At 38.2% G+C, this 72,089-nt stretch overlaps 1 protein-coding gene across 2 annotated transcripts; it reads right to left on the minus strand.

The window, feature by feature from the left end:
- Positions 1-18,236: 18,236 nt before the first annotated feature.
- On the minus strand, positions 18,237-55,649 carry LOC128654686 (mitochondrial uncoupling protein 2-like). Of its 2 annotated transcripts, XM_053708736.1 has the most exons (8): positions 55,501-55,622; positions 48,664-48,807; positions 39,281-39,469; positions 32,111-32,318; positions 31,468-31,665; positions 30,503-30,604; positions 23,194-23,374; positions 18,237-20,799 (listed from the first exon to the last, which is right to left on the minus strand). In XM_053708736.1, exons 3-8 carry the CDS (start codon positions 39,404-39,406, stop codon positions 20,685-20,687), a joined length of 930 nt encoding a protein of 309 aa, XP_053564711.1. In that variant the 5' UTR covers positions 39,407-39,469; positions 48,664-48,807; positions 55,501-55,622; the 3' UTR covers positions 18,237-20,684. The 2 variants fall into 2 exon arrangements, with proteins under 2 accessions (XP_053564711.1, XP_053564710.1); XM_053708735.1 differs by lacking the exon at positions 48,664-48,807 and having other exon boundaries at positions 55,501-55,649.
- Between the last annotated feature and the right edge of the window lie 16,440 nt (positions 55,650-72,089).

Raw genomic sequence — 72,089 nt, forward strand, 5'->3', positions numbered from 1 at the left:
TTCAGTATGGCTCCATCCTTCATAAACCTTAACAGTATCAGGACTAATATGGGGAGAGCCTGGGTATGAAGCCAACACAGCAGCTACCCGCTCGCTCTATGTGGTAACAGCGCAGCAGCTCATAAAGGCATTCACCCCTATTGAACAGTGAACAAACAGCAGTTGCAGACAGAGAAATACTTCACTCACCCACACTTCGGTTTAACTTCTAATGTGCTCAGGAAGTCCGTATTGCAAATTCCGGCAGTGAAAGTTCCAAGCCAGAGCATAGGTAAGCGTCGGTAACACCTTCACAAGATGCTGCTTAGCTCCTCCTACCGACTTTGCGTGTACCGGGTATCCAGCCAATTTATGAGCTTTCTTGGTATGGTGACGTATGCAGCTGTGGGGGAATGACCTATCGGCTATGTGTGCTAGCAGGTAAAAATTGTGTAGAGGCTTGTTATAGGATAATGAACCCCAGAAGTCCGAAAATGAGTAATACAAAAATGATGAAGTTCCAAAAAGCCTCCAAACAGAAAATAAAATAAAATCAGCTTTATTTCATTGTTTAGTTAAAACATACAAAGAGTATACAATATGGGTGAATACTTTCCTTTGAGTTTCTGAACCGCAGCCGTCTCAGTCTCTCTTTGAACACTGTGCAAATTGATATGTTGTGCTAGATAGAGGCGCTGGTTCTCTGTTTTCAGCTATGTATAGAGGCGCTGGTTCTCTGTTATCAGCTGTGCGCTCCTTCCCCACTTTATCTCACTTGTCCTCAATCTCTAGGTGCAAGGAACAAGGCTGAGGCATCAAACTGAAGCAAGTAAAATAAGGTGTATATCTACTCACAGTAAATATTCCAAATGTCCGGCTCTCTCCTGTTGTTAACAAAAGCGATTCCACAGATTTTTTAATAAAAAACTGTATTTATTAAGCTTAACGCGTTTCCACGGACCCAGCCGTCTTTCTCAAGAGCAATAAAAAGTTTAAAAGTGCTTTACATACCAGATAGCATACCTTTCCGCTCCACAGGCGTTCTTTATATACATAATTATCAAATGGTACCTGTTTCCTCATTGGAGGAGAAACTGGCTTACACTCGTTACAAAAAATTATCTCTATACTGATATCTTATTTAAAAATAAACATCAAATATGACATCGATACCTAAATATCATAACAAATTTTAAAATATACAAATATGTAGTATTCTTTTTGGAATCGCTGTCTAGCCGGTTTTCAGTTCCCTTTCAAGTTGTATTTGCCTGCCAGTTCCCATTCAGGTCCGATCTAGATCACATGGTTTCGGCTGTCCAATGGGAGTGAGTGCCATTCTAGATGCGATCACATGATATTAAAGACCAATAAAAACGTCTCTGCTTCTTTTGTATAGATGAAACCAAAAATTAGTAAAAAGTCCGTTCATTAATATAATAGTTAGCAAAATGTTGCAAACAATAAAATGTCATTCCCTTTCATTCAGAAAAGTATACTTATATTTCTATTATTAGAATATTTGCTATTATCGCTGGTTATACAGAAATCTGCTACCATCGCTCGTTCTACATCAGTGTAGTTAAGACTAGTATATTCATTGATGTTGATAGCAAGAGAACAACTTTGAAAAGTAGTAATTGCATATACATAAGAATGTAAAATAATCTATATAAAAAATATAGGCTCTATGCAAATTATTGTAACATTATATTGATATTAGTTATTTTGTCAAAATTAGTTCGTTTCCCTCAAAGCTGATTTTTTGGAAAAAAGCCATTTTTTTAATTTCTTTCTTTAGAAATAAAATCATAAGTCTTAGATTTACATTCAATTGATATGTTACTTGTTTATATTAACTTCTTGATTTACCATTGCTAGAGTTGATATATTCCAAATTTGTTACACAAATGCTGCTATTTTAGTGTCTTTATTGAGACCCCATTGTGCATATGTTTTGAGTGTGTGTATCCATTTTAGCTCTCTTTGGTCTAGTTGTTTTGCTAGATTTCCCCCTCTCCAATGTAATTTTACTTGTTCTATCCCCATCCACAGAAAAGAGTCTTTGGTATATAACTTACAATTGTTACAATGCAATGACACTCCATGATCTTCATGGTTTTTTTCAATTTTGTTATGGTGTTCCATAATTCTCGTTTTTAAAAACCTGGACGTTTGTCCTAGGTATTGAATTTTGCAATTGCATTGTAACAAGTATATAATATTTTTACTTTTGCATGTGATAAACTCTTTTATTTCATATTGTTTGCCTGTAACTGCTGAATGAAAAGTTTTATGGCTTCTTTTGGTGTAGTTACATCCTTTACATTTCCCACAAGTGAAAAAAACAGTTAGATTACTTATTTGAAGTGTTTTTTTGGGAGCTATACCCTTTATTAGTGAGGGAGCTAATGTCTGCTTGACATCTTGTCCCTTTCTATAGATTATTATAGGTTTTGTGGGTACTAAAGGTCCCAAAAACCCATCTTCTTTTATAATGTGCCAATGATTTTTTTTTTTTATTGTTTTGTGTTCTGTATTATAAGTAGTTACAAATTTGGGAAAGTTGTTAGAGAAAGTGGGATCTTTTTTATTGTTCTCTAGCAGAGTTGACCTCATTTTGTTTTTGACTTCCTTTCTTTCTTGTTCTAGTTTTTTATGATCATATCCCTTTTTGTATGAATCTTTCTTTGAGGATATCTGTTTGTTGTTCATAGTCTTCTATCTTGCTACAATTTCTGCTAATTCTAAGAAATTGACTCTTGGGGACTGACTTTAACCAATTAGGATGGTGACACATTTCTTAAAAAAGGTTTTGCTATGTACTACATTATTATTAATATAAAGGGTAAGATCTAGAAAACTGATTTCTTGTTTGTTGTATTCAGGGGTTAATTTTATATTTTGGTTATTGTCATTGAGTGCATGGACAAAGTCATCCAACTTATTTCCCCCCCCCTTCCATATACAGATAATATCGTCTATGTATCTATGCCAGGACACCAGGTCTGCACCAAATTCTGAGTTCTGCCAAACATGTTTTGTCTCAAAATAATCCATATAGATTTTGGCATAACTTGGTGCAAACCTGGTGCCCATGGCAGTTCCACATACTTGTAAATAGTAGTAATCATTGAACCAGAAAAAGTTGTGATGTAAAATAAAATCTATAGCTCTAATAAGAAAATCCAATAGTTTAGGTTCTAGATCTTTGTCTTCAGAAAGTTTCCATCTAGCTGCTTCTATTCCCTTTTTATGATCTATTATGGAATATAGGGAGGTCACGTCCATAGTGACCCATATAAATCCTTCTTTCCATATTATATTCTGCATAATCTGTAGGACATTTTTGGTATCTTTTAAATATGATTTAGCTTTTTTTGCATATGGTTGTAGAAAAAAATCTATGAAAGCTGATAGGTTGGCGGTTAAGGAGTCTATCCCACTTATAATGGGCCTCCCCGGTGGTCTAGTTGCATGTTTGTGTAGTTTCGGTAAAAAATTAAATATTGGTGTTTTTTAATCTGTCTTGAATAAAAAATCAAATTCGTCTTTGGTTATTATATTTTGATTCAGAACTTCCAAAAGAAGTTTATGGATTGAGGATGTGTATTCATTTTTGTTTTTTTTGTTAAAGATGATATATGTGTTTGTATCTCCTAGAATTCTATTAGCTTCTTCCATGTAGTGTTCTCTATCTAGAATTACAACTCCTCCCCCCTTATCCGCCTCCTTGATGACTATGTCTTCTCTTTTATTTAAATTTGTTAGAATATCTGATTCTTGTTTTGTCAAATTGTGATATTTTTTATTAGTTTTGTTAGATAGAATATCTAGATCTTTCATTATTAGTCTATTGAAAACCTCTATGTTGGGACCTTTAGTGTGACTTGGGTAAAATCTTGAAGGGTTTTTAAATTTAGTCCTAGAATTTTCCTTGGATTGGATGGGATTATATTGAACATTGGGTTGTTTCGCAAAAAATCTTTTGACTGTTAAATTCCTTATAAATTTTTGAGCATCAACAAAAAGTTGAAATGAATTAACCTTCTGTGTAGGGATAAACTTTAACCCTTTGGAGAGAACAAGTTTTTCCTCCTCACTTATATTTTTAGAGGATAAATTAAATATTCCTGTTGTTATTGTCTCCTTTTTCTTTGGTTGAACTCTTCCTCCTCTATTTCCCCTTGGCTTGGTGTTCTTCCCCTTTTTTTGTGTGTGTGATCTATCCTGATTGGGGAGCATCGATTTGAGTGTGTCCACATTTCCCTCTGTGACTGTATTTCTCTGTATCTCTGTTGATCCTCTTGTCGTGATTCCCTGGATCTCTCCCTGATTTCTGTTTTGTGTCTGTGTCCTTGTTGATCTGTTTTGTGATGTGTATTCTGATGTCTTGATTCTCTCACTTTCTCCCTGGTTTCTATTTTGTGTCTCTCTTTTGTTTCCCCCTTTGAAAAAGGAGATTCCTGTCTTTTGTGATGTGAATAATTTTCTCGTGGTGTTTTTGGTGTATAGTGTTTATTATAAGCATAATCAGGATAATATTCCCTCTGGTTTCTAGATCCAGAATAGTGATTATAGTGTCGATGATCAGAAGAGTGGTTAAAGTGTCTTTGATTATAAACATTACTTGAATAAGTGCTTTTTTGTGTATTTTTATTATAATGTGTTCTTTGTCTTTGGTGCTGTCCATAATTTCTTGAACTAAAATCTTTTTCTCTGTGATAATCATTCATGTGTTCTTTATTATGTGCATCATTTGCATTATTTTCCTTGTTTGCTTTGTGATGTGTGGTGTTTCTATTAAACACCCCCCTCTTGTGTGACGTGTGTTGGTAGTGTTTCTATTAAACACCCCCCTCTTGTGTGACGTGTGTTGGTAGTGTTTCTATTAAACACCACCCCTCTTGTGTGACGTGTGTTGGTAGTGTTTCTATTAAACACCCCCCTCTTGTGTGACGTGTGTTGGTAGTGTTTAAAGATTTTTTTCTGTACATATTGTGTACCTTCCTGAAAGTCTTCACTATCTCTCAAGTACTTTTTTTTTTTTTTTTTTAAATAATTTTTATTAAGGGTTAAAGTTGCATACACATAAAAGTAATAGTAAATACATAACTCTTGTGAGCATCAAACTCAATTACAATAAGTACAAGTAAATACTGACATTATGACGGATGTATAGAACACATAAATAAAATCTTTAATCTAAACAGTTGCTTAAATGTGTCACAGATGGTAACTAGGTCAAACCCTGATTTTTGTTACCTCCTTAAAACAGATAAGGCCACTTTTGGGCCTCCAATGCAAGTAGCATTATAATAGGGGAGGATTTTCTTTGAGAAGGCCTCTTTTGGACCTGAAGTAAGGAAAATATGCATGCTTGAAATGCATTAGGAAATACCACTTGTAGCAGGAATATTAAACATTGCTAAGCAAGCCATATTATATTAGAAATGGATACCATATTATACTTCAACCGTGCAATCATAACATACTGATTGGTATCGCCATAGTAAAATAAAAATGCTAAGAACTATAAAGTAAACTAAGCAATAACAATGTTAAAGATAAGTACCGTAGTACAATATGCGCTTTTGGGTCTATGTTATCTTTAACTGTCTCTCACTCTGTTTATTAAACTCATATATAGATGATCATATTCTCTAGGGACCAACAGATAGATCTGCTGTATAAAATATAATAAATATGCAGGAATTATGAGGTTAGCAAAATACTAGAGCCCTAAGTAGATACTGGGCTAAATCATATATATGGGTATAATAGTTTAGTGGCAGCTGTAGAGAGCTTTAACAACTATATTACATCGTAAGGGGCTAGTACATTAGTAAAAAACATGCTTAGTAAATAATAACTAGCTTAATCAAATATATAGGTAAAATGAATCAGTAACAATTATAGAGCACCTTAACATTTATATTACATCCCAAAGAGCTATCATATTTTAGTGAAAACCAGTGTAGTAAATAACAGCTATTGGGAGAGAACAAAAACATGAAATATATATCAGTAATTCGTTGCAGCAACTGAAATGTATCCCAAGTCCCAGGTACTAAAATCCCCAATATAACAGCATGTCCCTCAGACTGTACATCAGACCAAGAAGCCCTCATAAGTCTGAGTATATAGGAAAGGATTTCAGACCAGCCTGAGACTGAACATCCTGGGACCATGTTGGGCTTGTTTGCTTAGGGAAAGTCCTGTTAGCAAGACCCTCGAAATCTGATGGGAGCAACATCTTGCATCGCAACGGGTGTAAGTATGGTCAATTGTGTCTTTTTGTAATGCTTCCGTACCGTATATGTTACAGACAGCCATATACTGTAAAGGATGTTCAGCCAATTCCAACTCTAGACTGCACTCTTGTAGACAATCGCCGCATCAACAATGTTACATGTCTCTCCAAGGAGACGACTGCTACCAACTGATGTGGACAGCGGGGCAAGGTGCTGTAATCTTCCGCTAAAGATGTAGCGTGTAGATACTCCTGGCTTTTATTCCATCCTCTCGGACTCTCAATGGCTCTTGCGGTAAGTAAATGCTTTCCTTTTTTGGGAGCACGATGTAGTGCCCATGCAGCTGTGGACTTAGTACTGGTAGGATTACAGGGTGAGCGAACTTACTGAGCCGCTTTTGCTGATTGGAGGAATATCGACTCTGCACCTTCAACAAAGACCCCCGAGCATCCCTGAAGTGCAGATGTAAGAATGTGAGTATGAGCTGGAGCGGTATTCTTGCTCATTTTCACCAGGTCTAGACTAGTCTCTCTGGACACCGGGTCCCCTCGACTGTGGTCTGTCATCGGCGGCAGGAAACCATCCACATGGTCATCTGCTGGACCGTGTGCTGCTACGGGTACATACTTTTCCATGGGTCTTACGGCTATAAGGAGACCGTAAAGCTCAATTTGTATGGCCTGGCAGTGAAGCTCCGTAAGTTGCAACATGTTGCGCTCCCAGCTGTCTATGGCCTCCATCTTGTGCTCTAACTCTCCTGTGCAAACTGTTAATTCCTTACTGGTTACCTTCAGTCCCAGTTAAGTGGGTAGGGATTGGGAAATGATCAGCGTATACCGCTGCTGGTCCTGTATCTGCAGGATAAATGGGGGGGGTTAGATGCAGGCTGAGGTCGTTAGAAGGCCTCCGCTACGCACCACATCTATTAGGTCTTCCGGGCTGAAATCTAGTTGAATAAAGATATCTTTCTATTCAGTATCTTCTGGACTGTAAAATATTGCTGAAAAATAGTTCAGATAGTAAGATTTCAGAGCAGTAAATAGCGGTTTTATCTGCTCCAGTAATCAGCCTTAAAGAAAAGCAGCCATCTTGGTTGCTGTTTCGACACGCCCCCCCTCTCAAGTACTTTTGATGTTTTTAATCTCCTATTTTTTTTTCATCAAATTCTTTGGCTTTATCTTTGATGAACTCCAATTTGTCTTTGCATTTTTTATTTTCTAAATAACCACTTAATTTTTGTTCTATTTCATTGATCTCTTTCTCTAAAGATTTAAGCTGTATATCTTGCATTTCATATAAGAGACTGACTAGCTCTAATGAACATTTGTGAAAAGCTGCATTCCATTTCTTTAAAAAATGATCGTCATCTAATCCAAAAGCTGGAACCTTAAAAACCCTAAGAACTCTGGGTACAATGCTTTCATTAAGATATCTACTTAAAAAGGTCACTTCCCACCATTTTTTAGCTTCATTAGAGTATAATTTTTGAAATCATGGACTCCCATTCATTATCTATAATTTCTGTTTACAAAATATATCATTGTATTTGGAGCTGTCCTCCAATGATTTAAAGTAGTATTGCTGTCCATATTATACAAGAGAGAAAAGATAAAAAGAGTACATACAAAGAGTATACAATATGGGTGAATACTTTCCTTTGAGTTTCTGAACCGCAGCCGTCTCACAGTCTCTCTTTGAACAACTGTGCAAATCGATATGTTGTGCTAGATAGAGGCGCTGGTTCTCTATTTTCAGCTATGTATAGAGGCGCTGGTTCTCTGTTATCAGCTATGTATAGAGGCGCTGGTTCTCTGTTATCAGCTATGTATAGAGGCGCTAGTTCTCTGTTATCAGCTATGTATAGAGGCGCTGGTTCTCTGTTTTCAGCTATGTATAGAGGCGCTGGTTCTCTGTTATTAGCTGTACGCTCCTTCCCCACTTTATCTCACTTGTCCTCAATCTCTAGGTGCAAGGAACAAGGCTGAGGCATCAAACTGATGCAAATAAAATAAGGTGTATATCTACTCACAGTAAATATTCCAAATGTTCGGCTCTCTCCTGTTGCAAATAAACGATTCCACAGATTTTTGAATAAAAAACTGTATTTATTAAGCTCAACGCGTTTCCACGGACCCAGCCGTCTTTCTCAAGAGCAGTAAAAAGTTTAAAAGTGCTTTACATACCAGATAGCATACCTTGCCGCTCCACAGGCGTTCTTTATATACATAATTATCAAACGGTACCTGTTTCCCCATTGGAGGAGAAACTGGCTTACACTCGTTACAACAAATTATCTCTATACTGATATCTTATTTAAAAATAAACATCAAATATGACATCAATACCTAAATATCATAACAAATTTTAAAATATACAAATATGTAGTATTCTTTTTGGAATTGCTGTTTAGCCGGTTTTCAGTTCCCTTTCGAGTTGTATTGGCCTGTCAGTTCCCATTCAGGTCCGATCTAGATTACATGGTTTCAGCTGTCCAATGGGAGTGAGTGCCATTCTAGATGCGATCGCGATCACATGATATTAAAGACCAATAAAAACGTCTCTGCTTCTTTTCTTCTTTTCTAGATGAAACAAAAAATTTGTAAAAAGTCTGTTCATTAATATAATAGTTAGCAAAATGTTGCAAACAATAATATGTCATTCACTTTCATTCAGAAAAGTATACTTATATTTCTATTATTAGAACCTAAACTATTGGATTTTCTTATTAGAGCTATAGATTTTATTTTACATCACAACTTTTTCTGGTTCAATGATTACTACTATTTACAAGTATGTGGAACTGCCATGGGCACCAGGTTTGCACCAAGTTATGCCAATATCTATATGGATTATTTTGAGACAAAACATGTTTGGCAGAACTCAGAATTTGGTGCAGACCTGGTGTCCTGGCATAGATACATAGATGATATTATCTGTATATGGAAGGGGGGGGGAATAAGTTGGATGACTTTGTCCATGCACTCAATGACAATAACCAAAATATAAAATTAACCCCTGAATACAACAAACAAGAAATCAGTTTTCTAGATTGTACCCTTTATGTTAATAATAATGTAGTACATAGCAAAACCTTTTTTAAGAAATGTGATACAAATACTTATATAGAACAAGACAGTTGTCACCATCCTAATTGGTTAAAGTCAGTCCCCAAGAGTCAATTTCTTAGAATTCGCAGAAATTGTAGCAAGATAGAAGACTAGCTGATAACAGAGAACCAGCGCCTCTATACACAGCTGATAACAGAGAACCAGCGCCTCTATCTAGCACAACATTAGTTAAAACATGGATGCAGGAAAATGGAAAAACGATCCAAGCCAAAAATGTGTCTGACCAGTTTCGGTCACAAAGACCATAATCATAGACATAATGTGTTACACTTGTGTGCAGAATTTAAAGGATAAAAACCACAATCTGATTGGTTAAAACCACTGCCAAGTAAAATAATACATTCTTAAAGGTACAGATACAAACAGAATTTGCAATGTGTATATACAAAAGACAAAAGTTTAACTAAGTAGGGTAATGGATAATGTTAGAATAATAAGAGGACAAAAAGAAAAAAAGAAGACTGCATAAATAGGAGTACATAGTTCAAGATAGATATATAAACGAATACCCAATACCTCGCAAACGAGAATGAATAAATTACCTACATTTATGAACATAAATATTTAGCTCTTTATGCATATACCTTAGCCTAAACGTAAGTTAAAACACACATATCTCACATTATGTGGAATGTACACAATAACTAGAAACTGATCTCAATGATAGACATAAATGGATATATATGCAATAAAGAGCAGAAAAATGCACATAATTGAGGAAAGAGGAAAATGCCCCAGAACAAGAACCTCCCAGTTAGTTGCATATATATATATATATATATATATATATATATATATACACATACACACACAAAACCTTGAAATATAATAGTAAACATTTAACAAGGAGGGAATAAGGGTAACAATCCTGCATAGAGTATATGTGTATGTGTATATATATATATATATATATATAACAGGCATCTAACTATAATATAATGGCCAGATACCTATAAATTGAATCTATATGTATAGATGGTAATTGTCCATATTAATATAAGAATGGAAGGCGAGGAAGGCAGGAAATTGTTCCCCCAGAGGAGGGGAAAAAAGAAACACATATTCTAGCTGGACACAGGCTAAATTAATGTTGCCAATAATTGATGATATCATATTCCGAATTGAAACCTGACGGAACTAGGCTATTCAGCCTGAATATCCAGTAGATCTCCTGCTGTCAAAGCAAGGAGAATTTATCTCCTCCCGGGGGGGGGGGGGGGGGGCTTCTAATTTGTTCAATAGCTCTCCATCTAAAACTACTCACATTCTGGTCATGTATATCCAAAAAGTGTCTAGATAGTGCAGAGCAGGGTTTTTCGCTTGATATTTAGGAAAAATGTTCCCTAATTCGGGTGCCTACTTCTCTGGTAGTCCTACCTATATAACATCTGGAACTGTCATGGTTCAAGCTGGAATTGAAAATGAGACCTGTTTATATTTCTGCTGATGTTCTTTCCCAGCCTGTTGTTTTACCACTATGCCACTATGCTGCAACTTTGGCTCTCTGGCTCCACCTGCTTGCCAGCTGAAACAAATCATTTCATCAGCAGCCTGCTTTATCTGGGAGGTTTGTTTGCAATTCTGTGCCTTGACATTAAGAGTGATACTCTGAAAGACTCTCTGCTCCTGTATCCTGTGTGAAATACAGATTTGTTGGATTTCCTGGTTCCTGATTTCTGCTTCAATTACTGACTACTCTTCTGGATCATCCCTTGGCACTGTGTTTCATTTTGATTTCCTGGCAATTGATCTTGCCTAAAACTCTCTTTCCTAAGGACTGACTCAGGTACTTTTGCTTGCTTGTTTCCTGATACTACAAAGTTCCAATTGTAGTCTATGCAAATATCCTGTTTGTTTCTACAAAGTTCCAAATTGCAGTCTATGCAAATATCCTGTTTGTTTCTACAAAGTTCCAAATTGCAGTCTATGCAAATATCCTGTTTGTAGAAACAAACAGGATATTTGCATAGACTGCAATTTGGAACTTTGTAGAAACAAACAGGATACTTGCATAGACTGCAATTTGGAACTTTGTAGAAACAAACAGGATATTTGCATAGACTGCAATTTGGAACTTTGTAGAAACAAAGTTCCAAATTGCAGTCTATGCAAGTATCCTGTTTGTTTCTACAAAGTTCCAAATTGCAGTCTATGCAAGTATCCTGTTTGTTTCTACAAAGTTCCAAATTGCAGTCTATGCAAGTATCCTCTTTGTTTCTACAAAGTTCCAATTTGCAGTCTATGCAAGTTTCCTGTTTGTTTCTACAAAGTACCAGTTTGCAGTTTATGCAAGTTTCCTTAAAGTACCAGTTCTACAGCATATGCAATTATCCTGTTTGTTATTACAAATCACTGCATTCCTGAGTGTTATTACACAGTTCCAGTCTACAGCATATGCAAGTATTCTGTTTGTTATTACAAAGCCCTGCATTCCTGAGTGTTATTACACAGTTCCAGTCTACAGCATATGCAAATATCCTGTTTGTTATTACAAGCCCCTGCATTCCTGCGTGTTATTACACAGTTCCAGTCTACAGCATATGCAAGTATTCTGTTTGTTATTACAAAGCCCTGCATTCCTGAGTATTATTACACAGTTCCAGTCTACAGCATATGCAAATATCCTGTTTGTTATTACAAGCCCCTGCATTCCTGCGTGTTATTACACAGTTCCAGTCTACAGCATATGCAAGTATTCTGTTTGTTATTACAAAGCTCTGCATTCCTGAGTGTTATTACAAAGAACTGTATTCCTGCCTAATACTACAACCTATAGATTTTGTCTTATCTAATTGCATATCTCTACATTGCTTTATCCTATAAATAAAACCATCTCCTTTATTTCCTAAAACGTTGTACCTGTTTAATTATGCCTAAAAGGAAAGACTCGCGCAGACAAAACACAACATTAACCCCAAAACCTGACACCTGCACAACAGCTCCTTACTCCTGAACCTGCTCCCTTGCAGAGTATAACAGGAACATTGTGTACATTCAACCATATAGATAATTAATGTGCTTTTGCAATTGACACAACCTTTTGTTTCAAAGGTCTCCCCAGAATGAAAGGAAGTGAATGTTTTGCCAACCTGGACGTGATCACACGAGGTACATATGCTTCTCCCACATTTATAAGTACCGTTACAATGCAACCATGAACTCTGAGATGCACCATCCCTGAGCATACTGGGAGACAGAATGTTACCTACTTCTCTTGGCTATAAACATGCATCCATTTTTAATTGTATGTTTTTTATCCCCCATCAATATGAGTAGATTTTTATTAACAATTTAGCAAATTTGATCATATTGATTAGCGTATGAAGTGACAGACTTAGGTTTCTCTTGTCTCAAAGGGTAATCATGCCCATGACTTTTAGGATTAGTAAAAAGGGACATTCTTTCCATTTTATTAAAGGGACACTGAACCCAAATTTTTTCTTTCGTGATTCAGATAGAGCATGAAATTTTAAGCAACTTTCTAATTTACTCCTATTATCAAATTTTCTTTATTCTCTTGGTATCTTTATTTGAAATGCAAGAATGTAAGTTTAGATGCCGGCCCATTTTGGGGGAACAACCTAGGTTGTCCTTGCTGATTGGTGGATAAATTCATCCACCAATCAAACTGCTGTCCAGAGTTCTGAACCAAGAAAAAAAGCTTAGATGCCTTCTTTTTCAAATAAAGATAGTACGAGAACGAAGAAACATTGATAATAGGAGTAAATTAGAAAGTTGCTTAAAATTACATGCTCTATCTGAATCACAAAAGAAAAATTTGGGTTCAGTGTCCCTTTAACTTAATTAAAAGCTTTGTCTACCTTACCCTTGGAGTATCCCCTCTCTTTCAATCTGTGTTAAGGTCCCTGCTCTCTTCAAGGAAAGTCTCATCCCGGGTATAGTTACGTCGTAACCTCATAAACTTCCCCTAAGCTATTCCCCTGAAAGACATGTCTAGGGTGATTACTCTGGGCATGCAATAAACTATTGCCAGCAATGGGTTTCCTAAAGAGAGCAGAAACCACTTTTCTTTCCAATAGTTGTCCTGTGAGAGAGATATCCAAAAAGGAAATAGTATCTTTTTGCCATTCATAGGTAAACTGCAAACCAACATCAGTGATATTGTCACATTAAAGATCCTAGTACTAAGCACTTAGACAGGTACCATCTCCGACCAGCTTTACTTTGGCAAAGATATAAGCAGTAGAGTCCTCAGTGTGAAAATAGCAGGTCAGTGACAACATGCTCTCCCTGGATAGCTTGAGTGAAGAGTTACCTCCAGGATCCCACAGCGAAAGTAATACTGTCAGCTCTGAGCGGAGTTGTCTTCGCAATGCAGCACTATAATATCCCTTTGCAGTGGAGCTATGGTTGCTGAGCTGGTGTGGATCCCCGCAAAGAAGACTGCAGTGATATTGAGATTCTTAATGAAATCATCTGCCATGGATGAGTCAGCTGACCACACCATGAGCAGATCATCAATGTACCGTACATATTTTACAATATGCACTGATGGAGAGACGCCACTACCTCCATAGACGTGGGACTGCTCCCACCACCCCATAAAGAGGTTGGCATAGGAGGGAGCAAATTTTGCCCCCATAGCAGTCCCACGCCTCTCGAGGTAGTAGCGTCCTTGAAACATAAAAAAATGATGTTCCAACAGGAGTTTTACCGCTCGCACCACAAATTCCTTCATTTAAAGTGATAGGTCTGTATAAAGATCCAAAAATAATTCTACTGCTTTAAGGCCATATCAGTGGGGAATGGAAGAGTACAGTGATACAACATCAACTGCTAACCAACTGTACTCTTCCCTCCAAAAAACATCCTCCATTAGGTACAAAGCATAGGTAGTATCCCTAACGTAGCTGGGTAACATGGGGACCAGGGATTGTAAAAAATGATCAACCCATTTGGATAAAGGTTCCATTTGAGAGCCAATCCCAGCTACGATGGGTCTACCTTTAACGTTAATGATACTTTTATGAACCTTAGGGAGGTGGTGAAAGATGGGGATAACTGGATTTGCGACCAGTAATTGGTTGGCTGTCTCATAGCTCATCAACCCATCCTCCACCGCCTCATCAATAAGGTGCCTCAACTCAGTAGAAAACCTCTTAGTGGGATCCCCCGAAAGAAGCAGATAAATATCTGTGTCTTCCAATTGGCGCTGTGCTTCTGCCACATAACTGTGGAATGGAGGGTCCAATGTATACAATTGAATTCCTATGTCAATGGACAATTTGGACCTCCATAAAAAATTAATTTAATAGCCTGTGGTTGGTTGAGTTTGGCAATGCCCCCTAACTGAGCTGTCATTTTACCCCTTGGCTGCCAGTAACATTGAAATCAATAATTTTACCTTTTGGTTGCAATATACCGTAGTGATTGGACTCCCCTTGACTGCCCCTTACTTTAGCTCCAAATGTGCAATGCATTGAGGCATTGAATGTCTTTTAGATTTAGCTAAAAACCCAGTGACTTCGAATACTTTCGCGTGACCAGTATTTTGTGAAGATGTACTGGACAGCTTGCTAAAATACTGGACTGTCTGATTAAATACTGGACATCTGTCAACAGTCAACTCTAGTTTCTGTAGGATGCTGCATGTATTGCTGAATAGTATTTTTATAAATTCAAATATCTGGCAGCAGGAGAGCAGTTTTTTTTTTTTTTTTTTTTTTTTCTTCAAAAGAGCTTTATTTTGATAAACAATACATACACGTCATGAAAGTACATCAAAGCTATTACAGTAAAATGCTTTGTCACAATAACCCATTGTACAAGCTGTATAAAGGTGTGAGGAATAGTTAGGAACATTCATTTCAGCATTTGAAGACACCTATTAAATTCAGTGTATGTCTCAATTGGTCCCAATTTTCGAACTATGTAGACCACTTTTGGGTCTGTAACAGATACACATATAAACAGTATTGGGAATATATAGCGATGAGAGGGAAAACTAGGGGTAAGAAAATCAAACAATTTAAGTATAACATTTTTAGGATAGTGAATTGTGAATTGATCCCAATTTTCTAATTAGACCGCTCTTGGGTCTGTGACAAGTAGACCTGTGAATAGCATTGGGAATATGTAGAGGTGAGGAGTAGAGCTGGGGGTAAGGAAAACAAAACAAATAAGCATAACAATTTTAGTATAGTAAATTATTCCCAATTTTCAAACTATATAGACCACTCTTGGGTCTGTGATCTAATGGTCGGGTATTCCGGGGTCTATAGAAATGTTATGAGGCATGGGGAGAGGGTGAAAGTACCATAGTTTTTTATTTATTTATTTTTTACGTTTCATCTTGGGGCTCTTCTAAGTGACATCGGCTATAGTATGACAATCTGCCCAATGGACATCAACAGCTGGGGGATATATGATATTAAAGTGTAGTTGTCTCTGTTAAGACTAAGCAGCGATCTGTATAATGAATCATTAATTCTGCTGTTACAAGTAGTATCTCTCTCGTTAATTCTCTATAATATTGGGACTAGTAAGTTTCTTTTGCAGGCGGTATCTGAAATGGAAAGTTTCTGACCTTTTCTGTGGCCCCGGCCGCGGACCGCCAGGCGAAGGCCATGTAAACAGTTATATAACGTCCTAGAAACAACTTCCCTTCAATGTGACAATGTGAGAATATACAAGTGACGGAGCAGCAAGAAAAGGTAGAGATAGTGAACTGAGGGTTGAGATCTATCTGAATTAAGCTGATTACTGTACCTGGTGTTATACAACTATTCATCGTTCTAAAGCTAACCTCAGATCATTGAAGTATGTAAGGGAAGTACTGAGCTCCAACGAAAACATTTGAATATAACTAAAAGCATCCCAACAAAACAGCCCCCCTCAACTAATTAATATTATAAACATAAAATGATAAATACACTCATTCCTGTCCACTGCCTTTCGTAATTAGTCTTTTAAGTGAAAAGTGAACTTCGATCAGTCCTGTTAGAAGGATAGTCAATCCTATATCTGGGAAGTAAGGCAGGGTACTCAAAAGCAGTATGCGGTTATCGGATCCAAGTGTTACCCATTGTCTATATAGAGAGCGCTTTCACCATCTCGGGTACTAGAGTTAATCCCTTTTAATATGCCTTTCTGCCGCTTGCCTGGGGGCCATAGTGGGAGGTGAAGCTGCGGCTCCATGTGGCTCCGTACAGATTCGGTAAGCAAAAGCGGCTGGTTATAAGTACCTTTCAGAGATGTTCCTGCTGTATCTTGCTCCAGTGGTCTCTGAGACCCTCTCTGGTCTTTAGTCCCAGTAGGTATTGGAAGGAATACATTCAATAGAGGAGAATCAAGACAGACGATTTTTTGTGCATCCTGCTCCACTCGGTGCTTAGAGTTGTATTTCTGTTGCTTTACCAACGCCGGGTATTCTTGTAGCAAGGGTTTAGTAGCGGGCATGTTGTTGATTACTGTGGAGGTCTTTTGCAGTTGTGTGGGTGCGTGTTGCTTCTCAGACCGTGGGGGGCCCAACGGGAGCTCTGTGCCATCAGGGTATTTTGTGGTTGTATGCTCCTTTGGTAGTGCATCAGAAGTCTCCCTATTATGTAGGATCTGCATTAAGCGGTCATATGGCGCTGTTTCCATCATCCTGTTAAACAGCTTCTCGATCCTCTCCCATTTTGCATCAAGTGGCTGTGAGATGGCCTCTCCCGCCATGTGCACCATTGCGGTTATCTCCAGTTGAAGTGGTATATAGTGGAAATGTCTGTAGTTTCGTTGTCACAGACCCGGTACCCCTTCTCATCAGACTAGAAAAAGAAAAAAAAAACTTTAATCCTCAGTTGAGAACAAATACCTCAGATTTACCGAGGGGGAAGCGCCGCCTGTAGTGAGCTGCCGCTCCAGGCCCTTAATGTCCGATCCGGAGGTCTGATGTCAAAATTACAGTACCAAAAATGGCGATAAGCTCTCTAAAGAACTAATAAGTGTTATAACAGTATTTTCGTATTTTGGCTGTATAATATTGCCTACATTCGGCAGAATCTAAGCTACTCAATCAGAGCTCCTGGAGAATGCGACCGGTTACGATCGCTGTTAGGACACGCCCCCGCAGGAGAGCAGTTTTAAGTAAAGGTGGCACCTAAGTGTGTGTACATGTTTTCCGACGAAGCTCAAGTAAGATGGACATGCATCATTGTGATATCACAAATCACATATACACACAGCCATACACACACATACACACCCATACAAACTCTCTCACCAACACTCATATGCACGCATACACACCTTCACTCATACACATGCATACATACAAACACCCAATACACACACACACATACATACTGTAAACATGCATACAAGCACACAGATACACACGCATAAAGCCCTAACATACACACATGTATACACACACGCATAGTTAAACCCATGAATACACACACGCATACACCCCCACACGCATGCATACATGCATGCATACATACATACATACACACATGGGCATGCATACACCCCCCACACACACCCTCCCACATGCAATCACTCATGCATACACACCTATACACACACACACACACACATGCATATGCATACACACATACACCCCACACACACCCTCCCACATGCATACACTCATGCATACACACCCATACACACACACATGCATACACATACGCATAAACACCCATACACACGCATACACATACGCATAAACACCCATACATACACATACGCATAAACACCCATACACACACATACACACACATGCATAAACACCCATACACACGCATACATACCCATACACGCATACACATACGCATACACACCCATACACACACACATACACACCCATACACATACATGCATACACATACACGTGCATACATACACTGTATAAATAAAGATGTGCAGGTTAGTAAACATGTCCTCTTTATTGACAGCGATAAGAGAGAGGTAGAGTTTCCTGATATTAGTACAATTTCAAATATAGCTGAAAGTCATTAAAAGTATTTGCAGTGCACTTGGGGGGGGCAGAACAGCTGGGCCACACTGAACTTCCATAAACCCATCTTATGTGTCCATTCCATCTACTGAAAGTACTTAGATATTATCAAACCTTCTGGTAATGATGGTTGGTGTATTTCATTCTTGCTACTGCTGCTGTTTTTGTCACCTCTGCCAGTCTCTGCACACATTTACTACCTTGTTATTCTTTAGAATGTTATGGACATTTGGGTCATGTAAAATACTCTCAGGGTCAAGCACACATTAATTCTGTCTCTGCTACTAAGCAGTACATTGATGCCAGTCTACAGTTCTGTGCCTCCTATTATGTGCCCATATAACCTAATAATGTGTCTCTCTGCCAGTGTGTTTGTCTTTTCTGCGATAAGCCCAGGTTCCCAAACTGAGTTCTCTCTTCCTTCAGCTAAGCCCAGGTTCCCAAACTGAGTTCTCTCTTCCTTCAGCTAAGCCCAGGTTCCTAAACTGAGTTCTCTCTTCCTTCAGCTAAGCACAGGTTCCCAAACTGAGTTCTCTCTTCCTTCAGCTAAGCCTAGGTTCCCAAACTGAGTTCTCTCTTCCTTCAGCTAAGCCTAGGTTCCCAAACTGAGTTCTCTCTTCCTTCAGCTAAGCCTAGGTTCTCAAACTGAGTTCTCTCTTCCTTCAGCTTAGCCCAGGTTCCCAAACTGAGTTCTCTCTTCCTTCAGCTAAGCCTAGGTTCCCAAACAGAGTTCTCTCTTCCTTCAGCTAAGCCTAGGTTCCCAAACTGAGTTCTCTCTTCCTTCAGCTAAGCCCAGGTTCCCAAACTGAGTTCTCTCTTCCTTCAGCTAAGCACAGGTTCCCAAACTGAGTTCTCTCTTCCTTCAGCTAAGCCTAGGTTCCCAAACTGAGTTTTCTCTTCCTTCAGCTAAGCACAGGTTCTCAAACTGAGTTCTCTCTTCCTTCAGCTAAGCCTAGGTTCCCAAACTGAGTTCTCTCTTCCTTCAGCTTAGCCTAGGTTCCCAAACTGAGTTCTCTCTTCCTTCAGCTAAGCACAGGTTCCCAAACTGAGTTCTCTCTTCCTTCAGCTAAGCCCAGGTTCCGAAACTGAATTCTCTCTTCCTTCAGCTAAGCCCAGGTTCCGAAACTGAGTTCTCTCTTCCTTCAGCTAAGCACAGGTTTCCAAACTGAGCTCTCCCTTCCTTCCTGCCACCATTATCTATCTTCTCACTTCTTTATGTCGTAGTTCTATTTCTCCTTCACTCCTGTCTCTTCTATGTAGACTCTCTTTTCTCTGTCTCATTATCTTCTCCCTTCTGCATAATTCCCTCTTCTATCAACCTTCACTATTGATTTTGCCCATTCATTTCTCTCTTCTTTTTCTCTTAAAGCAACATTATATATATATTTTATTACTTATATAACATGCCTTAAAGTTTGTATTTTATTTCCAAAGTGGATGTTGCTCTCCTAAAGAGCACTTTAATTTAATTAACGCTTCTTGGGTGTAACTAGAGCGGCAGGAATTGCTCTCATTATCTAAGGAGCTTCCACTTACTGTTAATTTAATTTTAAACTGGTTAAACATTATTTACAGTTACATTATTTATATTCATACTATTTTGTTTGCATGACATAGCAAATATTTTCGTGCTCTTTAATCCTTAGGCTGGTCTTTAGTTCTTTCACACTGGCATGCTTAGTCAAAAGCTGTATACAAACATGTCTTTAGATGTAATTTCTTTATTATAATAAAAAAAGTCTAAAGGTGCACACCTTTCTCCCAAAAAATGAAAATACAGTTAATAATAGTTACTGCTAACAAATTATGGATTTTCCCAAAAACAGATGTAAACATTTGCTAATATGCAGTCCCAACGCTCAATAAAACGACACCTATTTACTGAGGTATATATTCAAAAAATAAAAGTTTGTTTTTGTACAGTGTAAAGCAATAAACTTGTAGCCAAAAATGTCCTAAAGGAATCCCAGGTAGCACCAATATGTGATTATCAAACACATGATACGAAATGTATTGTCATGTCTATAAAGTCAGATTAAACCTTAAATCTTTTAGTTTCTCGTATGTCCACCAATTTCTTTCATTCCTTGAGAAATTCATTTTCACTCCTTGTGTCAGCTGAGTTGTAATTCTTCAGTTTTAATCAGAAATTCTTGGCATATTTATGTCCCAGTGCAAATGGGAGAAGTTATTGTATCCCGCACCTTGGTGGCCAATACGTTAGTGACCTTGGAATACTATCGTCTGTCTGGATGGTAACATTCTCTTGTTGTCTCTGTAGAATCTGCCTCTTGGGCCATGTCTTATGGTCCGTTGACCCTGAACAGTGAACTCCTCTGTATACTGGGGAATCTATGTTTAACGAGGAGATTCCCAAGATCCATGAGCCATCATCATTGCTCTTTTCAGTTGTTCGTAGCTGACAAACATGACAATATTCCAAGAACCAAGCCTGAGGAATGCTGGCACAAAGCTGTATAAAGAAAAATAGATGTTAGAAACCTGCATTCAATAAGCACCAGTTAAGGGACATGAAACCCCAATTTTTTTATTTCATTATTCAGATAGAACATACCATTATAAAATAACTCTCCATTGTACTTCTATTATCAAATTTTCTTCATTCTCTTGATATCCTTTATTGAAGGAGCAGGAATGCACTACTAGGAACTAGCTGAACACATCAGTAAGCCAATGACAGAAGGCATATATATCCAGCCACCAATCATCAGCTAGGTCCTAGCTCCTGAGTTTACATAGATATGCTTTTTTAACAAAGGATACCACGAGAACAAAGCTAATTAGATAATAGAAGTAAATTGAAAAGTTGTTTGAAATAATATGCTTAATCTAATTCATGGGAAAAAAATGAGTTTTATATCCCTTTAAGTCTCTTTGGTACATACATTGTGTGTACCAGCACACATCACATTCAATTATGTTCTTATGATCATAGTTTAATGTCTGCTCAAGCACTACACACTAGAAGAAAAAAATACTTAAAGGGATAGTAAACACTAACAATGTTATTGTTTAAAAAAGATAATCCCTTTATTACCCATTCCCCAGTTTTACATAACCAACAATGTTATATTAATACACTTTTTACCTCTGTGATTACCTTGTATCTAAGCTTCTGCCAACTGTCTCCTTATCGCAGATATTTTGACAGACATGCATTTTAGGCAATTAGTGCTGACTCTAGCTGTGAAAAACTGTCAAATGCATTCAGATAAGAGGCAGCCTTCAAGGGCTTATAAATTAGCATACGAGTCTACCTAGGTTTAGCTTTCAACTGAAAACACCAAAAGAACAAAGCAAATTTGATGATAAAAGTAAATAAGAAAGTTGTTTAAAATGACATGCCCTATCTGAATCTGAATCATGAAAGTTTATTTTGGACTTTACTATCTCTTTAAACCATTTTAAAGCTCCTCTATTTTATATTTTGCTTATATTGGTTGACTTCCAGTCCATTGGAATTCCTCGTATGAGGAGCCTTGCGTGGCTCTTCACTGGGTTCTCCGATTCAAAATACATTTGGAAGTTATACAAAAATCTACTAATCAGCGGCAATAACACCGTCCATACTGTGCACCCTGACAAATCAGCAATAAATCCAAAAAACTGTTTTGCAGAAATGTTTCACAATATGCTTTGACTTTTCAAATTAAAAAAACTTAATCTCATGAAAAATAATTTTGCAGCATATTGTGCTACTTTTTTCTGCACGCTTATTTAACATATTCATTTGGTGTATTTAATGTACACTCAAATAATGCCCCACTTGCCATGGCAGCAAAACTTATTTTACAAGAGAAACATACAGTACACTTGGAATGTTATACGTTTTAGTTACATTTTAAATTTATATTTTACATATGATTTTGAATATGTACCTTCAAATTTTTACTTGATACAGGTGGCCCTCGTTTTACAACGGTTCAATTTACACCGTTTCAGAATAACAACCTTTTTATTCCAGTCATGTGACTACTATTGAAAAGCATTGAGAAGCAGTGCATTTATTAAAATAGCCAGTAGGTGGAGCTGTCCATTTGTGTTGCAGCAAAGCCAAGCAAGCTGAAATTAATGAATTTAACCAGACCTGAGCTATCGAGCAGATTTCAAAGGAACAAGATCTTCCTGTCTATAAATCAGTCCAGATTGGAATGCATAGAAAGAACTGTTTGCAGAAAAATGCAAGTGAAGTCTGTGTTGTGTGATTATTTTATTAGGTTTATAATGCTGTTTAGCAAATGTTTTTGTTCATTTAACTTAGTTTAATTATATATTCTGTGTTGTGTGATTATTTTATTAGGTTAATAATGCTGTTTTGCATTTAAAGTCTTCATTTCAAAGCTTTAAAAATAATGTATTAGGTGTTACTCCCTCACTTCCCATTGACTTACATTATAAATTGGGTTTCAATTTACTACGGTTTCGATTTACAACCATTCCTCCTGGAACCTAACCCCAGCGTAAACTGAGGGCTACCTGGGTACTTTTAATACAATTTGAAATGCCTTACTTTATTCTGCACTATACAGCAATTTGTCTCTCCTGTACATACAGAAATGTAGGTTACGTCCTTTAGAGCAGGTGTCAGCTACCTTGATTCTCAAGATGTTTTTGAACTACATTTCCCATGATGCAAAGGCATTTATGCTGTCTGAGCATCATGGGAAATGTAGTTCCAAAACATCATGAGAGCCAAGGTTGCTGACCCATGCTTTAGAGAGTTCTGTGAAGGAACAGTTCTGAGCTATGTGCCCAATTAATACACTATTCCAGTGTCACTTTAGAAGTAAGTGCATGGTTACATTCATTTTCAGAGGGATCACCAAGTGAAATATTATACCCTTACCCTTTATAAAAAGCTGTACTTCCCTCCTTGACCAACATGGTGCACGCACAGTTCAGCGCATTCTTGTACTGGCCGGCGGTGGAATTCATATACCTCGTTTTTACAACATCCACTGGAGATGCCACAATAGTGGCACAGAAGCCTGCGCCAAATGCAGCCACAAAATGACAGGGTAGATTATCTGAAAAAGACGTAACATGAATTCAGAAATATGTGATTTAATGGCAGAAAATTCAGCTGTACAGTTTGTTTTTACCGTGTATGCTTTACCAAAAGGTCATGTCAATGAATGCCAAGATATGGGCCAGGTTACGAATGGCACGCTAAAAGTTATGCACAAGCGAAAAGGGGTTTAGTTTATCGTGGGTGTTTGCGTGCGTCAAATTTAGGACTTGTATTTCAAGTTGAAAGTAAATGTGAGAGCAATTGAAATTTACGCTAGAATGAATACTGCGTCCTCAGAGAGTGTCACAAAACACATAAAAAATACATTACAAAGTACAGTTACACTCATAATAACACTAATAAAAATTATTTTTTTAAAAATTGCACAAAAAAGTTATAAGGGCTCAAAGATATGATGTCTCAGGTGTTAGAAAAAAAGGCAGGCAAAGGGCTTTAACATAGAGATACATGTCTAAATATATTTATATATGTATGTATATGTGTGTGTGTATATATATATATATATATATATATATATATATATATATATATATCTCTGTTTATGTGTTTACATATGTATTTATGTATTATATATATGTGTATATATGTATTTACAGACATATATAAACACATAAATACACATATATAGACATATATAAGTGCATGGAGCCATTTGCAGTCAAGTAGAGGAAAACAAAAACATATTTATCCAATAGTCATTTCTAATAAAGGTTTTAACTATGTATTTACTGTACACATAGCAGAATATGTTCTATGTATTTTTAAATATATATTCCTATATATATCTGTATATATCTGTACCTATATATAATCATATAGATATATATTTTACCAAAATACCATCATATATATATAAATATGTATTTATGAATAAATAGAACATATTCTGCTATGTGAAGAACATTGGAATGTGAAATATTCATTTTTATTTTTTTTACTTTTATTTTAAAAGAGCTTTATTGATCATAAACATAATACAAATTGAAAAACAACAGAGGAATTACAAACATTTAGTATGCAAGAACAAGTTCACATCTGATACTGTGTACAGAGGATAAAGAAAAAACATTGTATATACAGCAGTTTTCTGCTGTCATATATTTCAGTCCCTGTCCGCAAACATGTCCTATTGAACATAACTTTAGGAGGCGATCTGTAGAATGCCGTAGTAGATATGAGATTTACGTTACAAATCTGTAGCATAAAACTCATAACTAAAGTGTTAAAAAGTACACTAACACCCATAAACTATCTATTAACCCCTAAACTGAGACCCTCCCGCATCGCAAATACTAAAATAAATGTATTAACCCCTAATCTGCTTCTCCAGATATTGCCGCCACTTAAAAAAATGTATTAACCCTTATTCTGCTGCTCCCCGACATTGTCGCCACTATAATAAACTTATTAACTCCTAAACTGCCGCTTCCCGCATCGCAAACACCATTTAAAAATTATTAACCCCTAATCTGCCATCCGCCCACACCGGCGCAATAATAAACCTATTAACCACTAAACCGCAAGCCCCCCACAACGAAATATACTAAAATAAACTATTAACCCCTAAACCTCTGGCCTCCCACATCACTACATAAATATATTAACCCCTAAACCTAACCCTAACGTAAGCCTAAATCTAACCCTAACCCTAACACCCCCTAACTTAAATATAATAAATCAAAATTAAACTTACAATTATTACCTAAATAATTCCTATTTAAAACTAAATACTTACCTATAAAATAAAACCTAAGCTAGCTACAAAATAAATAATAGTTACATTGTATCTATTTTAGGTTTTATTTTTATATCTAGGTTGACTGGTTATTAAATAGTTATTAACTATTTACTAACTACCTAGCTAAAATAAATACAAAGTTACCTGTAAAATAAAACCTAGCCTGCCTTACAATAAAACCTAACATTACAATCAAATAAAATAAATTAAATTAATAAAATAAAATTATCTACATTACAAAAAAATAAACACTAAATTACACAAAATAAAAAAAGAAATTATCAAAAATAAAAACGAATTACTCCTAATTTAATAGCCCTATCAAAATAAAAAAGCCCACCCAAAATAAAAAAAAACCCCTAGCCTATTAATTTAATTTATTTGATTGTAATGTTATGTTTTAGTGTAAGGCAGGTTAGGTTTAATTTTACAGGTAAATTTGTATTTATTTTAACTAGGTAGCTAGTAAATAGTTAATAACTCTTTACTAACTAGAGGGTAGACAAAATGATAAGTGATATACAACAATTGGAGGATTGGACAAACGACTGGGATCTAAAGTTTAACACAGCAAAGTGTAAAATAATGCATTTAGGGAAGAAAAATCCAAATGTTAATTACAGACTCAATTATTATCAGGTATTTGTAGAGCGCCAACAGATTCCGCAGCGCTGACTCAATGACACTTTACTGACTGTTACAGATGAGGAACAGGACTTGGGAATTATTATTTCAGACAATTTAAAACTTAGTAAACAATGTAGTAATGCAGCGAGTAAGGCTAGCAGATTGCTTGGATGTATCAGTAGAGGTATTTGCAGCAGAAATAGTAAGGTTCTTATGTCACTTTATAGATCATTAGTTAGGCCTCATCTTGAGTATTGTGTGCAGTTCTGGAGACCATATCTTCAGAAGGATATTAACAAACTTGAATCTGTGCAAAGGAGGGCTACCAAAATGGTACATGGTCTAAAAAATAAAACTTACCAGGATAGGCTCAATGGCCTAGATATGTATAGCTTAGAGGAGAGAAGGGAAAGAGGTGATAGGATAGCAACTTTCAAGTACGTTAAAGGGCTAAATGGAAAAATGGAAAATTCAAGAACAAGGGGTCATGAGTTCAAGCTAAAGGGTAGTAGATTCAGGAGTAATTTGACGAAGCTTCTTTACAGAAAGAGAGATTGATTTATGGAATAAACTTCCTCAAGAGGTAGTAGCGACAAACACTGTGGGGGACTTTAAAAATGCATGGGACAAGCATAAGGCTATTCTACAAACTAGATAAGTTTATACTGTTAGGTAATATCAGGCAGACTTGCTGGGCCTATGGCTCTTATCTGCCGTCAATATCTATGTTTCTATGTAACTAGTCTACCTAGTTAAAATAAATACAAACTTACCTGTGAAATAAAAATAAAACCTAAGATAGCTACAATATAACACAGTATATTTTACAGGTAAGTATTTTATTTTAAATATGAATTATTTAGGTAATAATTGTAAGTTTAAATTAGATTTATTTTAATTATATTTAAGTTAGGGGGGTTAGGGTTAGACTTAGGCATAGGGTTACGTTAGGTTTAGGTTTAGGGGTTAATATATTTATTTAGTGTTAGTGATGTGGGAGGCCAGAGGTTTAGGGGTTAATAACTTTAGTATAGTGCTGTGACATTGGGGACGGCAGATTAGGGGTTAATAACTGTAATGTAGGTGGCGGCGATGTTAGGGGCAGCAGATTAGTGGTGTTTAGACGTGTTTTTTTATGTTAGGGTGTTAGGCTTTTCTTTAGCCAACTCTCCCCATTGATGTCTATGGGAAAATCGTGCACGAGCACGTCAAAACACTGCTTGTATTTGGGTGAGGTATGAAGCTCAACGCAACCATATCGCCCGCACAAGCCGGGTTTTACAAAACCTGTAATAGCAGCGCTATAGGGAGGTTAAATACCGCCGCTTTTGTCGCGGTTGTTAATTTCTCCCAGTGATGTGCAGTCACTAGAGGCAGGTGAGGCAGAGCTTCACCTCTCATATGGGCAAAAATATAAAAAAAATTATTGGCTTAAAAAAAAAAAAAAATTGCAATTTTTTGTTCCCCAGCATTTTTTTTCCACAGCTACATGTTGTGCAATGGAGAGGCACAAGCAGGTCTGCCCACCATTACACAACATGCTGCGCCACCTACTGGATGAAAGTGGTTAAGATCATTGCATGGCCCATAACTGCTTATTTGAGGCAGTCCTATTTGGGCTGACCCAATCCAGTGAGAGGCATTAGTAAGTGGAACTTAGGGTTGGGGCTGGATGTTAAATGATATAAAACAAAACAAAAATGGAAAAAAACAACTTTCATTTATTTTGTTGCTGTCCTGTGAAGCTGCCAGCTTTGCTAAAGTGAAAAAGAGAGTTCTGTACTACCCCTCCAAGTGCAGTGGAATGTGCCACTGTCACTTCCTTACAGAGCAGCCAGGAAGAGATGCAGACTCAGAGCAGTGTTTTAGCCACATTTTATTAAAGTAAATTCTGCAACCTTAGATTTTGCTGAAAGGGATTCTGTTAGTGAAAATTATAATTTAATGAATGTGGTTTAGTGTTTTTACTCTTTTACAGCAGTTTAAGGATCGTTTTTGTATTTTGTATTTTGTTTACTCTGCTAAGGTAGTGTTTACCCACTACCTTAGCAGCTTGCCTCTGTACTTCACACTAATTTATAGTCTCACTTTCTGAACTCTCTGTAGCTGTGCTGTTTTATTACTTAAAAATGCAGTGGTCCCTCTCCCCCCCCCCCTTGTGTGTGTGTGTGTGTGTGTGTGTGTCTCTCTCTCTCTCTCTATATATCTATCCATCTCTCTCCTTATGTGTCGTTCTCCCCCATGGTCTCTTTCTCTCTCTGTCTCTCTTCCTCCCCCTCTGACTCTCTCATCCCTTATGTGTCTCTCTAACCCTCTGTGTGTGATTGTGTCTCTATCTCTTTCTCTAACCCTCTGTGTGTGATTGTGTCTCTCTCTCTCTTTCTCTAACCCTCTGTGTGTGATTGTGTCTCTCTCTCTTTCTCTAACCCTCTGTGTGTGATTGTGTCTCTCTCTCTTTCTCTCTATCTAACCCTCTGTGTGTGATTGTGTCTCTCTCTCTCGCTCGCTCTCTTTCTCTCTCTCTCTCTCTCTCTCTCTCTCTCTCTCTCTAACCCTCTGTGTGTGATTGTGTCTCTCTCTCTTTCTCTCTCTCTCAAACCCTCTGTGTGTGATTGTGTCTCTCTCTCTTTCTCTCTCTCTCTCTCTCTCTCTCTCTAACCCTCTGTGTGTGATTGTCTCTCTCTCTCTCTCTCTCTCTCTCTCTCTCTCTTACCCTCTGTGTATGACTGTGTCTCTCTCTTTCTCTCTAACCCTCTGTGTGTGATTGTGTCTCTCTCTCTTTCTCTCTCTCTCTCTCTCTCTCTCTCTCTCTCACCCTCTGTGTGTGATTGTGTCTCTCTCTCTTTCTCTCTCTCTCTCTAACCCTCTGTGTGTGATTGTTTCTCTCTCTCTTTCTCTCTCTATCTCTAACCCTCTGTGTATGATTGTGTCTCTCTCTCTTTCTCGCTCTCTAACCCTCTGTGTGTGATTGTGTCTCTCTTTCTCTCTCTCTAACCCTCTGTGTGTGATTGTGTCACTCTCTCTTTCTCTCTCTCTCTAACCCTCTGTGTGTGATTGTGTCTCTCTCTCTTTCTCTCTCTCTAACCCTCTGTGTGTGATTGTGTCTCTCTCTCTCTTTCTCTCTCTCTCTCTAACCCTCTGTGTATGATTGTGTCTCTCTCTTTCTCTCTCTCTAACCCTCTGTGTGTGATTGTCTCTCTCTCTCTCTCTAACCCTCTGTGTGTGATTGTGTGTCTCTCTCTCTCTCTAACCCTCTGTGTGTGATTGTGTCTCTCTCTCTTTCTCTCTCTCTAACCCTCTGTGTGTGATTGTGTCTCTCTCTAACCCTCTGTGTCTCTCTTCCTCTCCCCCCGAGTGCTTTTCGGTGTTTCTGCCTACCTTTTATTTATTTAATTAATGAATTGGTAGTGCCATCTGATGGTGTGGCTTTATTTAAAGGGGTGGGGTCAAGCGCCCCACCATCTTTAAATTTCACCATCCGCCACTGGATCAAGACATTTTATATATTTACTGAATAATGAAAGAATCTATAAGCATAATTTGCAGCATTAAAGTAAAAAGTATGTTTTAAACATATTTTAATGGGCCTGGATTTCTAGATCTCATAATCAGAGCAAGCATTTTGTTATCTGGCAAGAGTTTCTGTTACAATCCTTTAGACTAAAATCAGATGTTTACTAAGTTGACCAGTTTTCCAAGACACCATTTAAAGGGACATGAAACCCATATGTTTTCTTTCATGATTTAGAAAGAGCATGCAATTTTAAATAACTTTCCAATTTACATCTAATATCTAATTTTCTTCATTCTTTTGATATCCTTTGTAGAAAATCATATCTAAATATGCTCAGTAGCTGCTGATTGGTGGCTGCACATAGATACCTCATGTGATTGGCTCACCCATGTGCATTGCTATTTCTTCAACAAAGGATATCTAAAGAATGAAGGCGTATCCTAGCCACTGCCTCACCAGCCTCTGACGTCACTGCACATCACTGCTCTATAGCGCTCAAAACTCGTAATCTAGCTGTATGTTTATAAGCAAGTCTGAAGGATGCATTCCAGCGTCTCTACGACTAGGAAAAAAAAACATTTTTATAAATAAATTACACGAAAACTGGGCAAAATGTTTTTTTATGTATACATTATTAAATATTTTGTAGAAAAAAATACATTGTGAGTTTACTGAACTTACAATATGCTAGGCTGGAAGTCCTCTTAGGTAACCAAGCGGTTACATTTTGAAACAGAACTTTTACTTGCTCACCAAAAAAGAAATTGTATACAGAATAAAATGTGATAATGTTTAGTCAATGCATGTGAGGTTTACATCTATCCTGAGGTTATTAGGTGGGTTAAGCATCATATTAGAGTTACAAGTGATGCATTACAAAATAGATCTCTAGCTACCATGGCCAGCTCCCAGTCAAATGACCATCAGATCGTCTAATTCAGTGTTTCTTAACCACGGGTCTCAAGTATCCTAACAGATCAGATTTGTATTATAGCTGAACAGATTAAATAATTAGCTGATGGGTGAGAGCAGGTTAGTAACCATGGTTACTGATCAGCTAATGTACGTAATATGGGAGATCAGATTTTTGAGCATGCTCAGTACATTTGTATAAAATGATATATTAGGAAGTCATTTTTTTTCTTTAGCCTTAGCCATTCCAGAGTTGCATGATGTATCAGGCGCCTGCTGAGCACAGTAGATAAAATGAACCCAGCACACAGTAGACACACATCATATCCTACCTGTCAGAAGTTGCTCATGCAGAATGGCTTCCTTGATGAGGTCGTAAGTAACAAGCTCGGCACAGTTAACAATAGCATTACGTGTGATGTTAGGCATGGTTCCTGAGAGGGAAATATAAAAAAGAAGCCTCTGTAAACATAGTAATAAGTAAAACAACTGTAAATATGAACACAAGTTGCAATTTGGTTGCAAGCTAGCAGACCATAACGGTGTGGGCACAAGGTTGTGGCCTAAGGTTAGGGCTTGGATAAGAATTGTGTTGTAATTAGGGATAGGGTTACAAAATGGTACTAGGTTTAGACCTTGGGGGCCGATTTATGAAAGTGCGAGCAGACATGATACAATGTAGCATACACTGTCGGCATTTATCATTGCACAAGCAGTTCTTGTGAACTGTTTGTGCAATGCCGCCAACTGCAGATTCACGGCCAATCGGTCGCTAGCAGGAGGTGTCAATCAGCCCAATCGTATAGGATTGGGTGGATTAATGTTCGCAGGCGGACAAGTTATGGAGCAGCGGTCTTTAGAACGCTGCTTCATAACTGCTGTTTCCCAGCAAGCCTGAAGGCTCACACGGAAACAGGGGCATTACCATTCGGAGCTTGATAATTCGGCCCCTTTGGGTTAATATTAAGGACTAAAGTTATGCCTTTGTTTTCGGTTAGAGCTAGGTATTAGGAATTGGATAGGGTTAGGATTAAGGACTGAAAGTAAAGTTACAGAAATGTATTGAAGTTAGAGTTAGGATATTACAATAATAAAGGGGTAGTTAAGCACCCCCAGCAACAACTAGAATGGTCATCACTATATTATGTATTACTAGCATCTAAGGCTCCAGAAAAAAAGATGCACATAAAAATGATTTATTTATTGTGTTGCACAAAACATGCAATAGGACAGTCTACTAAATATGCTTATTCCTATTATAAAGAGATCCTATTGCACTCATTGCTACAGCACTCACCTTTCCAGAGTCCTCTAAGCCCTTCCTCTCTAGCGATTGTCTTATAGGCATCTACTGTCCCGTTATATCTCCTTGTGCCATCTAGGATTTTGATATGTGCCTGAAATCTCACCTTCACCACATCCGTTGGTTGGGCAAAAGTGACGGCTAATGCACCTGTTGTACACCCGGCAAGAAGACGACATGAAATCCCAGAATCTGAAGGGTAATAACCATGATTTGGGTCAAAATGATGGCAAGAGGGGATTTTTCCTGATCAGAACTGCTTAGCAATTACCAATAACCAAATTTACTTGGTACACAAAGTGTATTGAAATGAAATGAAACTTATACTAGAAAATATTTGAGACCTGTACCTGTGAGGTGCAATATTGGGGAATATGTAAAATATCACGTTTGGAGTAAAGAGATTTATTACATTTATGGGTATATTATTGTATCAGAGGCCCTTGACCATTGATGAGAATTAAAACTAGGGAATTATTTTTGAATACAATGAATCACACTGTTCTGGGCTCCTCATGGGTTATAACAACGGAAATCAGTGGTAGAGAATTTGCCATTTTAAAAGCCATAAATGAATTGTTTATTGAACAAGTTGATTTGGGTCATTAGATGAGTAATCAATACAAATCCCACTCACAGTCAGATTTGCGGCAGTAGTATTGCTTAACGGAGTCATAGAGCCCAATACGTACGGAGGCAAAGCTCATCTGCCTCTGTAAACCAGCAACAAGCCCATTGTAGAGACTGGCAGCCCCCTCAGTCTTCACCATGGTCTTAATGGTGCCAAAAACACCCTTGTATTGTACAACTCTGGCATTCTGTTCAGACAAGCACTCTCCCTGGATCTGCAGATAAAAAGCAAGAAGGAAACATTCATTTGTGGATGACAAATTTAATTTCTCTGCCTGCAGTCTCTCATCTTTGCCTCATAACACTATACAGAATCTTTTGCACATGCTAATACTGATACACATCTGGAAACTACTTAAGTTGTTGCGTTCCTGAAATATAGACCCCTTGTTGGTTTCCTTTCTGCCCTTTATGTGCTCATTTAAAATATTTGCTGTTTGCTTGTACACCATGACATGGCAAATCTGAAACAAGGTTTGTTTTCAAGTTCTCTTTGCCCAAAAAAACTCAATTATCTCCCCAGGAAGGCACCATCTGTCTCCATCTAAAACTATGTACTTTGCTGTGTAAATTTATTCCTAATAGCATTAAAGTGACACAAAACCCAATTTTTTTTCTTTCATGATTCAGATAGAGCATGCAAAATTGTAAGCAACTTTCTAATTTACTTATATTATACATTTTTCTTTGTTCTCTGGCTATCTTTATTTTAAAAAGCAAGAATGTAAGCATAGGAACTGGCCCATTTTTTGGTTCAGCACCTGGGTAGCACTTGCTGATTGATGGCTACATTTAGCCACCAATCAGAAGGGCTACCCAGGATGCTGAACCAAAAATGGTCCGGCTCCTATGCTCAAATGCTTGCTTTTTCAAATAAAGATAGCAAGAGAACAAAGACAAATGTATAATAGTAGTAAATTAGAAAGTTGCTTAAAATGGCATGTTCTATCTGAACCATGAAAGAAAAAAATAATTTATTTCCCATTATGCAATTAGATTACTATACTTAAAATTGCAATATTTTAATTTATATATGTGCAAGTCTATTTTGTAGAATTTCCTATTTCAAGGAGGTTTGGTAGCACAAATGTCTGCTGATTTTTTTTTTCACAGAGAGCAAAAAATAAAAAGCCCCAAATATCAGCATGGGAAAAGACATGATAAATATTCATCATATTTTTAACTACCACCCCCATTTATATCTCTAAATCAAGACTCTGAGATGTAGTTGGTAGTTTTATATCAACCATATGATATTTAGATTGTCATGTGACAGCTAGGAAATTGTATCACTCTTTATTTAAAACAAATACACAACTCTAGAAAGGTCTTACTATAGGGACTTGTAAATGACAGCTGATATAAGTCTAGACATCATGTGGCAGATGAAAATGTTGATTCATGAACTTGCTAGATACTCCTAGTTGGGACACAGAACTAGATGATGCAGATTACTTGCATATCATCCATAGGTTCTCTGCCATGATGTGATGGATTACTGGATGTGTGGGTTAGCGATAGGAGGTCATCTACTGCAGGACATATGGTGCTGTCACTTTCCTTCCTATATTTACATTGTTTAATTGTATCACCTGTGCCAGTCTGTGCTGAAATTAGATTAAGGGACTTTTTAGCCTCAAGTAATGAGAATTTGCCATAGGGACACTAGAGCCTAGATTGTCTGGTCTTTCATTTCTAGGATAAATTAGAAAAAGCACGTTAGGTAGGAGGTCCGCTCTAGGACATTAGACTCTTGTGATAATGAATTGCTGCTGCTAAATCACTGATTGCAATATCATGGCCTCTGTGTTTAGAGATCTTCTCAATACTATGATATCATGCTTCAATAAAGTCACCGATCAACCATCTTGATAAGAGCTTTTGTTGGGTCTAGGGAAGGGTTAGAGAGCTAGGGTTAAAGGGATACTGAACCCAAATTTTTCTTTCATGATTCAGATATGATTCAGAGCATGTAATATTAAGCAACTTATTATCAATGTTTCTTCGTTCTCTTGATATCTTTATTTGAAAAAGCAGGAATGTAAGCTTAGAAGACGGACCATTTTTTATTTAAATCATGAAAGAAAAAAATTGGGTGCAGTATCCCTTTAAGGATAAAATTAGGTTAAGGCTAGAGCTATTGCGTGTGATAAGATTAAAATTAGGGTTAGGGCTAGATCTTAGGGTAAGGGATAAAGTTAGGTTTAGGCTAGGGCTATTGTGTGTGATAAGGTTAAGGTTAGGGTTAGGGCTAGATCTTAGGGTAAGGGATAAAGTTAGGTTTAGGCTAAGGCTATTGTGTGTGATAAGGTTAAGGTTAGGGTTAAGGCTAGAATTTAGGGTTAGGGATAAAGTTAGATTTAGGCTAGGTATATTGTGTGTGATAAGATTAAGGTTAGGGCTAGAGTTTAGGGTTAGGGATAAATTTCGGTTTAGGCTAGGGCTATTGTGTGTGATAAGATTAAGGTTAGGGTTAAGGCTAGAGTTTAGGGTAAGGGATAAAGTTAGGTTTAGGCTAGGGCTATTGTGTGTGATAAGGTTAAGGTTAGGGTTAAGGCTAGAGTTTAGGGTTAGGGATAAAGTTCGGTTTAGGCTAGGGCTATTGTGTATGATAAGGTTAAGGTTAGGGTTAAGGCTAGAGTTTAGGGTTAGGGATAAAGTTCGGTTTAGGCTAGGGCTATTGTGTATGATAAGATTAAGGTTAGGGTTAGAGCTAGGGATAAACTTAAGTTTAGTCTAGGGCTATTGTGTGTGATAAGGTTAAGGTTAGGGTTAAGGCTAGAGTTTAGGGTTAGGGATAAAGTTAGGTTTAGGCTAGGGCTATTGTGTGTGATAAGGTTAAGGTTAGGGTTAAGGCTAGAGTTTAGGGTTAGGGATAAATTTCGGTTTAGGCTAGGGCTACTGTGTGTGATAAGATTAAGGTTAGGGTTAAGGCTAGAGTTTAGGGTTAGGGATAAAGTTAGGTTTAAGCTAGCGCTATTGTGTGTGATAAGATTAAGGTTAGGGCTAGAGCTAGGGTTAGGGATAAAGTTAGGTTTAAGCTAGCGCTATTGTGTGTGATAAAATTAAGGTTAGGGTTAGGGATAAAGTTAGGTTTAAGCTAGCGCTATTGTGTGTGATAAAATTGAGGTAAGGGTTAGGGATAAAGTTAGGTTTAAGCTAGCGCTATTGTGTGTGATAAAATTGAGGTAAGGGTTAGGGATAAAGTTAGGTTTAAGCTAGCGCTATTGTGTGTGATAAAATTGAGGTAAGGGTTAGGGATAAAGTTAGGTTTAAGCTAGCGCTATTGTGTGTGATAAAATTGAGGTAAGGGTTAGGGATAAAGTTAGGTTTAGGCTAGCGCTATTGTGTGTGATAAAATTGAGGTAAGGGTTAGGGATAAAGTTAGGTTTAGGCTAGCGCTATTGTGTGTGATAAGATTAAGGTTAGGGCTAGAGCTAGGGTTAGGGATAAAGTTAGGTTTAAGCTAGCACTATTGTGTGTGATAAAATTGAGGTAAGGGTTAGGGATAAAGTTAGGTTTAGGCTAGCGCTATTGTGTGTGATAAAATTGAGGTAAGGGTTAGGGATAAAGTTAGGTTTAGGCTAGCGCTATTGTGTGTGATAAAATTGAGGTAAGGGTTAGGGATAAAGTTAGGTTTAGGCTAGCGCTATTGTGTGTGATAAAATTGAGGTAAAGGTTAGGGATAAAGTTAGGTTTAGGCTAGGGCTATTAAGTGTGATAAGATTAAGGTTAGGGCTAGAGCTAGGGATAAAGTTAGGTTTAGGCTAGGGATATTACGTGTGATAAGATTAAGGTTAGGGCTAGAGCTTAGGGTTAGGGATAAAGTTAGGTGTAAGCTAGCGCTATTGTGTGTGATAAATTAAGGTAAGGGTTAGGGATAAAGTTAGGTTTAGGCTAGGGATATTACATGTGATAAGATTAAGGTTAGGGCTAGAGCTTAGGGTTAGGGATAAAGTTAGATTTAGGCTAGGGCTATTGTGTGTGATAAGATTAAGGTTAGGGCTAGAGCTCAGGGTTAGGGATAAAGTTAGATTTAGGCTAGGTATATTGTGTGTGATAAGATTAAGGTTAGGGCTAGAGCTCAGGGTTAGGGATAAAGTTAGATTTAGGCTAGGGCTATTACGTATGATAAGATTAAGGTTAGGGCGAGATCTTAGGGTTAGGGATAAAGTTAGATTTAGGCTAGGTATATTGTGTGTGATAAGATTAAGGTTAAGGCTAGAGCTAGGGTTAGGGATAAAGTTAGGTTTAGGCTAGCGCTATTGTGTGTGATAAGATTAAGGTTAGGGTTAAGGCTAGAGTTTAGGGTAAGGGATAAAGTTAGGTTTAGGCTAGGGCTATTGTGTGTGATAAGGTTAAGGTTAGGGTTAAGGCTAGAGTTTAGGGTTAGGGATAAAGTTCGGTTTAGGCTAGGGCTATTGTGTATGATAAGGTTAAGGTTAGGGTTAAGGCTAGAGTTTAGGGTTAGGGATAAAGTTCGGTTTAGGCTAGGGCTATTGTGTATGATAAGATTAAGGTTAGGGTTAGAGCTAGGGATAAACTTAAGTTTAGTCTAGGGCTATTGTGTGTGATAAGGTTAAGGTTAGGGTTAAGGCTAGAGTTTAGGGTTAGGGATAAAGTTAGGTTTAGGCTAGGGCTATTGTGTGTGATAAGGTTAAGGTTAGGGTTAAGGCTAGAGTTTAGGGTTAGGGATAAATTTCGGTTTAGGCTAGGGCTACTGTGTGTGATAAGATTAAGGTTAGGGTTAAGGCTAGAGTTTAGGGTTAGGGATAAAGTTAGGTTTAAGCTAGCGCTATTGTGTGTGATAAGATTAAGGTTAGGGCTAGAGCTAGGGTTAGGGATAAAGTTAGGTTTAAGCTAGCGCTATTGTGTGTGATAAAATTAAGGTTAGGGTTAGGGATAAAGTTAGGTTTAAGCTAGCGCTATTGTGTGTGATAAAATTGAGGTAAGGGTTAGGGATAAAGTTAGGTTTAAGCTAGCGCTATTGTGTGTGATAAAATTGAGGTAAGGGTTAGGGATAAAGTTAGGTTTAGGCTAGCGCTATTGTGTGTGATAAAATTGAGGTAAGGGTTAGGGATAAAGTTAGGTTTAAGCTAGCGCTATTGTGTGTGATAAAATTGAGGTAAGGGTTAGGGATAAAGTTAGGTTTAAGCTAGCGCTATTGTGTGTGATAAAATTGAGGTAAGGGTTAGGGATAAAGTTAGGTTTAGGCTAGCGCTATTGTGTGTGATAAAATTGAGGTAAGGGTTAGGGATAAAGTTAGGTTTAGGCTAGCGCTATTGTGTGTGATAAGATTAAGGTTAGGGCTAGAGCTAGGGTTAGGGATAAAGTTAGGTTTAAGCTAGCACTATTGTGTGTGATAAAATTGAGGTAAGGGTTAGGGATAAAGTTAGGTTTAGGCTAGCGCTATTGTGTGTGATAAAATTGAGGTAAGGGTTAGGGATAAAGTTAGGTTTAGGCTAGCGCTATTGTGTGTGATAAAATTGAGGTAAGGGTTAGGGATAAAGTTAGGTTTAGGCTAGCGCTATTGTGTGTGATAAAATTGAGGTAAAGGTTAGGGATAAAGTTAGGTTTAGGCTAGGGCTATTAAGTGTGATAAGATTAAGGTTAGGGCTAGAGCTAGGGATAAAGTTAGGTTTAGGCTAGGGATATTACGTGTGATAAGATTAAGGTTAGGGCTAGAGCTTAGGGTTAGGGATAAAGTTAGGTGTAAGCTAGCGCTATTGTGTGTGATAAATTAAGGTAAGGGTTAGGGATAAAGTTAGGTTTAGGCTAGGGATATTACATGTGATAAGATTAAGGTTAGGGCTAGAGCTTAGGGTTAGGGATAAAGTTAGATTTAGGCTAGGGCTATTGTGTGTGATAAGATTAAGGTTAGGGCTAGAGTTAGATTTAGGCTAGGTATATTGTGTGTGATAAGATTAAGGTTAGGGCTAGAGCTCAGGGTTAGGGATAAAGTTAGATTTAGGCTAGGGCTATTACGTATGATAAGATTAAGGTTAGGGCTAGATCTTAGGGTTAGGGATAAAGTTAGATTTAGGCTAGGTATATTGTGTGTGATAAGATTAAGGTTAAGGCTAGAGCTAGGGTTAGGGATAAAGTTAGGTTTAGGCTAGCGCTATTGTGTGTGATAAGATTAAGGCTAGGGTTAGAGTTTAGAGTTAGGGATAAAGTTAGGTTTAGGCTAGGGCTATTACGTGTGATAAGATTAAGGTTAGGGCTAGAGCTTAGAGTTAGGGATAAAGTTAGGTTTAAGCTAGGGCTATTAGGTGTGATAAGATTAAGGTTATGGTTAGGGATAAAGTTAGGTTTAGGCTAGGGCTATTACGTGTGATAAGATTAAGGTTAGGGTTAGGGCTAGAGTTAAGGGTAAGAGATAAAGTTAGGTTTAGGCTAGGGCTATTGTTTGTGATAAGATTAAGTTTAGGGTTAGGGATCAAGTTAGGTTTAGGCTAGGGCTATTACGTGTGATAAGATTAAGGATAGGGCTAGAGTTTAGAGTTAGGGATAAAGTTAGGTTTACGCTAGGTATATTGTGTGTGATAAGATTAAGCATAGGGCTAGAGCTTAGAGTTAGCGATAAAGTTAGGTTTAAGCTAGGTATATTGTGTGTGATAAGATTAAGGCTAGGGTTAGAGTTTAGAGTTAGGGATAAAGTTAGGTTTCAGCTAGGGCTATTGTGTGTGATAAGATTAAGGTAAGGGTTAGGGCTAGGGTTAGGGATAAAGTTAGGTTTAGGCTAGGGCTATTACGTGTGATAAGATTAAGGTTAGGGCTAGAGCTTAGGGTTAGGGATAAAGTTAGATTTAGGCTAGGTATATTGTGTGTGATAAGAATAAGGTTAGGGCTAGAGCTATGGTTATGTATAAAGTTAGGTTTAGGCTAGGGCTATTGCATGTGATAAGGTTAGGGCTAGAGCTATGGTTATGTATAAAGTTAGGGTTAGTCTAGGGCTATTGCATGTGATAAGGTTAGGGCTAGAGCTAGGGTTAAGGATAGGTTAGGAGATTGTCACTGCTTTGGGCACACAGACTAAAAACAGGTTTGCCATCCATGGCTTAGAAGACTTTAGTAGACCTGTTACTCTGCTGAGAACCACTGAGACTTCTGGAGTTCAGAGAATTAATAATATCCCACCTATGGGTACAATCCATAATCCCCCCTTAGGCTTTACCTGCAGTCTGACTTTTGCTGTGTCTAGTGGGAATGTGAATAAATCTGCAATACAAGCTGCTGAGCCAGCGCCTACAAACTTCACCACAGGTGTAGGGGGAATGTCGCTTGGCTTCAACCCAACCATCTTCTTTTGTTCTCGCAGACAGCTGTGCACCAGCAGAAATCAGAACGCAAAGCCCTCAGTCACCTGGTGTGCAACAATATCATAGACTGTGGTTAGTATTTACTGATACACAAAGGGAAATGTATAAAGGCTTGATTAGGTCTAGCATATTTAGTTACATATATATATTAAAATACAGAAATAAAAACATTAATGATGTGGAAAAAAAAATTGTTAAAGTGCATTTAATGTGCTGTTTATTATGTTGGTAAGGATTGTTTTTGTTTTTTTTTCCAATGTGTCACTTACCTAGATTCCCTAAGACCCAGTAAGAATGAGAATGTTTCTTTGTTAATGTCTATGCACATTATAAGGACATTAAACTCTAAATAAATTTATTTATAAGCATAGCATTGAGGTTATTCCTCACCTCCCTGTAGTCATGGTTGCTGCCATGTTTAAAGCTAACTTTCACTACATACCAGTGCCGATGTGTTTGCACATGTGCAATAAGTCTCCTTCAGATACGAAGGAGCAGGCACTACTAGGGTTGGAAAAAATAAAACATCACATTTATTGTAGACAACATTAAAAAGGGATAAATCCAGACAAGGTAACAGACAAGAAAAACAAATACTTATGCGTTTCACACCCCCTGGTGGCGCTTAATTATAGACTATGATTTATAATGTTATCTTCGATAAATTTGATGTTTTATTTTTTCCAAACCTAGTAGTGCCTGCTCCTTTGTGTGTTGATATTGCCAGCCTGATCCGCCACTGCTATGGCACTCCAGGTTTCTATGGGAAGCATTTTCTTTTCTTATTTTCCTCTATTGCACTGAGCTGATGGTTTGCCGTGTTCCAGATACCCCCTGTTTTTGCTCTCCTTCAGATACCTGCAGTGTAAGCTAGGTTCCAAAATGGCAGCTCCAATAATTAGAGGGAGGTGCATGAAAACTAAATTTATGCTTACCTGATAAATTGATTTCTTCTATGGTAAGACAAGTCCACGGATTCATCCTTTACTTGTGGGATATAATCCTTCCCTACAGGAAGTGGCAAAGAGCACCACAGCAGAGCTGTCTATATAGTTCCTCCCTTAGCTCCACCCCCCAGTCATTCGACCGAAGGTACAGGAAGAAAAAGGAGAAACTACAAGGTGCAGAGGTGACTGAGTTTAAATAAAAAAATATAATCTGTCTTAAAATGACAGGGCGGGCCGTGGACTCGTCTTACCATAGAGGAAATCAATTTATCAGGTAAGCATAAATGTAGTTTTCTTCTATAAAGGTAAGACGAGTCCACGGATTCATCCTTTACTTGTGGGATACAATACCAAAGCTACAGGACACAGATGAATGGGAGGGACAAGACAGATGGTTAAACAGAAGGCACCACTGCTTGAAGAACTTTTCTCCCAAAAATAGCCTCCGAAGAAGCAAAGGTATCAAATTTGTAAAATTTGGAAAAGGTATGAAGTGAAGACCAAGTCGCAGCCTTACAAATCTATTCAACAGAAGCATCATTTTTAAAAGCCCATGTGGAAGCCACCGCTCTAGTAGAGTGAGCTATAATTCTTTCAGGAGGCTGCTGTCCAGAAGTCTTGTATGCCAAACAGATGATGCTTTTCAGCCAAAAGGCAAGAGAGGTAGCCGTAGCTTTTTGACCTCTACGTTTTCCAGAATAGACAACAAACAATGAAGATGTTTGACGGAAATCTTTGGTCGCTTGCAAGTAAAACTTTAAAGCACGCACCACGTCCAAGTTGTGCAATAGACGCTCCTTCTTAGAGGAAGGATTAGGACACAGAGAAAGAACAACAATTTCCTGATTAATATTTTTATTAGTAACAACCTTAGGAAGGAATCCAGGTTTGGTATGCAAAACCACCTTATCAGCATGGAAAACAATTTAAGGCGAATCACATTGCAATGCAGATAGTTCAGAAACTCTTCGAGCCGAAGAGATAGCAACTAAAAACAAAACTTTCCAAGATAGAAGCTTAATATTTATGGAATGCATAGGTTCAAACGGAACCCCTTGAAGAACCTTAAGAACTAAATTCAAACTCAATGGCGGAGCAACAGGTTTAAACACAGGCTTGATTCTAACTAAAGCCTGACAGAACGACTGAACGTCTGGAATCTGCCAGACGTTTGTGCAGTAGAATTGATAAAGCAGATATCTGTCCCTTTAAGGAACTAGCTGATAACCCCTTCTCCAATCCTTCTTGGAGAAAGGACAAAATCCTAGGAATCCTGATCTTACTCCATGAGTAGCCTTTGGATTTGCACCAATAAAGATATTTACGCCATATCTTATGATAAATTTTCCTAGTGACAGGCTTTCGAGCCTGAATCAAGGTATCTATGACCGACTCAGAGAACCCCCGCTTGGATAAGATCAAGCGTTCAATTTCCAAGCAGTCAGTCGCAGAGAAACAAGATTTGGATGCTGGAACAGACCTTGAATCAGAAGGTCCTGTCTCAGTGGTAGAGTCCATGGTGGAAGAGATGACATGTCCACCAGGTCTGCATACCAAGTCCTGCGTGGCCACGCAGGTGCTATCAAAATCACCAAAGCTCTCTCCTGTTTGATTCTGGCAATCAAACGAGGAAGGAGAGGAAATGGTGAAAACACATAAGTCAGGTTGAACGACCAGGGTACTGCTAGAGCATCTATCAGTACTGCCTGAGGATCCCTTGACCTGAGACGCCATCAGATCCAATTCTGGTGTGCTCCTTAGCCTTAAAGAACCGCACCAGAGCGGTTATAACTAGCCATGTGGGTTCTAAGACCCAAAAATTAAGCCATGTGTGCCCTAATAAAGTTGCCCAAAACGTTTATTGCCCACAAAAACGTTAAAGCACTCCCATCCAAAAAACGTTTGTTCACAAACATTTGCCATTCAGTGTCAACCATATATGTAATTGGCCCCATATGTAGGCTAAGTAATGCCCTTCTTTTAGCTCTAGGATTACTGCTTACCCTTACCCTCCTGGGTATAATGTCAGCCTTTCTGAAATACACAGACTCTCCAGAAAAAATATGACTGAACATACCTCATTGCTGCATAGCATGAAACCGTTCCTCACACTGAAGTTTCCTGTACTCCTCAGCCTCTGTGGGAACAGCAAATGGAACTTAGTTACAAATGCTAAGATCATCATCCTCCAGGCAGCAGTCTTCATCCATCTGCTGCCTGAGAGTAAATAGTACAAACCGGTACAAATAGTACAAAATAACAAACTCTTGATTGAAGAAATAAAAAACTAATATTTTATCACCTCTTTCACTTTACCCTTCCTAGTACTTAGAGTAGGCAAAGAGAATGACTGGGGGGGTGGAGATAAGGGAGGAGCTATATAGACAGCTCTGCTGTGGTGCACTTTGCCACTTCCTGTAGGGAAGGATAATATCCCACAAGTAAAGGATGAATCCGTGGACTCGTCTTACCTTTATAGAGGAAATGTATTTAGTATATGATGTCCCTTTAAACAGGATACAAAATAATATGGCTAGAGTCTGGCTAACCTGAAGCAGTTAAATAATTATGGAAATGTGGTGTGATAGGAGCGCCTAGAGGTGTATTCCCAGCTGCTAATTAGTTTATCCCTCAAATAAACAAAGTAAGGTTGGCACAAAAAGAAATTGAAAAAATTAGCAGCGCTAAATAGCTTGGAAATAATGTGCTAGCATTACGGTTTATATACCAAACAATATTTTTTATTATTTCTTTAAAATTCTATAGTAACAACTTATTCATCAATGCAGTCTAGACAATAGCTCTCTTTAAAATTTAGGGACGTCTCCCTATAAGAGTTAATAGAAAAAAATATTCTGTATAAAAAAAAAATAAAAAAAAAATTCCACAAAATTTTTTATGCTTTAAATACACATATCATTGGGATCCGTTTTACCAAACTTGTATTTTTGGTCAAACTTGGATCTTGACAAATTCTAAAACCATGCTAAACAACTTTTAGAAATTCTCTGTAACGTATTTTGATAGTTGGAAAACTTACTATATTGAAATATCTATACGCTGGGTGTCAAATAACCTCTAGAAGTGTCCTTTTTAGTCAATGTAATAATACAAAGTATCAATTCTCCTAAATTAGGATATAGTTCCACTTGTGTAGATACTTTATATACAAAATAAAGCTTGATATAAAAACTGGAATAGTCTTTTCCCCGCTTAAAAATTCAGCTGACTGCTGTTTGTTATCCTCAGCAATCCTTGTGCCTCAAACCGGATATATAGGGAAGCAAATGTCTGTTTATAGAATTATTTGGAACAACTTTTTTGTTGTTTAACTTGTATCCTTATTAGGAATGAAAAAATAAAGGTACCTTATCGTATCCCGGTTGCAACCGCACAGGCTGCAGAGTTCCGATGCCGTGATGAGTCAGCTGACTCCCCTCTGGGGTCCGTATCGGCAGTGTGGCTGTTTCTCTCGCTTTTTTTCTAGCCTTAGTGGTCAGTTCTACCTGGACCTCCTCGGTATATATGGAGACAGGAAATTTTGGTTTGCAGAATCCTAGAGCTGGATGTGGCAATCCACTCCGTTAACTCCTTGGACAAACGAGCTTTCAATTGCTGAGTCACAAAGCTTGGTGACAATCTCTCAGTAGGATTTAATGAGTTTCGTTCAGCAAAGTGTGGCAGGTCCCATTCGTAGTGTTTATTCTCCAATTCCTTTCAGACTCTCTATGAACTAGTGTGTTCTGATTACGTTCTCTATTATTCCTGTAGTTCCACCCTCTATTATAGTTATTATACCCTTGATATCTTGGTTTTTTATCTCTTAACCAATGGGTATGTGTCCTATGATCTCTTAATTGGCTATTCCCTTCATAATAATCATCCTGATTTCTATAGTTGTTATAATTTCGGTACTCAAAGGAGTTGTCATTTCTGTTTGGTGTGTATGGTGGTCTCCTGGGCATGTAGTAGTTTGACCTATATTGTTGTGGTCTTTGTTGTTGTGGTCTATAGTCTGTGTTTCCCCTATAATTTCTATTGTTGGGAGTTCTATCAATGGGTGCCCAATTCTCTTGATGGAAATTCCCATATTGATGTGATGTAGGTTTATAGTGAGATTTATTGGAATGATTGGAATAATTTTCCCTTGAATTTTGTGTGTATTGTTTGTTTTTTGTTTTATTTTCCTCAGTGTGTGAATTTCCCATTCTTTCTTCCATGTTACTTGTCCTCTCTTCTTTTCTGTTTGCAGCCTCATTATAATCTTCCTTATCCCTATTTAGTTTTCTTAACTTTACTTCTTGTATTTCCAAACTCAAATTGTTTAATTTTTTCATAATATCTATCAGTGAATTTTTAAAATCTGGATTTTCTTTCTTATCAATTAGTTTGTTTTTTATAGTGACTATGTTTTTCTCTACTGTGTCAAGTGAATCTTCCCGTGATTTTTCAATATTTGTAACAGTGTAGTTGATGCATTATCTAGTGTATCATCCCATTCCTTCTGGAATTTATCTTTTAATTCAAAGTGCAGTTTTTTCGTAATCTAATTGGTGCTTATTATTGTCCCTTCTTCATTCTCTACTATATCTTTGAGAGTTTTTTCTCTCCATAGGAAAATATCATCTTCCATTTTAAGGCTGCTCACTAATCTGGAGTGTTAAAAAAAAAAACCCAAGAGGGATAGGAATAGTGTTGGAAATGTGGTGTGATAGGAGTGCCTAGAGGTGTATTCCCAGCTGCTAATTAGTTTATCCCTCAAATAAACAAAGTAAGGTTGGCACAAAAAGAAATTGAAAAAATTAGCAGTGCTAAATAGCTTGGAAATAATGTGCTAGTATTACGGTTTATATACCAAACGTATTTTGATAGAGGTTTTTTGACACCCATTGTATAGATATTTCAATATAGTAAGTTTTCCAACTATCAAAATACGTTACAGAGAATTTCTAAAAGTTGTTTAGCATGGTTTTAGAATTTGTCAAGATCCAAGTTTGACCAAAATACAAGTTTGGTAAAACGGATCCCAATGATATGTGTATTTAAAGCATAAAAAATTTTGTGGAATTTTTTTTTTATTTTTATTTTTTTATACAGAATATTTTTTTCTATTAACTCTTATAGGGAGACGTCCCTACATTTTAAAGAGAGATATTGTCTAGACTGCATTGATGAATAAGTTGTTTCATTTTAGAGTCCTTTTTTTTTCCAATTCCACTACAATAAATGCAACACCGGGAGGACCTAGAGGTAATTGATTAAATGAACAAATACAGCGAACAACTGACTATAGATTGAAATCATATAAGGAGGTCAAAGCTCATACAGAACCAGGGACTGAGACCCAGGCAGACAGATAGACCCAGAGGGACAGAGCTCAGTAGCAAATAAGGATCTGGCAAAACTGTCAGAATAAAAGGTAGGGACCAGCAAAACACAAGTGGCATAAACTAGTCTGTAGGAGAAGTTGTTAACCATTGGCACATACGTACACAAATAGATTAGGCACTGGGTGTGTTTACAAAATATTTACATATAACATTATGGTATAGTGAAATTATTTTTTATATATGCATCAAATTAAATACTACTTAAGGATATACAAAATAAATGTTTAAAAGCTAAATTTGTTGTGGAGTCAAGTGCTAACTCCATTAGAAGTAAGTTTTTTGCGCACGACATGTAGCGCTTGTATTAAGTTGAAAGTAAAAAGTTTTTACTTGTGCGCTTACTTAATGTGCATAAAAACCTGGTTAGGCTTTAATGTATTCCCCATAGAAGTCAATGGAGCTAAAAAAAGTGACAAAAAAACACATCCTACTCGCGCGCAAACCCAATAACATTCACATTCCAATGTTCTACACATAGCAGAATATGTTCTATTTATTTATAAATACATATTTCTACATATATCTATACCTGTATACATGATGATTATATATAGGTATAGATATATACAGATATGTATAGGAATATCTGTACCTAGATAAATATAGGATTATATATAGGTATATATATATACAGGGAGTGCAGAATTATTAGGCAAATGAGTATTTTGACCACATCATCCTCTTTATGCATGTTGTCTTACTCCAAGCTGTATAGGCTCGAAAGCCTACTACCAATTAAGCATATTAGGTGATGTGCATCTCTGTAATGAGAAGGGGTGTGGTCTAATGACATCAACACCCTATATCAGGTGTGCATAATTATTAGGCAACTTCCTTTCCTTTGGCAAAATGGGTCAAAAGAAGGACTTGACAGGCTCAGAAAAGTCAAAAATAGTGAGATATCTTGCAGAGGGATGCAGCACTATTAAAACGGCAAAGCTTCTGAAGCGTGATCATCGAACAATCAAGCGTTTCATTCAAAATAGTCAACAGGGTCGCAAGAAGCGCGTGGAAAAACCAAGGAGCAAAATAACTGCCCATGAACTGAGAAAAGTCAAGCGTGCAGCTGCCAAGATGCCACTTGCCACCAGTTTGGCCATATTTCAGAGCTGCAACATCACTGGAGTGCCCAAAAGCACAAGGTGTGCAATACTCAGAGACATGGCCAAGGTAAGAAAGGCTGAAAGATGACCACCACTGAACAAGACATACAAGCTGAAACGTCAAGACTGGGCCAAGAAATATCTCAAGACTGATTTTTCTAAGGTTTTATGGACTGATGAAATGAGATTGAGTCTTGATGGGCCAGATGGATGGGCCCGTGGCTGGATTGGTAAAGGGCAGAGAGCTCCAGTCCGACTCAGACGCCAGCAAGGTGGAGGTGGAGTACTGGTTTGGGCTGGTATCATCAAAGATGAGCTTGTGGGGCCTTTTCGGGTTGAGGATGGAGTCAAGCTCAACTCCCAGTCCTACTGCCAGTTTCTGGAAGACACCTTCTTCAAGCAGTGGTACAGGAAGAAGTCTGCATCCTTCAAGAAAAACATGATTTTCATGCAGGGCAATGCTCCATCACACGCGTCCAAGTACTTCACAGCGTGGCTCGCAAGAAAGGGTATAAAAGAAGAAAATCTAATGACATGGCCTCCTTGTTCACCTGATCTGAACCCCATTGAGAACCTGTGGTCCATCATCAAATGTGAGATTTACAAGGAGGGAAAACAGTACACCTCTCTGAACAGTGTCTGGGAGGCTGTGGTTGCTGCTGCACGCAATGTTGATGGTGAACAGATCAAAACACTGACAGAATCCATGGATGGCAGGCTTTTGAGTGTCCTTGCAAAGAAAGGTGGCTATATTGGTCACTGATTTGTTTTTGTTTTGTTTTTGAATGTCAGAAATGTATATTTGTGAATGTTGAGATGTTATATTGGTTTCACTGGTAAAAATAAATAATTGAAATGGGTATATATTTGTTTTTTGTTAAGTTGCCTAATAATTATGCACAGTAATAGTCACCTGCACACACAGATATCCCCCTAAAATAGCTATAACTAAAAACAAACTAAAAACTACTTCCAAAACTATTCAGCTTTGATATTAATGAGTTTTTTGGGTTCATTGAGAACATGGTTGTTGTTCAATAATAAAATTAATCCTCAAAAATACAACTTGCCTAATAATTCTGCACTCCCTGTATATATATATATATATATATATATATATATATATATATATATATATATATATATATATATATTATAAATATAATGCCCTTTTGATATCCACAGGAGGTGAATCAAGGTCAGCTAGGCTTAATCTGGAGTAAAGGTAAGACTTATTGACTTTTATAAACTCCAGGAAGCTATGAATAAATCTGATATCTCATAGGTCTCTGGAATTGGGACAAGAGTCTTGGAAATGAAGGGAGACACCGATGGGTAATAAGATACGGCTCTGTGAATCTTGGCAGGGCTGGCACAAAACTATGGCCTGTCAGACAGTGTCATATTTATGCCGTGGACTTTTTTCTGAGCCAGTGAAAAGAAACAAAAAGTGAAGGAAAAACAAAATAATTTTGTTTAAAATCTAAATTATTACTGAAATATGTAACATTGACAATATGTTGCATTTTGGGAGATAATTTGTATGGCTGTATAAGTGAGAATGCAGAATTTATTGGGTGCCTTGCAAAGGGCAATATGCGCTCATAATCAGACTTCCGGAGGTCCGTAAGATGATTCCCAATTCATCAACATTTTTGTGTAAACTGATTTGCATGTTTTTTGTTTTTTTTTCAATTTTGAAGACATTCCAATGCATTAGAAAACCAGGAGATAACCCATTTATCAAAATGTTTTCAAATGCATTTCTAGGATGATACAGTGAGTGACCACAACTTACATGGGGATATTGTGACCATAATATTCAAATCCATCAGCATCTTTTCACATGATTTTGTTGTGTTCAATGTCAACAGCTTCTTGAAAGAAAAAAATCCTCATTTTCGAATAGCTGTTCCCGCTGACTATTGCTGATGTTAAGTTTCTAAAGAACAGAAGTGAGACAGCGCTAAATAAAAGCTAAAGATTAAAAGGTTGGAGGACACAATGCTAAAAATATAGTAATATTTAATAAAAAAATAAAAATACAAACTAAAACACAATGTTACCAGTTAAAATATGTTCTGGGACGTCTCCCAGTATACAGTAAATATATTGGATTAATTTTATAATATCATACTTAAACATATAACACAGCATAGGGACTAGTAATATATGGCTTAAATAAAGTACTCTAATAATAGAAACAAATATTGGAGCTAGTGTAGCTTACGGGGGAGTATGAGAACCAAAACATCACAAAAAGTCAATAGTTTATCTAATGTGACAAAGTATAATGCAAGTTGCAAATGTTGGAGCTTATATAGCTCAAAGGAGAATATGAGAACCACCGTGTCACAAGAGTCATTAGGTATACTTTATGTTACGTATCATAGCATAGGTGCAGTGATCCTGTGTATACCTTATGTTACGTATCATAGCATAGGTGCAGTGATCCTGTGTATACCTTATGTTACGTATCATAGCATAGGTGCAGTGATCCTGTGTATACCTTATGTTACGTATCATAGCATAGGTGCAGTGATCCTGTGTATGTATATTCTTCATCCCCTCGGCGGTATGAGCCACGTCTAGAGGGATCTTTGTGCCTGGGAAGAAAAGGATTTACCTCAATGTCCCATTGTGGTTGTTTTACAGACCTCTGTAGTGTCCGATGTTCATTAGACGCTAACAGCTTCTCGTGTCCTGCGGGTATCCGGAATAGTGATGGTCACGTGACTTACTTCCCCGTCATCAGTGGGTGGAGATTGGATCCTCCGCAATTTAACAACTGCTATACTTCAGTAATGTTGATTGCTAGTAGAGATTTCTCCCAGAAAGTCCTGCTGGGGATGATGGAAATAGAGTAGATTTTAGAATGTCCTCGATACTGATACCTCCCTCTATTCGGTCAGTGCATTAGACTCGACAGGGTAGGTAGCAAAATTAAAAACAATTCCCAAAGAGGGAACTGAGGGGACGCGCTCCGGATAATCAGTACTGGTGATAGTTATGTGGTTAATTGGTGTTAATCAGAAGATCGAAAAAAAAAAAAATTCAACCAAAAAAAGCGGAATAATAAAAGTGTAAATCACCCAAAATGGTATAGAATGATGAAAAGGATCTTGTCACATAGATTTCTTCTGTCAGGAGGCCGCTCCTCTGGTTCCCGGTGTGGGGGATAATCTTCTAAGTAATCAGAAAAGAAAAAGAGGGCGCCTCATAGTGTGAATCTCTCTGGGTAACACTGCTAGATAAATGAAATAGAAAGGCTTACCAGATTAAGTTGCACCGTACTTGTGACCGGTGCTAAAAGACAGGCTAGCACTCTGCAGTGGCTAGTACACTGGTCCAGTTTGCCGGTCAGCAGTAGCTCCAAGAAACCTTTGTCCGGTATCCGCCTGCTCTGAGACGGCGGACAGAAATCGCCAGAAATCAACCCGATCAAATACAATCGGGTTGATTGACACCCCCTGCTAGTAGCCGATTGGCCGCAAATCTGCAGGGTGTGGTATTGCACCAGCAGTTCACAAGAACTGCTGGTGCAATGATAAATGCAGAGAGCTTATGCTGTCGGCATTTATCGATGTGCAGCTGACATGATCCACTATATCGGATCATGTCCGCTCGCATCTTCATAAATAGGCCCCATAGTCTTTTTGAAAAAAAATATGGCTATACGATGATTGCAATTGTTGAGAATATTGACACAAGAAAATGTAACAATAAGAGAAATGTTTTATATTGTGTAAGAGAGATGAGAGACCAAATAGGTTTTAAATCGCTATATATGAGGATCCATTATAATTCCACCTTAAGTGAAGATTATCGAAATCCACCTTAAAGAATCATTAATTAGCCAACCAATTAGAACAAAGGGAGGTCTTTTTAAAGCTTGGGGTGATCACAACAAACATGTCTTGATAAAGCCCAAAATGGGCGAAATGCGTTGACCAAGACTGTAACCACTCCAAGATTATTGGCTATCTATGCAGATTGAAGATTTGGGCTAAAAAAACAGACTTTATCTCCCATATTTGTATCTGCAACTAATTTTGCTACCTAATCAGAAAAGAGAAAGAGGGCGCCTCATAGTGTGAATCTGTCTGGGTAACACCGCTAGATGAATGAAATAGACACAGAAGTAAGTCACGTGACCATCACTATTCCGGATACCCGCAGGACACGAGAAGCTGTTAGCGTCTAATGAACATCGGACACTACAGAGGTCTGTAAAACAACTACATTGGGACATTGAGGTAAATCCTTTTCTTCCCAGGCACAAAGATCCCTCTAGACGTGGCTCATACCGCCGAGGGGATGAAGAATATACATACACAGGATCACTGCACCTATGCTATGATACGTAACATAAGGTATACCTAATGACTCTTGTGACACGGTGGTTCTCATATTCTCCTTTGAGCTATATAAGCTCCAACATTTGCAACTTGCATTATACTTTGTCACATTAGATAAACTATTGACTTTTTGTGATGTTTTGGTTCTCATACTCCCCCCCCCCCCGTAAGCTACACTAGCTCCAATATTTGTTTCTCTTATTAGAGTACTTTATTTAAGCCATATATTACTATTCCCTATGCTGTGTTATATGTTTTAGCATAATATTATAAGATTAATTCAATATATTTACTGTATTCTGGGAGACTTCCCAGAACATATTTTTACTGGTAACATTGTGTTTTAGTTTGTATTTTTTGATTAAATATTACTATATTTTTTAGCATTGTGTCCTCAAACCTTTTAATCTTTAGCTTTTATTTAGCTCTGTCTCACTTCTGTACTTTGTATCATATTTAGTTTAACTTGAGGGGTTTTACTGAGTCACAGCAATATTTGGGTTTCTCTTTAGGCGCTCCTATCTTTCTCTTTACATAGATGTTAAGTTTCTAAGCATGTTGAGTTAAAAGTTAATACATTTACTCAGCCTATGTTACTAGAGTACTAGTACTGCAGCTTCTGATAACCCAGCCTAGAGTACTAGCACTACAGCTTCTGTTAAGTCAGCCTATGTTGCTAGAGTACTGGTACTACAGCTTCTGATAACTCAGCCTATGTTACTAGAGTACTAGTACTGCAGCTTCTGATAACCCAGCCTAGAGTACTAGCACTACAGCTTCTGATAACCCAGCCTATGTTACTAGAGTACTAGTACTACAGCTTCTGATAACCCAGCCTATGTTACTAGAGTACTAGTACTGCAGCTTTTGATTACCCATCTTAGAGTTCTAGCACTACAGCTTCTGATAACTCAGCCTACATTACTAGAGTACTAGTATTGCAGTTTCTGATAACCCAGCCTATGTTGCTAAAGTACTAGTACTACAGCTTCTGATAACTCAGTCTATGTTACTAAAGTACTAGTACTGCAGCTTCTGATAACCCAACCTAGAGTACTTCCACTACAGCTTCTGATAACTCAGCCTATGTTACCAGAGTACTAATATTGCAGCTTCTTTTAACCCAGCCTATGTTACTAGAGTACTAGTACTACAACTTCTGATAACCCAGCCTAGAGTACTAGCACTACAGCTTCTGATAACTCAGCCTATGTTACTAGGGTACTAGTATTGCAGCTTCTGACAACCCAGCCTATGTTACTAGAGTACTAGTACTACAGCTTCTGATAACCCATCCTATGTTACTAGAGTACTAGCACTACAGCTTCTGATAACCTTACCTATGTTACTAGAGTACTAATACTACAGCTTCTGATAACCTTACCTATGTTACTAGAGTACTAGTGCTGCAACATCTGCTAACCTTACCTATGTTACTAGAGTACTAGTCCAGCCGTTTCTGATAACCTTACCTATGTTACTAAAAAGTACTAATACTGCAGCTTCTGATAACCCAGCCTATGTTACTAGAGTACTAGTACTACAGCTGCTGGTAACCCAGACTATATTACTAGATTACTAGTACTACAGCTTCTGATAACTCAGCCTATGTTACTAGAGTACTAGTATTGTAGCTTCTGATAACCCAGCCTATGTTACTAGAGTACTAGTATTACAGCTTCTGATAACCCAGCCTATGTTACTAGAGTACTAGTACTGCAGCTTCTGATAACCCAGCCTAGAGTACTAGCACTACAGCTTCTGATAACTCAGCCTATGTTACTAGAGTACTAGTATTGCAGCTTCTGATAACCCAGCCTATGTTACTAGCGTACTAGTACTACAGCTTCTGATAACTTAGCCTATGTTACTAGAGTACTAGTATTGCAGCTTCTGATAACCCAGCATATGTTACTAGAGTACTAGTACTACAGCTTCTGCTAACCTTACCTATGTTACTAGAGTACTAGTACTATAGCTTCTGCTAACCTTACCTATGTTACTAGAGTACTAGTACTACAGCTTCTGAAAACTCAGCCTACATTACTAGAGTACTAGAACTGCAGCTTCTGATAACCTTACCTATGTTACTAGAGTACTAGTACTGAAGCTTCTGATAACCTTACCTATGTTACTAGAGTACTAGTACTACAGCTTCTGATAACCTTACCTATGTTACTAGAGTACTAGCACTGCAGCTTCTGCTAACCTTACCTATTTTACTAGAGTACTAGTACTACAGCTTCTGCTAACCTTACCTATGTTACTAGAGTACTAGTGCTACAGCTTCTGCTAACCTTACCTATTTTACTAGAGTACTAGTACTACAGCTTCTGCTAACCTTACATATGTTACTAGAGTACTAGTACTGCAGCTTCTGCTAACCTTACCTATGTTACTAGAGTACTAGTACTACAGCTTCTGCTAACCTTACCTATTTTACTAGAGTACTAGTACTACAGCTTCTGCTAACCTTACCTATGTTACTAGAGTACTAGTGCTACAGCTTATGCTAACCTTACCTATTTTACTAGAGTACTAGCACTACAACTTCTGCTAACCTTACCTATGTTACTAGAGTTTTAGTACTAAAGCTTCTGCTAACCTTACCTATGTTACTAGAGTTTTAGTACTACAGCTTCTGATAACCTTACCTATGTTACTAGAGTACTAGTGCTGCAGCCTCTGCTATCCTTACCTATGTTACTAGAGTACTAGTACTACAGCTTCTGCTAACCTTACCTATGTTAGTAGAGTACTAGTACTGCAGCTTCTGCTAACCTTACCCATGTTACTAGAGTACTAGTACTACAGCTTCTGCTAACCTTACCCATGTTACTAGAGTACTAGTACTACAGCTTCTGCTAACCTTACCTATGTTACTAGAGTACTAGTACTACAGATTCTGCTAACCTTGCCTATGTTACTAGAGTACTAGTACTACAGCTTCTGCTAACCTTACCTATGTTACTAGAGTACTAGTACTACAGCTTCTGCTAACCTTACCTATGTTACTAGAGTAGTAGTACTACAGCTTCTTATAAACTTACCTATGTTACTAGAGTACTAGTACTGCAGCTTATGCTAACCTTACCTATGTTACTAGAGTACTAGTACTACAGCTTCTTGTAACCCAGCCTATGTTACTAGAGTACTAGTACTGCAGCGTCTGATAACCTTACCTATGTTACTAGAGTACTAGTACTACAGCTTCTTGTAACCCAGCCTATGTTACTAGAGTACTAATACTGCAGCTTCTGATAACCTTACCTAAGTTACTAGAGTACTAGTACTACAGCTTCTTGTAACCCAGCTTATGTTACTAGAGTACTAGTACTGCAGCTTCTGATAACCTTACCTATGTTACTAGAGTACTAATACTACAGCTTCTTGTAACCCAGCTTATGTTACTAGAGTACTAGCACTACAGCTTATGCTAACCTTACCTATGTTACTAGAGTACTAGTACTGCAGCTTCTGATAACCTTACCTATGTTACTAGAGTACTAGTGCTACAGCTTCTTGTAACCCAGCCTATGTTACTAAAGTACCAGTATTGCAGCATTGGACCCCAGATGTTAGATTGGGACACCCTATGATACCCTATAAAATGCTGCAAACAATCTACATACACAAAGTCATCTGCACACATCCATCAAAACACACAAGTTGATCTTGGATTCTATAATACACAGATAGATATAATGTCTTTACAGTTAACAAATAAAAGGAATCACGGAAAAAAATTGAATAAAAAATAACAGAAACAGATGGCACTGTGAGACTGATAACACACCTGCCAGGCAAATATTACATCGCAAAGCACTGGAAGGATTTTTTTTAATTATATCTTATTCAAAAGAGTTCTACACATTGTAAATTAATAAAGTGATGCACAAACTCCTGGTTACTCACTTATACACTTATTGTGCAGCATGAACCTTGCAGTAGTTATTTTAAACAATTGTCATACATTAAAGTGATCAGAGGTTACACACTAGCAGTGCAAATCTGTTGTGTCTGCCTATGATTACATCTTCTATCTGCAAATTTCTCTTTTAGACTTACAAAATGACATTTAAAGCATAACATTAGTTATTTTCATGTTTCTGCCTCTATACACAATACTACAAGATCATTCTCTGCTGTCAAATTTTATATGATCCAGAAATGTCTCCTTATAAATATCCATGTTATATACATAGGAATATTACCTGGTAGATTAAACATGCTCCAAAATTTACAATAAAAAAATAATGCTATTCGCCTCCGTTTACCTGTTCTTGTTAGATATTTTTTTTTTTTTTTTTAGCAATCTGGTCCGTTCACTCTGAGGTCTCAGTGGAACATGGAGCTAATAATCCAGGGCAGACCCAGTGTTGATGCTGTGACCGGCACCTAATGTATTTATATCCTAGTTAGGCAAATGGGTCTCTGCTTACACGTCACCCTGGGCAAGGATGAAAACAAGAATCACTTGACCCAGAGCAGTTCCATTTGCCCTCCTGTGTATTTTCATAGGTCAGTGGTATAAATCATACAAAGAATGACACAAGGACAGAAAATAAAACTGAGTCTTTGCACAACAGTCTTATATCAAAACATACATAAGTGAAATTATCCTAATGAATGCAGAATAGCAGGAACAAAGCCCCCACCCCATTTATTTATCTTTATTCAAAATGACAAAAACTGCCAATTAGAATGTAATCAGACAATTGCCTTAGCACAGGTACCTAAAATAAAAATGCTTAGTGAACCTCAGATTTAAACTTGAACCAAATTGATTTTATATTTAAATACTATGGGCTAGTTTACAAGTATCCACCATTTTTTCTGCTTGTGTGCAAAGATAGGCGAAGGGCGGTTTAGCGCTCATTTTACAAGTTGAAAGGAAATGTTTGCGCGTGAGTGAAACCCAATGCATGCTAACTTCAGGACTTCCAATATTGCAACTGTGTTAACTTCTTCTCCACATAGACTTCAATGGAGCATGCTTTAAAAGAAAACCTAACACTTATCACTCGTGCGCTAACCTGACACTGCGTTAGACCTACAGAGCTAAACCTGAAGTGAGTTATTAATATTTCACATTCCAATGTTCCGCACATAAAAGAAAATGCTTATATATATATATATATATATATATATATATATATATATATATATATATATATATATATATATACACAGTATCTCACAAAAGTGAGTACACTCCTCACATTTTAGTAAATATTTTATTGTATCTTTTCATGTGACATCACTGAAGAAATTACACTTTGCTACAATGTAAAGTAGTTAGTGTACAGCCTGTATAACAGTGTAAATTTGCTGTCCCCTCAAAATAACTCAACACACAGCCATTAATGTCTAAACCGTTAGCAACAAAAGTGAGTACACCCCTAATTTTTGGTTCAGAACCTGGGTAGCGCTTGCTGATTGGTGTCTAAATGTAGCCATCCAACCAGCAAGTGCTACCCAGGTGCTGAACCCAAATGAGCCGGCTTCTAAGCTTACATTCTTGCTTTTTAAAACAAAAATTCAAAGAGAATGAAGAAAAATTGATAATAGGAGTAAATTAGAAAGTTGCTTAAAATAGCATTCTCTATCTGAATCGTGAAAGTTTAATTTTGACTAGACTATCCCTTTAATGGAATTCACCATAAAATATTAATTATGCATTGTAAAAATAGTAGTGTATTTGCATTGCCTGCTTTAAGAGAATAGAAATCCAAAATTCAGATAGAGCATACCTCAGAAGCAACAATACACTACTGATTGCCATCTGATGATTGGTGGCTGCAAATATGTTCCTCTTGTCCTTGGTTCAGCTAGCTCCCAGTAGTGTATTGCTTATCCTTCAACAAAGAATACCAAGCGAATGAAGCAAACATGATGTACATTGGAAAGTTATTTAAAAGTATATGCTCTATCTGAATCATGAATGAAAGATTTGGTGTTTCATGTCCCTTGAAGGCAAGAATGTTCAATCATTCATACAACATTACAACAATTAAACAAACTAAACTATTTTTATTATAGCAATTAAATATAGGATCCTATGTCTGCATGAAAACTTTAGTTTTTCTTGAATGCTACTAGAAAAGGCATATTGCATACTGCAGTATTCTTCTCATTGGTTGATAAGGAGAAATCCCATATCTGCAGTGGACAACAAGAAAACCTCTCCAAGTTTGATAAGAAAAAAATATTACATTTTTTCAGCACAGGAACATTAATTTAAATTTTTCCTCTTTTAGATGATTAGAATTTGAAGTGGGGGAGCTCGGTGGTAAGGAATCAATAGCTGGTGAAGCAGCCAGTGCAGTTAGTGTTTATTGTGGTTGCAGGGCTTAGATTTGGTATTGTGTCAAAGGATATTTAGGTGGTCAAACTGTCTTAACTTGCTAACCTTTACATAAAAACACAATATAGGTACACATGATATGCCAAGGATATAATGAGAACTGCTACTGTAACGTGCATATAAAAATAATAATAAATGTACAAGGCTTGTCTCACATTGTCTGACCTGGTGCTTAAGTTCACTGCCCTCTCCTGCCCCAATCTTTATTTGTATACACAAAGTTTTGTAAGTATTACCCATTACAAGTATTAATTTGTTAGTGCAGTTTCTGCCAAGGGAAGTTTTCCAAGGGGGCACAAAATAGCATGTTCTAAACCAGTGGTTCTCAACCAAAGTGACCTCAAGGCCCGGTAAATTTTAGCTGGACATGTCCAGGGCCCGGTAGATAGATTTTATATATATATATATATATATATATATATATATATATATATATATATATATATATATATATATATATATATATATATATATATAGTAAGCAGCAGGGATTTGCCCTATCAGTAACTAAGCAGTTCAGTGTGGGTTTAGAGGGGGCCCTGGAGTGTGGGGGGTCCTGCCGAGGGTCTGTCGCTGAGAGGGCCATGGAGTGTGAGGTCTGGCCCTGGAGGTTGGGGGCCCTTTCTTTGGCCCTTAATGTTGGGGGTCCTGGCTCTGGAGGTTGATGGGCCTGTTGGGATTAGGGCAGGGAGGCTACCATGTTCATTTGCATAAATTTGAATACATTTGGGTCAGTGTGAGACAGTTTTCCTGGGGCCTTGATTGGTTTCAGTCTGCCCCTGGTGTGCAGTGGGGTAAGAGTGTGCAGTGGGGACATGACAGGTCAGGGCCCACCAGCAGGGCTATCACGGCCCGGTACTGGGCCACGGCCCGGCTGTTGAGAAACCAGGTTCTAAACAATGCAATGATGAAACTTGTGTATTGTATTGTAGTGAGCTGCTAAATAGTGTCATTTACACAGATATTTGTGTCTTCCACTGTAATTCAACTGTAATAAATTTAACAAAATCAGCAAAATTGGCTGCAGATCGCGGCCATTTTAAGCATTTATTTTACTAACTACTACATTGATTAATTAATTCCAACATCCCACTCCTGTTTGGAGAATTACTGTTTGATTTATTATATCTGATCATGTGCATGCTGTACTATATAATGATAATGATTACATATACACTGATAATTAGCAAACTGTACTGTATAATTATGCTGAGCATCTATGCAACAATAATAAACATGTTGTACGATATAAAGACGCTATCTGTGCACTTATATGAGTACATTACGCTGTATCATGATGTGATCTGCACGATCATGTCGTATTCTTGTCCAGAGAAAAGTGAATCTTGAACTTACTGAGCTGCCTTCCTGTGATCCCAAGGTCACAGTACGTTTTTCATTGATTTTTATTGGCAATCTTGATATAAATTAATATTATTCCTAAATAAGTGTAATAAGTATTTATAAATATATCAGCACTGCCATTATATGTAGTATAAAAAAAATATATACATATGTTCTTGTATCCTGTCAAGCTATAAAACTAGTTTGTGTCCCGAATGTGGTAACTGTCTCTTTGGTGGATCTATATACAGTAGAAACAGGGTGTAAGGAGAAAACGAGATATGCAAAGAGGATATTATACTGGGGTGCACAGTGATTATTGTTGCATAGATACTTAAAGGGATATGAAACGTACACATTTTGTTTTCTGCCTAAGACCGCTGCTCCTTAACTGGTCCGCCGCGGACAGCAATCAGCCCAATCGAATACAATCGTATTGATTGACACTCCCTGAATCTGCAGGGGGCGGCATTGCATAAGCAGTTCACGTATGCTTTTGGCATTCAGCGATGTCCGCCCACCATTTGATAAATCGGCCCAGAGTACAGAATTTAATAAAGATTCTAACTTACTAATAATATCAATTTGCTTTGTTCCCTGATATTCTCTGATGAAGAGATACCTGAAGCACTACATGGCAGGAAATAGGGCTGCTATCTAGTGCCCTTGCAAATGGATTCTTGCAAAACGACTACTATATAGTGCTCCAGACACATGCACGCCCCTGAGCTTACACACCTGCTTTTGAACAAAAGATACTAAGAGTACAAAGACAATTTGATAGAAGTAAATTAGAAAGTTTCTTTATAATCACATGCTCTATCTGAATCATGAAATAAATTTTTTGGGTTTCATGTCCCTTTAACATCATTAAACAGAATATTGTGCTCATGTCAGTGGACAGATAATGGCATTATATCTTGAGAAAATTGGATACCAATGGCACTACTTGTACGTAAATAGACTCCTACCCTGTCAATATCTAAGTATTAATAACAAGGTATTGGGGGGAGGTGATGTGTATTGCGTGCTACAATAGAAGTTGATTAGTGGAAAAGAGATCCACAAAAAAGAATACACTGATAGCACTCACGAGTCGGAAAACTCTATCGTCTGATAAAGTTAATAAAAAATCATGTGTCAACTGGAACAGAGAGACTCGCAACACTTGCATTAAAACATAACTTTTAATAAGTCACAAATAAAAACTGGGAAAGCAAATTAAAATTACAACCAGTGGCAGAAGAAGAGATGTGGAGCAATAATGTGTGATGCTCAATAAGTAACGGCACGAGGCCTGAGATACCAAAGATACAGAAATATCAGTGGGGTAGGTTGTACACAATGTGCAATACTCTTAATGCAGCCTGAATAGAAAATATATATATAGGGGCTGACCCCAATGCAGCTGTCTCAGCTCAAGTCTTCAGGCTCGCTGGGAACAGCAGTTAAGAAGCAGCAGTCTTAAGACGGCTGCTCCTTAATTCGTACGCCGCCTCTGAGGCTGCGGACATCAATACGCCCAATCGTATACGATTGGGTTGATTGACACCTCGATTGGCTGCAAATCTGCAGGGGGCGGCATTGCAACAGCCAAAAGAATGCAAGCTCAATCTAATTGGCTGATTGGATCAGCCAATCCGATTTTTCCTACCTTAATTCCGATTGGCTGATAGAATCCTATCAGCCAATCGGAATTCAAGGGACACCATCTTGGATGACGTCCCTTAAAGGGAACCTTCATTCGGCGAGTAGGCGTCGGTTGAAGAGGATGGATCCGCGTCGGTTGGGAAGAAGATGGCTCCGCTCCGGATGGATGAAGATTGAAGACGCCGCCTGGATGAAGACTTCTATCGGATGGAAGACCTCTTCAGCCCGGCTGGGTGAACACGACTCAAGGTAGGGAGATCTTCAGGTGGGTAGGGTTAGGTTTATTTAAGGGGGGTTTGGGTTGGTTAGAGTAGGGGTATGTGGGTGGTGGGTTTTAATGTTGGGGGGGTTGTTGTTTTTTACAGGCAAAAGAGCTGATTACTTTGGGGCATGCCCCGCAAAAAGCCCTTTTAAGGGCTGGTAAAAGAGCTGATTACTTTGTAATGTAGAATAGTGTAGGGACTTTTATTATTTTTTTTTTTATTTATTTTATTAGGGGGCTTAGATTAGGTGTAATTAGTTTAACATTCTTGTAATATTTTTTTATTTTTTGTAATTTAGTTTAGTTTATTTAATTGTATTTAATTGTAGGTATTGGCTAGTAATTTATTTAATTAATTTAATGATAGTGTAGTGTTAGGTTTAATTGTAACTTAGGTTAGGATTTATTTGACAGGTAATTTTGTATTTCTTTTAGCTAGGTAGTTATTAAATAGTTAATAACTATTTAATAACTATTCTAACTACTTAAAATAAATACAAAGTTATCTGTAAAATAAATATAAATCCTAAAATAGCTACAATGTAATTATTAATTACATTGTAGCTATCTTAGGGTTTATTTTACAGGTAAGTATTTCGTTTTAAATAGGAATAATTTATTTAATGATAGTGTAGTGTTAGGTGTAATTGTAACTTAGGTTAGTTTTTATTTTACAGGTAAATTTGTCTTTATTTTATCTAGGTAGCTATTAAATAGTTAATAACTATTTAATAGCTAATGTACCTAGTTAAAATAAAAACAAACTTGCCTGTAAAATAAAAATAAATCCTAAAATAGCTACAATATAATTATTAGTTATATTGTAGCTATCTTAGCGTTTATTTTATAGGTAAGTATTTAGTTTTAAATAGGATTAATTTAGTTAATAAGAGTAATTTTTATTTAGATTTATTAAAATAATATTTAAGTTAGGGGGGTGTTAGGGTTAGTGTTAGACTTAGGTTTAGGGGTTAATTTGTTTAATATAGATGGCGGCGGTATAGGGGTGCAGGATATGGGTTAATAAATTTATTATAGGTGGCGACGGTGTAGGGGGGGGCAGATTAGGGGTTAATAAGTTTAATATAGGTGGCGGCGGTGTCCGGGAGCGGCGGTTTAGGGGTTAAACAATTTATTTAGTTGCGGCGGGGTACGGGATCGTCAGGATAGGGGTTAATAAATGTATTATAGGTGGCGGCGATATAGGGGGGCAGGATAGGGGTTAATAGGTATTATGTAGGTGGCAGAGGGGTCCGGGAGCAGTGGTTTAGGGGTTAATACATTTATTATAGTTGTGGCGGGGTCCGGGAGCGGCGGTTTAGGGGTTAATATATTTATTATAGTTGCAGCAGGGTCTAGGAGCGGCGATTTAGGGGTTAATAACTTTATTTAGTTCCGGGGGGCTCCGGGGGCGGCGGTATAGGGGGTAGAACAGTATAGTATAGTGTGGGTGCTTAGTGACAGCTTATCAATAAAGCTGTAGAAAAGCCGAAGAGCAGCGAGATCGGATGAGTGATAACTATCACAGTCCGCTGCTCATCGCCCCGTACTTGGTGCGCGGCTTTTTGACAGCTTTTTTGATAACTTTGGAGAGCGTATTCAGGTCCGCGGCGGCGATGGTAGGCGAGCTTAGGTGAGAGTATTGGGGCCGGCAAAGGCAGGTACGTACGGAGCTTGATAACTAGAGGCCTATGTATTCAACTGTTGCTGGTAGTAGCTAGGAAAATAAACATGTGCTACCGTTGTGTGTGTGCAACATAGTAACAAAACCACTTGCATCAAATAGGAAGTTACCAAATGAGGAGTATGAGTGATTGTACAATAAACACAAGTACACGGTGTGTATACTAATAAATGCCCCAGCTGCTACAGTGGTTAAGATATTAGTCCATATATGGACACCGCTGAAATTAAAACACCTAGGCCTCTATTTATGAAAGATCTTGCGGACCTGATCCGACAGTGCGGATCAGGTCCGCAAGACCTCGCTGAATGCGGAGATCAATACTCTCTCCGTATTCAGCATTGCACCAGCAGCTCACAACAGCTGCTGGTGCAACGCCGCCCCCTGCTGACTTGCGGCCAATCGGCCGCCAGCAGGAAGGTGTCAATCAACCCGATCGTACTGCTCAGAGCAGGCGGACAGGATTATGAAGCAGCGGTCTTTAGACCGCTGCTTCATAACTGCTGTCTCTGGCGAGTCCTTTCAGAGCTTGATAGATAGGCCCCTGAGTGTTAGTTAGAAATCGCATATAAGGTTCAGATAGAATAGCAGTGATTACAAGTGTTATGCAGTCACTTCTGGTATATAGTATTACTTATTACTTATATATTCAAGAGAATACAAACAGTTTATATAAGCTTCAGAATCATAATAGCTACTGCATAACTGCCCCCACTCGGTTGTATAAATTGTTATGTAAGTCAGGTCTACGACGTGAAAGTTGAATGCAGTCTACTAAGATTAATTACACATCACGTAAGAAACAGCGCTATTCATGCCTTCTGGTTGATTGCCTAAAATACAGGAGTTGCCTAGACTCCTCACCAAAGTCCTAACATGTTTCACCGCTAACTGGCTTTTTCAAAGGGTGCCTTTTCTGTGGATCTCTTTTCCACTAATCAACTTCTATAATGGCATTATATCGTGCAACAGGCTTATTATTGCTGCTCAGCATAATTATACAGTGCAGTGTGCTAATTACCAGTGTATATGTAATCATTATCATTATATAGTACAGCTTTTACATGATCAGATATAATAAATCATCTGAAACAATAATTATCCAAACACGAATGGGATATTGGAACGACTAATTCAGATGATTTTAGAAGTATTAAAGGGACGTGCCAGTCAAAATATAAATGCATATAGATTAATTACATCTTAGAATAAAAAACATATTTGCAATATACAGGTATTGGCAAAAATGCTTTTAGTAAAAGTTATTACTGTTTTATTGTTAGCATTTTTCTCTGCACGTGCATGGAAAGCTTAGCTAGATATTCTCAGTGCACCAGCATTTTATATACTCCAGCTGCTCAGAGCACCAGTGGGGCTTGTCTCATATCAGCAATTAACAAATTGAGTCATTACCATATGGTACAAGCACCTTAGGCTCTCTGACACAGCTATAGCTTTTATTAGAAGCATTGTTTCTTATACATGTATAGTACAAAAATGCTTCCATATGAATTCCAATTTTGCCGGGAAAGTCCCTTTAAACAATGCTATAGTACTGCAGGTAAGGGGGAGGGAGGAGAGCAGCAGAAAAAGTGAGGTTCTTATTAGGGATGCGCAAACTTTTGAAAAATGGATATGATCTCCGGCACTGCAGAGGACGCCCATGGTACACAATTACAACTCTAATCAGAATGACACAGAACTAGTTTAATAAGATATCTGCAAACAGCTCCCTATCAGTGACGTAATCCAGCAACACACAAAACGTTCCCACTATCTATTGTTGTGGGGAGTTTAGAAATACAGGATCTTGTTCATCAGTAGGGGGCACGTGCAAGCAAGTTTTGTGAACATTAAAGAGTATTTTGATATGTATGGGATCATTAAAGGGATATGGAAGCCAATCATTTTCATTTGTGATTCAGACAGAGCATGCGATTTTAAAAAACTTTTCAATTTATTTCTATTATCAAATTTGCTTTGTTCCTATGATATTCTGTGTTGAAGAGATACCTAGGTAGGCATATGGAGTACTACATGACAGGAAATAGTGCTGCCCTACAGCAGAGGCATCTCACTTTCCACCAGTACAACAGATGCGTGTCCCAATCCTTTATACGTCCCTCTCCACTGGTACAACAGAGGCACGTCCTTTTCCACTGGTACAACAGAGGCACGTCCCTCTCCACCTGTACAGCATAGGCACGTCCCTCTTGACCGGTACAACAGAGGCACGTCCCTCTTGACCGGTACAACAGAGGCACGTCCCTCTCCACTTGTACAACAGAGGCACATCCCTCTCCACCTGTACAACAGAGGCACATCCCTCTCCACCTGTACAACAGAGGCACGTCCCTCTCCACCTGTACAACAGAGGCACGTCCCTCTCCACCTGTACAACAGAAGCATGTCCCTCTTGACCGGTACAACAGAGGCACGTCCCTCTTGACCGGTACAACAGAGGCACGTCCCTCTTGACCGGTACAACAGAGGCACGTCCCTCTTGACCGGTACAACAGAGGCACGTCCCTCTCCACTGGTACAGTAGAGGCTTGTCCATCTCCATCAGTACAGCAGAGGTGTGGGCCTCTTTATCAGTACAGCAGAGGTGTATCCCTCTCTACCAGTACAGCAGAGGTGTGGCCCTCTTAGCAGTACAGCAGAGGTGTATCCCTCTCTACCAGTACAGCAGAGGTGTGGCCCTCTTTACCAGTACAGCAGAGGTGTATCCCTCTCTACCAGTACAGCAGAGGTGCGTCCTTTTCCACTGGTACAGAAGAGGTGTGTCCCTCTCCACCAGTACAGCAGAGGTGTGTCCTTTTCCACTGGTACAGAAGAGGTGTGTCCCTCTCCACCAGTACAGGAGAAACATGTCCCTCTCCATTGTTACAGCAGAGGTGTGTCCCTCTCTACCAGTACAGCAGAGGTGTGTCCCTCTCTACCAGTACAGCAGAGGTGTGTCCCTCTCTACCAGTACAGCAGAGGTGTATCCCTCTCTACCAGTACAGCAGAGGTGTGTCCCTCTCTACCAGTACAGCAGAGGTGTGTCCCTCTCTACCAGTATAGCAGAGGTGTGTCCCTCTCTACCAGTACAGCAGAGGTGTGTCCCTCTCTACCAGTACAGCAGAGGTGTATTCCTCTCTACCAGTACAGCAGAGGTGTGTCCCTCTCTACCAGTACAGCAGAGGTGTGTCCCTCTCTACCAGTACAGCAGAGGTGTGTCCCTCTCTACCAGTACAGCAGAGGTGTGTCCCTCTCTACCAGTACAGCAGAGGTGTGTCCCTCTCTACCAGTACAGCAGAGGTGTGTCCCTCTCTACCAGTACAGCAGAGGTGTGTCCCTCTCTACCAGTACAGCAGAGCTGTGTCCTTTTCCACTGGTACAGTAGAGGCGTGTCCATCTCCATCAGTACAGCAGAGGTGTATCCCTCTCTACCAGTACAGCAGAGGTGTGTCCTTTTCCACTGGTACAGAAGAGGTGTGTCCCTCTCCACCAGTACAGGAGAAACGTGTCCCTTTCCATTGTTACAGCAGAGGTGTGTCCTTCTCCACCGTATAGTAAAGGCAACTGACCTCATCAGTCAGTGAGGATTCCCAGGAAGTACAAAAAGAATACTGCAGTATTAGTTTCAGCATAAAGGGACATACAACTCATCATTAAGGGTTCAAGTATCAAAAACTCACCAGCATGGATGGAAATCACACAAATATTTTTTCTTTTTAGACCACTATATTGTGATGTATGCATCTCTCACTTACATCCAGAAATCTGCATTTTGAGGTAAAGAGCTCACAAGTTAAAATGTGCTTTTCTAAACTCTTTAAGGCAGCTTGCAGAACTTACAAGACACCGTAGGCAGTCTCACCAGAACCGTATGCTTTATAGCAGAGTTCCAGTCCTCAGGGCACACTAACAGGTGAGATTTTCAGGATTAGCTTGTTTGTGGGCTGGTTAATAACCATATTTACTTATCCGCTGATTATTTTACCTGTTATCTAGTTTAGATATTATGAAAATATAACCTGTTTGTTTGCCTTGAGGACTGAAATTGAGAAACACTGCCTTAGAGAATCAGGGCCTTAATATCTTTGCAAAATGTTTAATTAAGGGCAATTTACATCTGTACAGAAAAGACCACAGCAAAGGAGACCAGAACATTTGATTTGGGTATTGCTCATCTGCTTAAACATGACAGTACTAGATGACTGTAAAACATGTATTTTAAAATGAGTTTAACATCTTAGTAAATATGAAATATTGTTATAGACAAAAAAAAATAGTAAATGCAACTCTTTTTGAGTACAATGTCCCTTTATTTGTCCATTGATGATCTATATGAGAATATTTCTATGCCATTGTCTGCATAAAAAACATACTGTTCTAGCTGGCATGACAAGGGTTAATAAAATAGGACATTTGCTCTACAGTTGGAAACTCTGCACCAGCTGCGTCATTCAGCAACTTCATTCTTAGAATCCTAAACTCCAGGACACCTGTTAACACCCAATACTTCAAGACTTTTTTTCCCAAGCGTCATCCTCCCTTTTGATTGGCTGGCCTTGAGCGTCCTCATCCAATGAACGCTGGGGGCTTGTGAAGAAACATTTTGTCCAGAGATCTAGTCAGAACTTGTTTACAGCAGCACTGTGAGAAATGTGATTGTGACCCAGCTAATTAATAGGGCAGCAGGTCATTACCAAAAACATGTGCCGAACAACACATTGTACAGCGAAACGTTACTTACTGCCGTCAGACTAACGTGTTAACAGACTGCATGTGCGCTGAATGATGTGCTATTACATCTACATATAGAATATATGTTTTACAAGCCTTTAATACGGTCATTTTCAGCACAGTTTTTAAATCAAGAGCCTTATAGGGAAACACCCTTTGAAATTCATATTTCTAGTCTCTATGACTGAGGGCAATTAGGGACATGTATAAATTAGCCTGTGCTCTAATCTAAGAAATCACTGTATAGCAGGTTGCAGGGTCACTAACATTTCACTATAATTAAAAAGTCAAGTTTCATATTCAACCAAAGCAGTAGTTTTTCTTCTTCTGACAAACATACATGTATACATTGTGAACTCTTGCACATGCTGAGTATCAGCTGGTGTCTAAATAGACGTATATATATATATATATATATATATATATATATATATATATATATATATATATATATATATATATATATATATATATATATATATATTTACACACACACAGACTGTGCAAAATTAGACAATGGAAGTAAATTAGAAGATTTTTTAGTTTGTTTGTTTTTTAAATTGGAACTATTTTTTAATTGCTCTATCTCAATCCCAGTTCCTTACTTTCATGTTCCTGAACACATGCGCATAAGGATGTGACACCAAACACGAGGAATAGAATGCAGCATACTATTACCTAGCATAGCTCAGCAGCACATCTCTGCAATAACCACATGCGCACATCAGTCAGTACACTGACAAGCTGAGTACTGTAAACGCAGGTGACATCAATAATTATGTCCCCAGGATGCTGCTGCGCATGTGCAATGCTCATTGTGCGCAGTCCCGTTTCCTTAACTAGGTAAACCTCTAAACAGGGCAGTGGAGAGGGAGTTTTAGTCATTAAAAATGTGCTAACTCATTTAAAATCTTAATAAAATATAATTTTATGGAGACATAAAACACAAAATAATTGCATCAAGCACATTAAAGAGCGCTCCTTAAACACATTAAAATATATTTGCACGAAAGGAGACAGGAGACATTAAAGTTGTTTATTTTGAGTTTGAAAGAACAAAATGATTGGTAGGAGAGCATATGCATGTATCCCTTTCATAGCTCTATTAAATGAACAGAGGCACACCCCACAAGTGACTAAAATACTTTACATTTTCAGTATAGGAACATCTATTTTAAAAATATAAAATACTGTGCAAACATAATAAAATGCCCTCTTTTAAATTCACTCAAGCACTGTCCCTTTAATACTAATCCTGAACTTAGCAACTTCTCACTAGGAAACAAGGGCCTCTAGTTATCAAGCCGTCAACTGCAAATACGCTGGAATTCCGCAGCGTATTTGTGGCGAGGCTGATTCGCCTTAGGTATCAAGCCCTACTGCCCAGCAAAAGTAGAATATAGAGACGTAACCTACGATCCGCCGGACTCAGTCCGACACAGATCGATGGTTACGTCACTACAGATGTTCCGAAAGCAAGTTCGGCACAATCTGACTACTTTTGGTAGTTATCAAACTACTACCAGGTACGCTCGCCACTATTCTGGGCCAGCGTACCCGGATTTCAATTTGCCGCCCTGGAGGCGGCGGATCCCATAGGAATCAATGGGAGTCTGACCATAGCGAAAGCTCAAGTTCGCTGCTGCCCGATATCCCATTGATTCCTATGGGATATGTCTGCACCTAACACCCTAACATGTACCCCGAGTCTAAGCACCCCTAATCTGTCCCCCTACACCGCCGCAACTAAATAAACTTATTAACCCCTAAACCGCCGTTCCCGGGCCCCGCCGCCACCTACATTATACATATTAACCTCTAATCTGCTGCCCCCTATACCGCCGCCACCTACATAAACTTATTAACCCCTATCCTGCGGATCCCGGACCCCGCCGGAACTAAATACATTGTTTAACCCCTAAACAGCCGCTCCCGGACCCCGCCGCCACCTATATCAAAGTTATTAACCCCTATCCTGCCCCCCCTATACCGCCGCCACCTATATTAAAATTATTAACCCCTAAACCTAAGTCTAACCCTAACCCTAACCCCCCCTAACTTAAATATTATTTTAATAAATCTAAATAATATTACTCGTATTAACTAAATTAATCCTATTTAAAACTAAATACTTACCTGTAAAATAAACCCTAAGATAGCTACAATATAACTAATAATTATATTGTAGCTATTTTAGTATTTATTTTTATTTTACAGGCAACTTTGTATTTATTTTAACTAGGTAGAATAGTTATTAACTATTTAATAACTACCTAGCTAAAATACTTACAAAATTACCTGTAAAATAAATCCTAACCTAAATTACAATTAAACCTAACACTACACTATCATTAAATTAATTAAATAAATTAACTACAATTACCTAAAATTAAATTAAATAAACTAAACTATAGTACAAAAAAACAAACACTAAATTACAGAAAATTAAAAAGAATTACAAGAAGTTTAAACTAATTACACCTAATCTAACCCCTAATAAAATAATAAAGCCCCCCAAAATAAAAAAATGCCCTATCCTATTCTAAATTACAAAGTAACCAGCTCTTTTACCAGCCCTTAAAAGGGCTTTTTGTGGGGCATTGCCCCAAAGAATCAGCTTTTTTACCTGTAAAAAAAAATACAACCCCCCCAACATTAAAACCCACCACCCACATACCCCTACTCTAACCCACCCAAACCCCCCTTAAAAAAACCTAACACTAACCCCCTGAAGATCACCCTACCTTGAGCCGTCTTCACCCAACCGGGCCAAAATCTTCATCCAAGTGGCGCAGAAGAGGTCCTCCATCCAGCAGAAGTCTTCATCCAGGCGGCGTCTTCAATCTTCATCCATCCGGAGCGGAGCGGAGCCATCTTCCAAGGAGCTGACACGGAGCCATCTTCTTCAACCGACGACTGAACGACGAATGACGGTTCCTTTAAATGACGTCATCCAAGATGGCGTCCCTCTAATTCCGATTGGCTGATAGGATTCTATCAGCCAATCGAAATTAAGGTAGGAAAAATCTGATTGGCTGATTCAATCAGCCAATCAGATTGAAGTTCAATCCGATTGGCTGATCCAATCAGCCAATCGGATTGAGCTCACATTCTATTGGCTGATCGGAACAGCCAATAGAATGCGAGCTCAATCCGATTGGCTGATTGGATCAGCCAATCGGATTGAACTTCAATCTGATTGGCTGATTGAATCAGCCATTCAGATTTTTCCTACCTTAATTCCGATTGGCTGATAGAATCCTATCAGCCAATCGGAATTCGAGGGACGCCATCTTGGATGACGTCCCTTAAAGGAACCGTCATTCGTCGTTCAGTCGTCAGTTGAAGAGGATGGCTCCGCGTCGGCTCCTTGGAAGATGGCTCCGCTCCGCTCCGGATGGATGAAGATTGAAGATGCCGCCTGGATGAAGACTTCTGCTGGATGGAGGACCTCTTCTGCACCACTTGGATGAAGATTTCGGCCTGGTTGGGTGAAGACGGCTCAAGGTAGGGTGATCTTCAGGGGGTTAGCTTGAGGTTTTTTTAAGGGGGGTTTGGGTGGGTAAGAGTAGGGGTATGTGGGTGGTGGGTTTTAATGTTGGGGGGGTTGTATTTTTTTTACAGGTAAAGGCTGGTAAAAGAGCTGGTTACTTTGTATAGTGTAGTGTTAGGTTTAATTGTAACTTAGGTCAGGTAATTTTGTAAGTATTTTAGCTAGGTAGTTATTAAATAGTTAATAACTATTCTACCTAGTTAAAATAAATACAAACTTGCCTGTAAAATAAAAATAAATCCTAAAATAGCTACAATATAATTATTAGTTATATTGTAGCTATCTTAGGGTTTATTTTATAGGTAAGTATTTAGTTTTAAATAGGAATAATTTAGTTAATAATAGTAAGTTTTATTTAGATTTATTAAAATAATATTAAAGTTAGGGGGGTGTTAGTGTTAGTCTTAGGTTTAGGGGTTAATAAGTTTAATATAGGTGGCAGCGGGGTCCGGGAACGGCGGTTTAGGGGTTAAACATTTAATTTAGTTGCGGCGGGGTCCGGGAGCGGCGGTTTAGGGGTTAATGAGTTTAATGTAGGTGGCGGCGGTGTAGTGGGGGGCAGGATAGGGGTTAATAAATTTAATGTAGGTGGCGGTGGGCTCTGGGTGCGGTGGTTTAGGGGTTAAACAATTTATTTCGTTGCGGGGGGGTCCTGGGATCCGCAGGATAGGGCTTAATAACTTGAATATAGGTGGTGGCGGTGTAGTGGGGGGCAGGATAGGGGTTAATAGGTATAATGTAGGTGGCGGCGGGGTCCGGGAGCGGCGGTTTAGGGGTTAAAACATTTATTATAGTTGCGGAGGGGTCCAAGAGCGGCGTTTTAGGGGTTAATACATTTATTATAGTTGCGGCGGGGTCCAGGAGCGGCGTTTTATGGGGTAATAACTTTATTTAGGTGTGGGGGGCTCCATGAGCGGCGGTTTAGGGGGTAAAACAGTGTAGTTTAGTGTGGGTGCTTAGTGACAAGCTATCAAGAAAGCTGCGAAGAAGCCGATGAGCAGCGAGATCGATGACTGTCAGTTAACAACAGTCCGCTGCTCATTGCTCCGTACTTGGTGCGCGGCTTCTTGACAGCTTTTTTGATAACTTTGGCGAACGTATTCAGGTCCGCGGCGGCGATGGTAGGCGAGCGTATTGGGCCGGCGAATGCAGGTAAGTAGATGGCTTCATAACTAGAGGCCAATATCTTTTGATGACTGCTACAAACTGCAGAGAAGTTGTACAGGCAGCATAAATAGCTGGACCAGTGTGTTATACTCTTCTTTTTACAGC

This window comes from Bombina bombina, chromosome 3, assembly GCF_027579735.1.
Source record: "Bombina bombina isolate aBomBom1 chromosome 3, aBomBom1.pri, whole genome shotgun sequence".
Taxonomy (NCBI): domain Eukaryota; kingdom Metazoa; phylum Chordata; class Amphibia; order Anura; family Bombinatoridae; genus Bombina; species Bombina bombina.

Excerpts from the sequence above, each read along its gene's own strand:
- LOC128654686 (XM_053708735.1), bottom strand. The coding sequence starts at position 39,406 with ATGGTTGGGTTGAAGCCAAGCGACATTCCCCCTACACCTGTGGTGAAG. Across the intron at positions 30,605-31,467 it reads GCTTAGAGGACTCTGGAAAG|GAACCATGCCTAACATCACA; the intron begins GTGAGTGCTGTA and ends TTTCCCTCTCAG. Across the intron at positions 20,800-23,193 it reads AGTACAGCTTTTTATAAAGG|CTTTGTGCCAGCATTCCTCA; the intron begins GTAAGGGTATAA and ends TTCTTTATACAG.